Source organism: Ammodytes marinus, assembly GCF_949987685.1.
Source record: "Ammodytes marinus genome assembly, chromosome: 12".
NCBI classification, from domain to species: domain Eukaryota; kingdom Metazoa; phylum Chordata; class Actinopteri; order Uranoscopiformes; family Ammodytidae; genus Ammodytes; species Ammodytes marinus.
In genome coordinates this window covers 25468377-25528376 of record NC_137216.1, presented here as the reverse complement: position 1 = coordinate 25528376, position 60000 = coordinate 25468377, and the positions used below count along the sequence as shown (strand labels likewise).

Below are 60000 nucleotides of genomic sequence, written 5' to 3'. Positions count from 1 at the left end.
AAAATAAATTAAAAAAATATATATAATCAAGGAAATATACTGAATTAGGGAACGTTTCTATACAAATAAACAGTTATCAAATTTGGTGGATGAACATAGCTGAACTGCAAGACATCTCTTTAACGTGTTAACTAGAATCAGGTCTTTTAATGGCATTACATTTTACAGCAATAACACAGACTACGCTTTACTGAGTTATCTATACTTAGACCTTTACAGTGGACTTATTGTGGCAATTTTCACTAACTGTACAACATAAAAACAAATGTGTACAAAGGCAAATTAAGGATAGTATGCCCTGTATTTCACCTATGGTGCGGACTCCCCTCAGCTGTCCCTCTTAATTGGGCACATGAAAGTCAGCAAAATACTCTGTGGACCATTTTTTCCCATGAAGGAGAGACCGTGATTGGTAGCCATCAGGTATTTGGCGGCTTTGTCTAACGGGGGATTCCGGCCATTACTGGCCTTGACTAATTAGTGGAGCCCTGGCTTGGCTTCATTAAACGCCACATTCTTTAAACCCCAACGCCTCAACTCCGGACACAGGAATTTTTGATTTTTGAAGGACCGGCATGAAGGAGATGAGACGTCACGGCAACTGACCAAAGACAATTGTTTTGAAAAGATGCCACCATAAACAACAGCTTTCATCTTGGCGGTTGTGAGGGCCTTTGGAGTACCGCTATGCTAAAAGGCTCATATTTATTGTGAAGTGGGAATAATAATTTGCGCTCTCTCTGTTTCTGATCCCTGGAGCAACTGCAAAGCAAGCGGCCGCCTGCTCTGATGGGTCGGGAAAGAGGGCAACTGACTCAACAATGTGGAGTATACTGTATAGTGGCCTCAACAGGACCTGCATACTAAAGATAAGCGTTCTTCACTTATCTCTGCAGGTTATTAAGCATACTGAGTCTGCACTGTCTCATTATAAATGCTTATATAAACAACACAGTCAGTCTCACTGCTATTTGAGCTGCCACTCTGAAGTGACCTGGCATGCCAACCAATTTGTACAAGCTACAGTCAATACTGCTGTAGTACATAATGGCGCTGTTTTGTCCTTTGAGTGTTCAAGTCAAGGCTCAATTCTTAAACAAATCAAGATTAGCCTTTCACAATGCATTTTTATCTCTTCTGCGTTTACAAATACGATACATGTGACTGGGACCATGCCATGGAAAGGCATAATAAGTAGCTTTGGGATACCTACCTGTTGCTGACTTAAACATGTTATAGTGCTGATGGTGAGGCTCTAGAGATGGTTACTTTTGTCGATCTACTGGATGACTTGCCATGCAATCTGGTACCCAGTGGAGGAACCCTGACAACTTCAGTGATTATCTGACTTTCATCTGGCCTCATCATGATGTTGACAGTTGTTGGCTTGAGTGAATCATCTCCTTAACTACTGAATGGAATTGCCCTGAAACTTGTTGTAGGCAAGAACTGTGTGGATGACCAAACTTCTCCTTGTGTGAAGTCACCATGTCAATGTTTTCAGTTGTCCATTTAAGAGTTTCCTTTTCTGAAGAAGGTTTCATAACAAAACACCTCAGCAGTTTAATCATTACTATTATTAATAAGTGAAATAAGATGTTATCAACACATTAGCTTTTTTCTAAACACTGCAACATCACTGTTTTCCAAAATTTGTACTTGGTTTAAAAGATAATCCAGAAATGAACACTATTATTATTTTTTTGAATTTTAGGTCTATCTCATGAGAGAGAGAGAGAGAGAGAGAGAGAGAGAGAGAGAGAGAGAGAGAGAGAGAGAATATTTCAGCATTGTTTGGGCTTAATATTGAATCAAGTGATTCATGTCAGGGAAATGTCCTTAACAGTGATATACATACCTAACATGTGCACGTGCATGTCAGTCTGTGTTTCCAGGAGCTTATCATTTCTCCATGAGTGTTTTTCCCTTTCCTAACCAAATATGTTCCAGTGATGAGTGTGACTCTGCGACGCCTGCCTCCGCCTTCCTCCACACGGCAGCAACTTAATCCCTAACTAACGGAGAGCGTCCCCAGGCTCTCCATTCACAGCCCTCAGCCCAGTCCCCTCTCCATCACCTGATGCCTGACCTTACAGGGGAAGGGATGAGGAAGGACCACAGGCCACTGGAACATTCTCTAGTTTGTTTTTAAGCTTCATCCCATTACTGTAAGAGAAAAGCACCTGGTGAAGGAAATGTCCCCCTCTGGACAACAACAACAGAGAAGAACATCAACATTAAACTAGAACTAATGTATATATCACCTGAGGTATGGACTCTGTGAGGCATACAATCGCCGAACGGTGAAATAATAATGGTGGTAGGCAATGCTATATAGAAGGCAAGGCTCCCAAGAAGCTACACGGTACCACATCACCTTGACCTCACAATATGTAAGGTCGCAGTAACATTTAACCTCCTAAATGGAATCAGTCGACCCTCAAAGAGAAGTTTGTGCTCAATTTAAAAATTCCCTCAATCAATTTTTATTTTGTTGATTTTACAAGATTTGAGGTCACAGTGACATTGACCGTACACCTCGAGAATGTTATCAGTTCATCCTCCAGTCCAAAGTGAGTTTGTGCAAACTTGGACAATATCCCTCAAAGCGTTCTTGAGATATTTTGTTCATGAGGCATGAGGTCACGGTGTCCTTGAACTTTGACATTTGTCAAATCTTCTCAGTTCATCGTTGGGTCGAAGTGGAAATTTGAGCTAAGTTTGAAGAAAATCCTTCAACGCGTTTATGAGTTATCGTGTTTACAAGAATGGCCCGGACCGACGAACAGTCTGACTTACGGACGGACAATCAGGAAACAAAACGCCTAGGGCCTTCGGCTGTCGCCAGGGCAGAGGCATAACGAGAACATAACTGGAAGAACAAAACCAGAAAATTAAAATAATATGAGATGAGCAAGATTAAGCTACTTCAAGAAGATAAAGATCGAACAAGAAGAAGAAAGAGATGTAGGCTAGGAACCAGTAACCTCAGACCTCTGGTAAAGTTGCATAATATTGGAGTTAGAAGTTGTAGACATGAGCAGTGGTTTAGTAAATAGAGTTCAGTATTGAGCAGCTGTGCAGTATGGCTGTGATTGACTGACTCATTCTGCTTCACCTCCAGTGCCCTACTTCCCCTCAGGCTGCTGGGCCTTTGGGGAGGGATTAGAGGGGACGCTGGTGTGCGGGGCCGGGCCGCGCTGCAACAACGCCAGCAGCGCTGTGAGCCGGTGTCGCCAGAGCGATCTGCCAGGTACGCCACGGAGGATTAGAGCCACTAGTGCTGGCACTGGGAGAGGGGCGACGTGAGGGGACGTGTCCCACGTAGCCCGCACCTCGCTGGAGCATGGATCTGAAGAACCATGGGAAAAAGGTTGGTGCTTTGTTATTTAGAGGACAAGACGGCGGATAGCATTGTCACATGGAGAAATACCTTTGAATGTTTGAGAAATATCTTTAGTAATTTCAAAGGGAAAAAAGTACATCATATTGGTTCTAACATTGTATCAGTTGAACTGCAAATTTTGCTTTATGGGGCTTTTAATAATCAGTTTGGTGAATTGTCCTTGTAACCTTTTCAAGCTGATGCAGTTGCACTGTAGCACCATCTGCTGTCATTTGGTAGTGAAGCTCAAACCTGTCTCCTGCACTCTAAATGCAGTTTAGGTCCTGTGTAGTCCACCTACTGTATAGCAGCTGGTAGTTTCTTAGTTATTGTATTGTCAAGATCAGTCCCACGATGTTCATTCTCATCTATGTGGTGATGTTTCTCTTAAACACAAATATGTGGATAACCTTTTTAATAAAATCACAACCTTTTTACTTAAAAAATAAATGAATAGCTGGGCTCACCCTAAACTCTTTCCATAACTCCTCCTCCTGGTACTGAAGCTGTGCCCCTGGAGTAAGTGCTGTGGTAAGTGATAATTGCACCTCACTTGGCCTGATTGTGACAAACGATCTTCCAATTACCCTCGTCCATGTCTCTGTATAAGATGATGTTGCTTACGTGATGACTGGCTGAGCTTTTCTCTCATTCTCTCAAGAAATCTTTGGGTCTCTACAAATACAAGTTTTGACGAAATATTTTTAAAAATAAGGGCATACACTGAATCTATTCTGTTATACTGGATATGTTAAACTTTGTAAGGTACCTTGCAGACTGATCTGTTTTCCAGACTTCTTCATGTGTAACCTCTGCACTGTGGAAGAAATACATTATACCACTCTGTGTGCGGATTGGCCGCTGATGACGTCACCTCTGCAGGGCTGCAAAGGAGGCCTCTCCATGACAACCAGAGTTCACTATGATTGCATTGCCCTCTTCAGACAGAGTGGAGACCTCACAGGGAGACTAGCACCTGTTTAAGTGCTCAGGCTGTGGAGAGAGGCAGGTGTCATGGGCTGAAGATTTCCCCCAAAGACACAGACAAACATTACGGACCTCAGTGAAACGTAACTGACATAAAACGATGTTGTTTCAACTGTTGTTGCTGGACTTTAGGATAGGATTTTCTGAATGTATTATTTTAGAGATTAGTTTAAAATCAAGATACAGCTCTTTAATGGGGAACAAAATCACTAGATACGGAGATCCTGTGTTAATAGGGAATTTTTAACATCAAAGTTCGACACTAGAGGGCAGCATTTTATCCATCACTTCTCAGTCTGAGAATATTCCTATCAGATTTTTACATGTTGGAGACTAACTTGTGTTCTTGCTTTGACCTCAGTCCTTGCAGCAGTCCCGGTTTGAATCAGCCTATGGTTGGTTCTCTGCATGTCATTTCCCTCTCTGCCCTATTCCATCTCTGTCTCGTTGCACTATAAATAAAGCATTAGAAAATGCCAAAAAATAATCTTCAAAAAATAAATGAATACAATTAAGAATCAAAGTGTGAACGTTAAAGTGGTAGTGTGTATCACACATGAAAGAGAAAACTTTATTTAATATTGTATCTGTATGTAGTAATTGTGTACTTTAAATGTGTACTTCAATTTGCTTACACAAGCAGACATTTACAAAGCTTAAATCTACATGCAACAAAAAGCAACATTCACAAATAGCCTACATGAAAACAGTAAATAAAGGTTGTGCTGAGCTCCAGTTTAAAACTGGTTTAAAGTCACCGTTATTGTATTGTCTCTATCAAACACCAGGGGGCAGAGTTGACCTGTGTGGCCTCTTATTACTGGCCAGTAAAGTCTTCTCAGCTTAAATACCAACAGCTTAAATGTAGAATTCTTCTTCATCTTCTGCCCTGTCTCCCTCTTCAACCGGTGTGCTGCTAACAATGCTGCAACTGTCGAACATGTTTATGGACACATCGCTCAGGGAGGGAGTGGTACTTGTGCTCACACTGGGGCTTTGGATACGTAGCCCTAGCAACGTAGAACAAGTGCTGCTGCTGACTGTGGTGAAGCTGTTTGGAGTCCTGCCCAGTGTTGCTGCCTTGTAGACGTTCTCTGGTATGGCGGGAGAAAGGGAACGTAAGATTTCATCTGGCGGCGCCGAGGACGGACGAGAAGTCTGTGGCAGGCTTGATTTGATGTACGCAGACACCACTGTGAGGTCCACGACACTACTACTACCTGGATTTACCACGATGGACGTATCAGGATTGACCTTGTCCCCCGTGTCTACATCCGTCTCCTCCGCCCCAATAAGAGCGTCCACATTCAGCCGAAAGGGCGGGACCAGGGAGGAGCTTCTGTTGAGGGACCTGCTCCTGTTGTTGGGGCTGGGAGAAGGTCCAGGAGAGGAGCATGTTGAATGGGAGCTACCAGAGCCCAGGTTGGGTAGAGAGAAGAGAGAGTCAGACTGGTGGCCTCTCCACTGGCTCCTCCAGCTGTCGGGGTAGTGGCGGTCCACCCACTCCTCCAGCTCATCCGGCTCTTCACAGGCCATTGGGTGGGAGCTGTCGGGGGGCGTCTGGTGGACTCTGAGACGGGATATGGAGCGGTGGTGGTGGTGGTTGTGGTGGTGTCGACGGTTCCTGTACGAGGGGGCGGCGGAGGTACGGGCGATGGTGGATGGAGCCGAGGCCGATTCAGCAAAAGTGGAGGATAGGTGGAAGGGATCTTGATAGTGTTTGAAGGGGGCGCCTTGGACCTGAGCAGGAAGGGAAAAGGAAAAACCAATTAGAATATAAGATGTAGATTGAGTGTTGTAATGTTATGCTATGAGAGAGTGTAATGAGTAGGTTTAACAAAAGTAGGCTACATTGCAAAAAAAAAGGCATTCAGTAAAATCATAAATTATTGAAGGGGATTCAATCAAATGTGTTATTTTGAAAGATAACCGTTTTTTAATACATTATAAAAGTTTCACAGTAACTACTAGTCTTAAATTATTATTTTAATAAGATAATAAAAGATAAAGATAATCAGATAAATTGCCATTGTATTTTCACAACCATTGTGGTTGATTCGGAGGTGGAAGAGCTGAGGTGAACAAGTGGGTTTTTATACTAAGATCCCAAACAATAGGACCATAAAACTGCACGCAAAAAGGCAAAAGAAAACCAACATTGTTTATGGTCCCTAGTGTCCACCAGCATGTTCTTGGGTCTCTACCGTGACAAACTGCAATAAAGGCTTTGAACAAAGTCTATTTGGATTCTAGGTATCCATTCTCTGGTCTGCCTATTTGCAAAAAACATTTATCTTAAATTTCTAAGGTTGTATTGCCTTTAAAAAGCATGTTATAGATGGTGTGCATTGGCTAAAAATATGTGATTACCTCTTTATCAAATTCAGGATTGCACAATGTTTTGCTTGAGCATTCATTGCCTTTTGAAAGAGCAGTTTGATAATATTTGGCCTGTTACTTTCCCATCTTGTTGTCCTAAAGAGGTATATTTAAAGGTCCCGAGGAAAGGAGGTGCATGCTGGGTAAGACTTATAAACCTCTCCCTGCAGGGCTCTCATGCAGCCAAATGCTCCTCACGTCACATACAGGCAGCAAAGTGAAGGAGAAAGGGGTACAGCAGGGAAACCCCGGGGTTTACAAAAGCCAACATGCGCCCCCTCTTCTCAGCCGAGCTCTTTTATGAATCCAACCAGCAGCTGGAGAATACATCAGCGTCATAGAGAAGGCCCCATGTGTATCACACCTCCAAAGGCATCTCAAAACACAGAAACTGCTGTTTAGAAAAAATCCCTGCGTCACCACAAATCTAGAAGTCTGATCACCATCCACAACATAACAAGTCTGGACGTTAGGAGCATAATGGGGGTATTCCCCGGCTCTGACACAAATGTGGAAATGTGTTTTTTTGTTCTTAACATGCAAGGCAGCTGCAGCAGTATTTATTTCATTCATCTGTCAGTTTAGTTTTCCGTTCATGTTTTTCTTCTCTGTAAGTAGTGAAAAGAACGTGTCCCTCCTCCTCCTCCTAGATGCTAATAGCTTCTCCATACTTCTGCTCTTCATGTCAGCTCTGTCATCCGGCTTTCCGAGTAAACAATGCAAGCAGAAGCAATAACTTTCCATACAGCAGCCTCGAGACAATTATTTCCATGAGCACAAGGGGATGGATGGGAGTTTTTTTTTTGTTGCAGATTTCCATATGTTCCAGATTGAACAACAATAAATATCATGGAAAAATACTATTAAAAGTTTCATGAGCACACAGGAGTTAAACTGTGATTTACCACATCCTCGTGACAGACCCAAATCAGTGGAGGAAACGGACAAAATCTGTATTCTTAAAGTTAATAAAATATTCTTGCTGATCAAGATGGATTGAATCGGAAAATATTTATACAGTTCATATACCATACATATATTTATACAGGGGTGGGGGTTGGAGGCATTTGCTGGTTCAAATGTGAGAGTTTGCTGCTTCTCTGTTTAACATCATTGTCAATGTACCAGATGTCATGGCAATCCATCCAATACTAACAGAGATATCAAACCCACAAATATATACCTCTTTGTGCCTTCGGGGATTTACAAATATCTGTAGGATTCATTGTCTGCGAACCACAAATCTCTGCACTACATTTTGTACCAATCCAGGTAGATGTTGAGATATTTCAGAGGGACACTAAACACTTTCAGCTGCAGGTGGTGCTAGAGTAAAGGTTAAACGGATGGCCAAAATCAGTAGGATTCATTTTCTTTGGGGTCATGAATATCTGCAAAAAAATGGCAGTTCCAATCCATCCAATAGTTGTTAGGAAAAGTGGTTCTATAATGGTCAACCGACCGACCGAAAGACCGTTTCCAAGCTTTTGGCCATGCGGCTAAAAGACAAGCGCTGTACAATCTTGAATCAAAGTAACTGATTACATTACTGAAAAACAATGTGTCCAGAATGTGTCTAGGTGTGCAAGTTAATCAAAAGTGGACACCTGTTTATGTGAGTGTGTTCCTGAGTGGACGCCCTGCTGATTTAAAGGCAAACAATCAGTCCAGCTCTTTCATAATCCTATTAATTGCTGCTTTTTACATTGGGTCGGAGAGGACATTATGGGATTTCTTTAATGCTAAGTGTGTGTGTGGCTGCGACAGGTGGAAGAGCATGTAAGAAGGGGAAAATGTCTATAAATGTCACTGTTGTCATTTCCTAACAATGTATCAAATGATGTGAAAGGAGGAGGGGAAAAGGCTTTGTACACGACCTGTTCAGTGCCAAACCCCATATGGACACAGTTAGCAACAATCAGCTTGTGGGAGGTAATGTTGAAATACCTAATTGCATTTTCGTCAACCTCTCTATCTGTATAATTCCTTGCTTCTCTGACGAAGCATCCTGAGGAGAAGTCATGTCCACTGTAATGGATGGGGGATACTTATAGGGTGATGATATTTCAATGTTGTATGTTTCCACTGCCCCCCAAGTGGCAAAAGTGCAGGTTTTATGTGAAACAAGTTTGGGACGTTTGGGAATGTATTGTGTCAGTGAGTGGTCCTCCCAAGGCTGAAAGCAAAACTGTGTCATGGTGTGTGATGACAGAAACATGTAAAAGTGTAACAAAGCCCCAGTGTTTTCCCTCGTCCCTCCACTCTCTTATTAACCTCCTCTGCTCTCTGTTCCCTCTCTCCTCCACACTCCTCTGCCTCCTGTTTATCTTTCCCCCACTCTCTTCTTCACTTTGTCTTTCTTCGGTAGAGTTCCTTGGCTCTGAGCCTTGACGCGGTTGCACGGCTGCATACTTATCTCACCCACGCAGGAAAGAAAGAGGCAGGCAGCGAGTGTTAAAAAAAAACTAAGTGACACTTGAGAGGGGAGGCCAAGGCAGGATAACTTTTTTCTGTCTGTGTGTGTGTGTGTGTGTGTGTGTGTGTGTGTGTGTGTGTGTGTGTGTGTGTGTGTGTGTGTGTGTGTGTGTGTGTGTGTGTGTGTGTGTGTGTGTGTGTGTGTGTGTGTGTGTGTGTGTTGCTGCTGAGCTGCTGCAGGTCAACTGCCCACATTTGTTATTTACTGAAGCGATTTCTTTGCATGTTTGGCTTGAAAGCGAGTGTGCCTCCGTCGGCTAATTCGACATGACAGGATCTGTCCAGTTTTCCGTGAGGACAACATGCTACAATAGCAGTGAGGAGTCGCAGCAGGGGGTGCTGGGTAATGAGGTTGTTGACATGACGATGATCAGAACCCGAACATGGCGTAAGCTTTTAGATATCTCGGGATAAGCCAGGTCAGCCAGATATCTGACCTGAGCCGGCCAAAACCACCGCAAACCGACACTAATCCTAAACTACACGACACTGCAGAAGCAAGAAAATGTCCGAATTAAGTAAAGCAACGTAATCCAAAAACTGCTCAGCTGTTCGGTTGTGGCTTCCAAAGCTTTGATAAAATCGAAGCTGAAGTCCTCAGAAAAGTTGTTCAAAAGTGAGAATTTGCTGCTATTCTTATAAGTTAAAACTGATTGACTTATTTTTTTCCTTGTTGATAAACATTAAAATAATTAATTGAATTTACAAGTAGGAATAAACACTTCCAGAGAACCACTACAGAACACAACTCTGGCTTTGCCATTGAATACACAGGATTTCTTTCCAGACAGGAAAAGCTTTTTTTTTAAATATACTCACTTGAGACGATTGATCACTTTCATATTAGGCTGTAGCTTCTATTTGAGTGTTTCCTCTCTGTTTCCAGTCTCTTTGCTAAGCCAACAGGCATTCTACTTTCTACAGGCATGAGAAACTTGTTTTATGGTCTTGAAGTGAAACTGCTTGACATTGGACATGAAGATACTGCTAACAGCTTCCTCGTGTCAGTTATGGCACCTTGTAATGCAGTGTGTTACAGTGAGGACTGGGCCACATGACTTCAGGCCAGATGGCAGTTAAGGATCATGCATATGGTCTATTGTCATGACAGATTAGCCCTTTGTTTCCACTCTGCGCTGGTCCAATCCCGGTAATGGACTGCTGCTTTATCGGCTTGAACTTTCAAAACTACTAATCTTCCACTGCCTGGACACTTATCCCCCTCTGTAACTGATACCCTCCAAACAAGGACCGTGCTGTGTGTTTAGTGAGTGTGTGTAGGTGTGTGTGTGTGTCTGTATGTGTGTGTGTGTGTGTGTGTGTGTGTGTGTGTGTGTGTGTGTGTGTGTGTGTGTGTGTGTGTGTGTGTGTGTGTGTGTGTGTGTGTGTGTGTGTGTGTGTGTGTGTGTGTGTGTGTGTGTGTGTGTGTGTGTGTGTGTGTGTGTGTGTGTGTGTGTGTGTGTGTGTGTGTGTGTGTGTGTGTGTGTGTGTTCATTCACATCAATGTTTTCACAGCATATGTCTTTATGTGATCACTGTGAAACATTTGAATGTGTACACAATGATGATAGATTATGATGGACACATTTATGGTTGGATGGTTGGATTAAAACTGGGGGCTACTAATTATAAAGAATCAATGGTGCTTTGTCTTCAGACTGTGATTGCTGTTTCTGGCTGCAGAATCTGTTTAACATCCCTCTCTCAACCATTTCTTCTTTCTTCCTCTGTCCCTGCTTCTGTTGTTCTTTCAGCCAAGAGAAAGACTTTTCCAGTGTTAGAAAAACACATTGTAGAGAGAGCAAGTTGGCCGGCCGTCTTTCTGTGGTTATTCTGTCTTTTAACTGGTAACGGTAGTCCCCTTCAGTGCTATAAAGCTTCATAGATAACATGTGTCACTCTAATAGTAGAAATTGATAGAAGCTGACTGAAATGTCTTGATCCAGCAGAGTTGGGAAATGGAAAATATAGCCTGAAATCATTCCCTGTTTTCTAGAAGCGCAATGTATATTTACTTAACACAATTTTACTTCAAAAGTCGCCCTCTCACCTGCAGTAAGATCTTATTTCCATCGTAGTCTTCAGTCTGCCAGCGGGCCTCACTGATCGGGCTGCAGGGGTTTGGCAGCAGAGGCACCAGCGTCCCGACATCTCTCACCCTCACCTCCATCACCGCAGAGTCCAGCACCAACGGAGTCTGACCTCGCGGGAGCCTCTTGAAGGACAACTGGATCTCCATGTCTGGGTTGGAGTAAACCACAAAGAAGCAAAAGTCCTCCTTCTTCTGAGCTACCCTCCGCTGAAGCAGCAGCTTGTAAAGCCGCACCATGTCCACATAGTTTTCATGCTGGCAATAAACAGTGAATCGCACGATCTCTTTCCCGTAGTGGACCTGCCGCACCGCCCACAGCGGCGTGCCCGTAGACAGGGTGAAAAAGTCTTGACTGCATGGTGTCAGCGGTAGCATGCGACGGCCATTGCTGACTTTCTCTGTGTGATGGTAGCACCATGGCGGCCTCTGCAGAGTGCGGTGAAGCATCAGTATCTGCTCCTCGCCACCGTACGAGTCCTGGAGGAAGATGATGACTGCCAGAGCCGGCTGGCAGGCGGCAGACGGGTTGGTGTTCTGATGGTGTTTGGGTCTGGAGACAGAGGCCCGCTCCGACACTCTGAAGAGCTGCAGCTCAGGGTGAACCCACGCCAGCACGCCATCGGCAGCACGCTGAAGGAACTTGCCCTGGCCGGGGTCGGCAATGAGGTGGACGCTGACGAGGAAGGGATCCTGGAGCTCGCCCATGGATAACTCGCCTCCACGCACAACAGCATCAAGAAAAGGAAAGAGAGGGTGGAAAGGGAGAGGAGAGAAATGGGATGAGAAAGAAATGGAGAAGAGATAACATTATAATCTTTTTGGAACAAACAAAAACCTGGACATTATTTTGGATATGAAAAAAACATGTTGCCTGCTAAAAAGTTATGTAATATACATTATTCAAGATTCAAAATGTTTTATTTTTGCTATATTGATGCGTGAGGTTGATGATTGTTACGACAAAGAAACTATGGTTAAAGTATGGTTGAGGTTAGGCAACCCAAACGGTGAAGGTCAGGGTAAGATCAAGATCAAAATCCCTAATCCCACTAATTGTAGGTCAATAACTAGACACAAACTCCAGTTTAACACTTTTAGGCCCTGTAAATCCAACGTGACAGATTCCTCCAAGGTGAACATCTTTCCTGTGGATACTGGGACTGCTTTTTCTCCTTCTTCACCTTTCTGTTGTTTACTTCTTTGTTCCCTCTCTCCTTCTCTCTCCTTCTCTCTCCCCTTTACAGATCTCTCACTCCCATCCATCTCCATGTCACTCATCCAGATCTAACTCCAACTTTCTACCAATGTCTATGTTTACCTTTCTCTGCCCCCCCCCCCCCCCCCCCCCTCCTTCCTTCCCTCCAGACCCATGTGGCTCAGGGGTCCACTGTGGAGGCTCATTAGTGCCATTAGGAGGTCATTACTGAAGCCCGGAGGAATGTTTCAGACCACAGCAGGAGCGGTGCATTCAGGTGTAGCTTCCCCCCTGAACCCCTGACCTGGACAGGTTTGGTTCCCCTTGGCACAGGTACTGCAAAACTTCCACTGAAATGTTCCTAAACTACAGTTTTATTTAGCCATTGCTTTCACTCTTGCATGTTACTTGTACACAACCCACGCTGTATCTCCTAATCTCCATGTTCCTTCGCTCATTTTTTTTTCCTATGGTCTTTATCGGACTTCTCGGGGGACTTCTTGGTCCCGGTATGTTTCTGCTTTGAGGCAGTTTTGGCACGGACACACAGTCTTGTTGTTCATGTTTGGCTCTTGCCAGAATCCCTCCGTGAGACAGAGATGCCTAATCGCAGCAGGTCCAGTCTCATGAGTCCCTCTGGCCTTTGCTTTAAAGGACAGATTCTACTTGACCAAAGAGGTGACATCTTCTAAATGTTAAGGTCAGGTTACAAGGAAACGCTGCTCAAAGACCACTAGAGGAGTAACGACACAGTCCGCTCAGGGTACAGAATGATTATCAAAAGGAGGTTCTTGGTTTTGATGCCCTTTAATATAGTTTGAATGAAAGCAAAGTCTGATGGCAAGAAAACAATGTTTAACATTTTTGACCGACCTTTTCTTAGTTTTGCATTATATTGCTTCTTTGTCGATTTAAAAAAAACAGGGAAGTAGCAAAAATACAATATAGAAAATCAGGATGGGTTCTCTGATCTTATAAAGTGGCAATCATATTCTGCCAATGACAATGGGAAGTGAGCTGAGATATTTAGGGTTACAGTACTACATAAAATATGAAATTGTAATTTTTTCCACAGTCGATTGCAAGTAAACCTAAATAGGTTTGATAAGTGATTTGAAAGGTATCAGATTCATAAGATAAAATGTAATATATACATTTGATAAAATGCCATCAAACCTTAACCAGAACACAAAGTGTCCTTGTGTGGCTCAGTTTGTCTGAAGCAGGATCAAGAAAGGTGCACTGCAGGTTAAAGGTGGATGCCAGGATACAGGCGTCAACACACACATATAGGGCACCATGCTCATTAACGACTACCTGATCCCATTAGAATCTGGCTACCCAACATGTCCCAGGCATCAAGACACCCAACACAGGGATGATAGAGATCTTTAAGGGTATTTTCTGTACAGCACATTGTACTGTCGCGCAGAAAGCTTGGATTTCTCTACTGTGACTCCTGCTACACACAGTTCTCACAGTATCCTTTTTCAGGAGCAGAGACATTCTTCCGATGGGTCTGAGTTGCATTTTTTGACACTCTTGGTCAAAAGATGCAACTTAAAAGCTGCAGTGTGTAGTAAAACATATATTTTAGCTGCATCTAGTGGTGAAAAATCTTAATAAAAAAATATTATATTATATTCCATTTCTACAAAGAACAAAAACACCAATTCCCTTTACACGCTACACCTTTAAATACCTTGTTCCTTCAAAGTGATGCTTTCCTTTGGCAATAAGGGTTAATGAGAAGCTGGCACAGAGAAGAATAAATTAGGGATTAAGTCACCCCAATCCTGGGAGGGGAATGAAGGTTTTTTTTTTGTGTAAAGCTCTGGAGGAGTGTGTCTCTAAGCTCTTAATCCACTCGCGTCTTCAAGCTGAGGCTGATGTTTCTGACGCGACTGACTACTACACAAGCCACCGGGCAATCACACAATCAATTTGCACATTCATAAACAATCTTATCTTTTTCTAAGACCCGCAGACCTTCACGTTTGCGCCGTATTTCAGTGCTAACTGGCAACACATGCTCGCAGCCATGCGCACAGATGATGATGACGTGAGATAGAAACAACACTCTTTCTAGTGGCCCCTGCACATATGAGAGTGATTAGCAGCCAAAACTCAACCGAGCCCTCCGAGTGTGTTTGAGTGTGTGTGTGTGTGTGTGTGTGTGTGTGTGTGTGTGTGTGTGTGTATGTGTGTGTGTACTGCATGTATAAGTACTGCAGTCATAGCTTTAGCTAGCTTGGCCCTCAATGTAAGCCAAAACAACTGAAGGAGGAAATTCAAGATGTGGGCCCCTTTTGTCGTCTGGTGAAAAAAGGAAGAAAAAAAAGATGCAAGTTCCAACACTTTGACGTCAGTTTCACTGTTGCCAAGGAAATTAAAATGTAAAGCCTTGACTACAAAATTGAAGTTCTGTGAGTTTAACTCCGATTCAGATTGTGCCAAGTCTCCAATGTAAACTACAGTAGTTGTAAGTGGGACATTTTGCATATGGTTTAAACTGCAATGAGTGAGCTGAAACAAGTTGTGAACACATCAACATACTGAGGTAAATATTCAAGGTTCAAGGTTCTTTATTTATCATGTACAAAAAGATACAAAGAAACACATGCTGTTCACCAGCTATGTGTCTGTCTGCTGTTTGGTGCTGGACAGGTAGTGTACAGTGGTTTTTTTGGAACTCTTTCACTGAAAACAGCTGCCTGATATGGTTGAAAACAAAGCCATGAGAGCGGTGAGAGTGAACTTACACAGTATTGCGTCAGATGGCTGTGAGCCATCTTTTAAAGACCTAGGTCTTCAGTAGAAACAAATGGGCTTAGAGCTGTGTGTCACAGGCAGGAGAGGGAAGTAAGAAAAGTATTGAGGGACAGACTCTCCTTCAAGCAGTTCTCCAAAGACAAATACTCTGAGACAGTAAACTGATTAGGACCACCGCAAAGTTTCAAAGAAGATCAGAGCAATTGGATTGAATTAGTTGGAGCCACTATTTGCTAGCTTCAAACTGCTTCTGGCTTTACATTTAGGAATTAGATAGGGTAGGTTACAAGAGACTGTAGTGGGGGAAAAGATTACAAGGGGAGGCTTACTAAAGAGGCCAAGGCCAGTCAATTGAGCTAGTCCAGGTTCATTCAAGTCATGTGACCTTCGCGGGCTAAACAGACCTGGGACAAGGCGGCTTGGCTTAGCAGAGTGACAAAAAGCTTAGTGGTACTGATGCTGTGACCCTATTTAACTCTGTAACTATTTTTACACAAACATACACAGCGCTCTGTAAGCGTTTGGTGTTTTAATGCTGTACTGTAACACAATTAAACTAACCCTGCGTTCCAATCCCCATACTTCCCCTACTATTTAATATGGTAGAAAAAGATTTAGGATGGCCCAATTCTTGTGGTCAGATTTTGCATGCTTAAAAACACCCGGATGCCTACTAAATCGGGTAGAGATTTTTAGTGTTGTAATCAGCATGCTATTTGGGCGATTCTAAACCACAATCGAGTGCACTAAGGAAGTGACATCACATCGACGGAGCCTCAGTAGGAAAACATTCAGGGATGACGGATATATAAGCAAGAGGCAAAGGGGCAATGTTATGATAAAATAAATAAGTAAAAGTATGTCCCAATTGTATGCCTACTGCATGCTAACTAGAATATTTGTATGATCAAAAATGACAACATAGGAAACATTCCCACCTGAATCTGCAAAAGAAATAGCCGATCTGAAAGGGAACGTTGGACGGTCGGACTTGGACTGCAAAGACGTGAGGATAATAAGACCTGCTCCAAAATGTGGTCGACCCTAAAAGACCAAAACTCCACTATTCAAAAAGCAGCCCAAGTCGAACAGAGTAGAAAAGCATCGTTTTTGTTTGAGGATACACCTGTATGTACCTGGGTATTCGACATGTTGACACACATACCTTAGACCAGCAGCAATGCAACCAAACCCAACCCAGACCTCATTAGTCTGAATATGAACTGAACCTGGCCCGACTTCAGTCCTGGTCTGTTTCCTGGCCCGCCTCTTGGTTACAAGGAACCAAGTGGACCCTGGAGAAAAAACGCTTTCAAGTGCTTGAGCGCTGAGCCAAAGCAATAACTCAATATCTTGCTGTGCAACGACTTACAGACTGCACTCAAATGTGCACTCGAGAGAGCACACACTCACTAACTCATCGTCAAAAAGGGCCCACAACAAGGCTGACTGACAAAACTGCTTCAATTAAACCATTAACAAACAGCTGACTGCAGCATTTAGCTGCGATCGTAGCCTCCGAGTCCAAACCTCATTTTAATCTGCGAACATTTGGTAACACTTATATCCAACTGCTTATTGGCAGAACTGGGATCTCATACACGGGAGTGAGTGTGTGTGTGTGTGCGCGCGTGTGTGTGTGTGTGTGTGTGAGAGAGAGAGAGAGTGTGAGTGTGCCTGTGCTTGTGTGCCTGTGCTTGTGTGTGTGTGTGTGTGTGTGTGTGTGTGTGTGTGTGTGTGTGTGTGTGTGTGTGTGTGTGTGTGTGTGCTGAGATGTTACGGGTGGTCCTTGATCTATCAGGTGCTATTCCACTGACTGTAGTGAAAGTGCCTTGGCGGACACTGGAAGTGTTTCGGTGCGTGAAAGGATACTTAGCGCTGTCTTTCTAACACAGACACATGCTTAAATCCACACTGGAGAAGGTGACATTCTCCAGTGTGGATTTAAGGCTGTGCTGATGAAAAGGCAAAGAGGTAGTGAATGGTCAGATATCACTCCAACCAATAAGGGCTTAAAGTACGCCACACTCTCTGTTACATACATAGAAAAGCAGAAATAAAGTGTGAGGTACGACTAAAAGAAAGTATATGGATATATCCTTTTTACTAATAATTTACGACGTAGGTTTGGACACAATGCACGTAGCTCCACAAATTTTTTACATGTGGGGGGCTACATGTAGCCAGTCTAGCCACCATCAAAGATACCATGAGGTAACCGCCTGGTGAGTGGCTGCTTTTGATTTTTCAGACACAGTACAGATTGTTGAGAGTGAAAAGTATTTGGTCGTCTTTTCCTTTTCAACAAAAAACATCTTGACTGTAAACTGCTGTGACCACCGCTGTGTATTACAATGACTGTCACTGAAACAACACAAGACAGCACAGAAGTTGTGACTGGATCACTAATGAGACAAGGGGAATACAGAAGGGTCTCCTATTCCAGTTTGTATTTAATTGTTGGTCAGTGGCTCCTGCACGTTCACCAACAAGTACTTCATCCACTGCCTGGTGTACAACAGTGTAGGTTGTGTATTCCTTTGGTTGAGTAGCTTTGGAGGACCTTACACATGTGTTCCTGGTTGCGCTAATCTGCTGCCTGTCTGAGCTGAAATAACAAGAGCAGGGCCCCCGGCATCACTGGATGCACAGACAGTCTCTGGACTGGGCCAAGTGTTCCACTTTGTGGTAAAGAAGACTCATCATTTTACTGCAGACCAACATTATGGAGGAGCATGACTAACAACCTGAGATATGGATGTGGATATTTTAGTAGCACTGAAAACACTACACTGTAAGAAGACATTTTTTGGATGCTGGTGGTTAGCTGTGAACTGTGACCAATTGGACTAAACCCATTGGTGATACTTTACATGACCGGCAATCAATGTTTTAGCATTTTGGGAATACCTCTGGATATATAGTGGTTTTCATATCTACTGGCAGACTCCTCCTTTGTTTGTGTGACCCAAACTTCTCTTACCAAACGCACAAACGGTTCAATGTTCCCGTTTGCTGTCTGCTAACTGTTCACTTGTCACACGATCGTATCAGAGCCGTATACAGTTACTGCTAATGAAAACCAAACATTTCCTGCTGCTGCGTGATCACATCTAAAGTGGTCAACTTAGGGGGATCCCCAGGGTGGCTTTCACTGTCAAGCGTTCACTTAAAATACAGCGTATTTGTCACCAGGCTTTGTGCTGTGGTGTATCATTTTTATGATTATATATTTAGATTATTTGGCATTATTTTGTCATTTTTAATGTTTGCAACCTAGTAAAGGAACAAGAAGAAACAGCCATGGTCAGCTTTTATCAGCAGTATATAGTCCAGATACATTTCTGTAGGGGTGTAACTTTTTTACCAAAATTAAAACTTCTGTTTGATTATATAATCTTTATTTAGATTATTAAACTATAATGACCTGTTTGAATACAAAAATGCACAGTCTATTAGCTCGACTTTAGAGTACTTTGCCTTGCGGTATCAGAGTACCACAACCACATAAGCAGTGCTACATTCCCACGTTTGCTCACACACACAAATATGTGTTTGTTTCGGTCGAGCAAACATCTGCTTGTGACAGCCTGATCCCCGATAATATAAACGCACAACGTGAACCTGTGACCCCCAGAGCTTTTGTCAGAAGACTACACTATCAATCCTGTCTAGTCCGCTGTGGTATAGAAGACACTCACTGCTCAATATGCTGATGTGCATTTTCTTCTAATCAGTATTGAAATCTTCAATTTCTTTCATCACTGATTTCTTTCTCAGGGAAGACATGTTTTCACCATTGCATGCCAATAGTTGGAGGTCTTGAATCTGGCTCATGCTTTCTTCTCATCTTTGGTCCAAGTTCTTCCCTTTAGGAGTCTAGCTGTGTTGTAAATATTCATAAGTCTATATACATCTGTGAGTAATAAATACATCTACAGAAGACTGTTTAGGTACTTAAACAAATCATGCATGGCCTTCTCATGTGTTTATGGCTGTTAGTATATTTGTAATGGTGTCTCGGCTAGGCGTCTTTCTGTTGTTCCAGTCTGACCTCTGTGTCCTTCTGACCCAAAAACATACATTATTCTGACAGCCGAGGGGGTTAGCTGTGTTACATGTATGTACATGTAGACACACACACACACACACACACACACACACACACACACACACACACACACACACACACACACACACACACACACACACACACACAGAAAAACCATTGGGGGAGCGGGGGGGGGGGCAGGGTCAAAGGTCTAGCAGGCGGAACGGGCACTCAGTCTGCTGTGTGACCAATAGAAAGTGAGGTGGTGTGATTAAGTGTTCGTGGTGGGGCTCAGTTGAAAGGCTCTTGAATCAAAAACCTATTTACCTCCTACTGAAAGGCCAGAGATGCTGCACACAGCAGCTGCAGACGACACATAAAAGGCAGATTTTGCGTTCGGCATTGGAACTTTAATTTCCACTTCTTAACTTTACCGCAAGCCTTTGCATTTAATTATGAAAGCTTTTAAAATACTTCATATAAATCCCAGACTCCATAGAGGTTTCAGCTACATTTTTCCAAAATGCAGAAGTGGCAGAGATACAGTACTAAACGTTAGACACATAAGAGTCTCATTTGTTCCATTTTCCAGAATCTCGTCAATCTTAAATCTAGTTGGACTTGTTCCGTCTAAGAAAACAACAGACCTTCTGCCTGTATTAGATTATCCTTCTCAATTCCAGTAAATGTCACTCGTGAGGCAATTTTATCTGTGTGTGGGGTTCTTTTAACAAGATAAAAGTCCATCTCTGAGCTGTGAGAAAGGCTTCAACTAGATACAAGACCTTGTTATGTGTCTGACAGCACTTCTACGCTTCTTAAAAAAAAGTAATGTAGTCTGTTATTGAGTCCTCGGAGATGTTGATTTATGAACTTAGGATCCAGATGGTGCACCTTTAGTGAAGAAAGATGACACTAAATCCTTATTTTTGAGATGGAGCACGTTGCGATTTTAATCCCCAGCAGTGGTGGCTGTGGTCTAATTTACAGGACAAAAGCTGGCAATACGCTCACATTTTTGTCAATTTATTTTTAACCAATCTCACGACAAAGACCAAAACCAACAATGAATGGATCCTTCTAACAAGTGTTTATTGTACTCTTAGAGCTCCATTGTTTTCCGAAAAATTAGCCATACCAGCATTGCACCGGCTGATATGCTCCTGCCTTACAATGAACACACGTTTCATTTTTTGTTTCAACTCAATCCCATATACAATAACTGGAATAAGCTCACCAAATGTGTATTATGCTAACGCTGAAAAATATTCCCCAACAAATGGACTATGTCCTCATATTTCAGTAAACATACAAACGCATCAAATGAAAGACAATCTGTTCTCACTGGCCTAAACAATGGCATTCACTGAGGATGAGCAATTTGAATTCCTCCAGTTTTCTGTTACATAGGACATACAGTGGAGTATAACCTCGGTCTGACTGAAACATTGTTGGTTTAAGCATGATATTAGCTTGTCTCCAGGGGGCTTATGGCTGGTCTGAACTCAGGGTCAAAGGTCAGGGGTTTAACCACCTGTATAAACAGGAGTATATGCTCTCTCAAACCAAACTTAAATATAACTTATGTGGAGGTAGGGGATGAAGGAGCCTGATGCTGCATGCACCTTTTCATCAATGCACACACACACACACACACACACACACACACACACACACACACACACACACACACACACACACACACACACACACACACACACACACACACACACACACACACACACACACACACACACACACACACACACACACACACACACACACACACACACACTGAGGACAAAATCAGGCAGCCATACACACACAGCCCTGAGACGGATGACTTCTCTATATTGTCTGTGGAAAAATCTGTCACCGCAGCAGTTGGCTTCCATCTGTCCTTTCTGCTGCGATCATTAGCTTGCGCCTCAGTGAGACAAATAGACAAATAGAGGGGCCGCTTCTTTCATTTGGTCTGTCTGTAGGGTGTGTGTGATGTCATTATAGTCTAAGAGACGGCTTAGATATGTATGCACTTCATTTAGGAAAATAATATCTCCACTAAGACGAGTGGTTTAGCTGTTGACCGCGGCTACATCTGAGGTGCCCAGTTATACAGAGTAAACAGACACCTGTCAGACATGGAATAATTATAGTACATTCATCTTTTGAATGGCTTTCAGTCTGTGAACCTGAGTGAGGCACAGGCAGCATGCATTCCTAAATCCTATGAAGTCCCCGCCCGAGTACAGTGTCTAGTATTGTCTTTCTAATTTTGGTTCCAGTTTATTTAAAATGTTTATTTTATCTTCTGACAATGTCCCCCAGTGCACGTTTAGTTCCTACCCTGACCTCCAGTGGTTACACAGAGACAATAGTGGCAGAAGCTCAACTGATAAAGGAAAGGAAAAGACACCGGAAAACGAGGGGGAAAAACCAAACCAGGCATTGTCGGAAAACTGTGTGTCTGTGTGTGTGTGTGTGTGTGTGTGTGTGGGTGGGTGGGTGGGTGGGTGCGTGCGTGTGTGTGTGTGTGCGCGTGCGTGCATGCGTGTGTGTGCGCTTGCTGCTTTGTATGATTGTGTAATATTAAGTTAAGCAACTGATTTCTGACGTACAAAAAAATCCTCCCTAAAATCAGCTGAAGTCCTACAAACACACACACACACACAATCCTCCTGTGTGTGTGGATTTATTTTGTCAGTGTGTATTAAGGAGATAAAGTCCTGTGTGTGTGTGTGTGTGTGTGTGTGTGTGTGTGTGTGTACTTACTGCTCGTTGAGGACAAGGGACTGTAATCAGACCTGCAGAGGACAACAGGAAAGAGGAGAGAAAGAAGGAGAGAGGGAGAGAGAGAGAAAGAAGAGAGAGAGAGAGAGAGACGACATGGACAAGAAACAGAGAGGAGACGGGAGTTTATATTACAGTATGAAGAGCACAATACAATCAACATGATTTACAGGATGCCACACTCCTATTTCAAATAAAGCGCTGACATCTGGCTAAACAGTAGGAGAGGTCCAACTGGAAAGGTCACAAAAGACATTCCACACTGGTTTCTATCTAGCGGGGATGAAACACAGGGACATTTACTCAAGTACTGTTTGTATATGTCTAAGTATTCCTATTTTATGCCACTTAACTTATATTATATTATATTTATTATGATGTATAGTAATGCTGAAAAGGGCAATTCAGTATCAAGTACTTTTTCTTTTGAAACCTGAGTAAAATCACCTACACTATAGTTATTAATCAGAAACATATAGGCTTCTTCAATACATGTGTGCATTCAGGTCTTTCATTTTGCGAAGGTTTATTGCGTCCGTATCGTTGCTTTTACTGGACTGTTTAACATTTTTTATGGAGAGAGAGAGACACATATTTGCTTTCTTTCCAAGAGTGAGATGAGAAGATTGGTATCATGCAGTCTCTCTCCTGTGTTCTGTGTGGTAACGGCTGCCTTCGAATCATATCATTTAGACCACAACGACCAGTGGCCGAGTCAGAAAAAAAGGTTCATGTCAGCATGGGCGTTTCCATCATATATCAGGAACTTCTGACAAAAACTACATCTTGGTGAGAGGAACTACAGAAAAGTGAACAAACTACTGTAAACGTGTCTGCAAAAGCCTCAATCACTTGCAATTGCAACTTGATAAAATGCAATTTAAAAACCTAATTTAAAAAGAGTGTCTTTATATCTGGATTCCTAATGAACTGCTCCAAATGTTCATCAACTCATTTATGCCATTTCAGTTTCGTCACTAAAAGACTAGCAGCAGTGCAGTGGTGACTATTTTGAAGTAACGCATGACAAGTCCCAGTCCCAATGTGAGAATATAACATTATACAAAACTACAGCCAGGCAGTGATGAGCCTAGTTTAGCACCAACGCCTGAACGGGGGAAAACCGCTAGACTGGCCTCCGTCCAAAAGGTATAAAAAATATATACACCCATATATGGATCATGCTCTCTACAAACCAGTGACCATGTTTGAAATGCAGAAACCCTGATGAGAACAATGTGTCAAAGAAACTGAATAAAGATTCACTGAGTTTGCAGGTACTTTTTCTCAATTTTTAAGAAAACAATAACCCTAACCCTAACCCTCTACCATGACCACCACCCCTCAAGCTTACAATCTCACACAATGGTTGCTACATCAAAATGTAGGAACACAACAGTTTGTGGTTCTATGGTGAGTCGAGAAGAAAAAGCTGCATCACAACAAGTTGTCACGTTTACATAGCGTAAAAAGGTAGATCAAACCACATACAGGCAGCCCATAGCATGGTTTTGAGGGTTTTGGCAGGGATATAACTTTCGGACAGAGACAAGCTAGATGTCTTCCCCCCCTCTTCCTATCTTTGTGCTTAGCTAAGATAACCTGTGTTGTCCTCGCTCTAAATCTGTATACAGTATAAGTGACAGACAAAAGAGTGGTATTGATGTACCTCTTTGCAATAAGAGCACATGAGTTTTCTTTTTCTAAAATGTCACACTATTTCTTTAGAAGTGCTACAAGGAATAGTTACATATTTCTGAAACAGTCTTATTTTTCCTCTGATCATGAATTACATGCAACAGCAAACGAGACCACAAGTGCAAAATATGCTATTTTATATAGTTTTTCGTAATGCCTTTGTCATGAGTAAACCCAGGAACAACAGCTAGTGTCTTAAAAACACTACCTCTTTTGTCCAAAGGAGGTGCAAGAATTAACACAAACTGAATGTTCCTCGGAGCACCTTTAAGTAAAGCATTCCTGTTTCTTCCACCACTGCTGAAAAACGACCATGTGCACGTATAGATTTTCTCTCATGAAAGGGACGTGTCTAATCTAAAGCTCACATCTTCAAACTGGGAAGGAAGCGGAATTAGATTCCCCATAATCAGATTTCCATGGATTAGAAGAAAAAAAATCGGACATTTCCGTGTTATTAAATTTCCGTCTGTGTGTGAAACATGAAAGAGGCGTAGGTATGCCCACATACAACGAGGCTGATTGAGGAGATGGTCTGCATCCTACACATGCTATAATTCACTAAAGGGTCCGTATACTACATCACCTGAGATTATTAGTCCCACAGCAGTCATCTGACAACCAGTGAACACTGTTCCTCCACACACACACACACACATGCACGCAAGCTCACACACACACACACACACACACACACACACACACACACACACACACACACACACACACACACACACACACACACACACACACACACAAACACACACACAATACCTAAACTAATAAAGGCCTCTGGAGCTACCGGACAGCAGGAAACAGAGGAGTGGGTCTGTTTCCTGCACCAGGAGGCTATCAATCTTCCTAACAGCCATTAGCGGTGCAGATTCGGGGAAGAAGCAGAGGTGAGCAGAGAAAGGTAAGAGGAGAGATGATGGGGGAAATGGCAGATAATAAATGATCGGAATATTCCAGCAGAAGGACACAGAGAGTTTTAAAAGCTATGACTTGTCCCTGCATGGACTGAGACAAAAACAAAGACAAAATGTGGAAAACGTAGTGCTGGAAGCCGTCAAAAGTCTGTTTTTATAGCTCCCAAGGGAGTGTGTATTATTTGGTGTGGTTTATTTGGCCACGCTGCCAGGCTTCATATCCCCTCCAAAGACAATAGACACAAAAAGAAAGTGAAGACAGGCATCAGGCCCAGTCATGCAAACAACACAAGGTTTGAGTGACATGATGGGCGTCTAAAAGGGCTCGTTTGACATGTGGAGAGGGTTGTAAAGTTGTGTGGTGTCAACCTGATGATAGTGTATATATATAGTCCAATATTAATTCTCCTTTCAACTCTGGTTTGGTCTCCACCAGCTCCTAAGAAGATGACCTGGTTCTTTAGCTGCTACGTATAGGCATAATGTTTACCAGCAAGTCGCTAACTGTCTATGTCTATGTCTCTCTGCTGTTTGTTTGCAGGACAGGCATTGTACAGTGGGTAGATCTAAACGGAAAACAGCTGTTTGCAGCTGGAAGGAAAAACCAAGATTGATGAGACTGTCACTGAACCAAACATCCAAACTGCTGTAATAACCAACAAATTGAGCTAAAAGAGGCAGACACTTTCCTTTAGAGCTGTTTGTGAAAATTCTCAGAATTCTATGAACAACCTATTCTACGTGACACCTAGTATAGGCTAATATTACATTCATATGAACAACCTATTCTACGTGACACCTAGTATAGGCTTATATTACATTCAGATGAATTAGCAAAGCTTTAAGAAATAGGTCACTTAATATATTTTGTCTGTCACATTTATCAGGGCAGACAAAACACAATAGGAAAACAAATGATACACTTCCTTATCATTAAAGCTCAAGGCCACTGTGACAGTCTGTGGTTTGTGATTGGAGGAGAGAGCGGCTAAGTGAACGATGGATGAGGGAGAGCCGAAAAGGAAGTGGAGTGAGGCAGGAGAGGTGGAGAATGTGACCTGATGGAGGTGGTGGCTCTCTGGTTATCAGCTGGATGTTCCTGCTTTTTCTATTCACATCAGCGCTTTTCCATACGGCCGGGTCTCATGAAACACACACACACACACACACACACACACACACAATATCTCTCTCTCTCTCTCTCTCTCTCTCTCTAGCACGCCCTCCCCCCCAGGTGACTCTGACAATAAAGGCATTGATGAGCTGCTTCTTCATCACTTTTCATACCTTACAAACGTTCAAAGTAAAACGAAGTATAGATAAATAAATAAATACAATATAAAGTTGCTTATTTCTCATATATGCTTTTCAATTTATGTTGCTTTTTCGCTGAATCTTGCCAATAGCCAAACTTTCACAGGTCAATGAATGATACATCTTAATAAATGTAGTTCAAGTAGGGTATTTTACAGTTAAATTGGGTCTTTTAAGGGGTTAAAGGGTCACATGGGGACTGTCATTAACACACAAACACTCACTATTCTTCTCTATAACATCTCCAGCTTACATGTAACAGTGACATACCACAGGAGAAACCCAGGCTCATCTTTGTCTAACAGCTGAAAACAGAAGGAACAATACATCCATTTAACAATGTTCAATCAAAACACTATTACGTCACTGATTTGCCCAGGGATGCAATTATAGCATGCATAAATAAAAAAATATAAATAAAATCTCATGATAACAAAATGTAGGAACCACAACCTTTTAACTTTTAAAAGTGCATTTCAGACATGCCACATTTGCTCAAATATTAATATTACATGAAGCCCTGCTGTCTGTTTTGTTTCGCGCGCGTTCAGTTATGTCTGGTCTCGCTTAGGTGTTTAACACCAAACTTCATTGAGAAATGTGCACATGTAGTTTATCTGGAAGGATGTCCAACTTCCAACATGATTTCTCGCCATAATTGTAGACTCACTTTAAATAGGCACCTATAATTTGTGTCTTTGACAAAAAATTATTTAATGTCCTTAGTCAAAAGTTTTTTAATTTCTTCCCCCGTTATTAAGACACCCAGCCCCAGCATCTTTGAATATGCAATTATTGTTGATTTCAAAGGTTTAACGTTATGAAACATTCACTCGGATGCAAACAACATTTAAGGAAATATTTTATAAAGATTATTATATTGAGCATAAGTCACATCTGACTCCACTCACCCTCCGGTCTCGGCTCCTGAATCCACGCAGTCATCTTCAGCGAAGGTTTTCTCCATCTCAGAGGCTCGGCTGGACAGCAGGCAGCGGCATTGTTTCAAAGTCCCGAGGTAACGACTAAAACAGGTAAGCTACGGTAGGCAGGTTATAGCACGGTCCGGTACGGATGAGATAAGAGAGGTATATGAACAAGCAGAGAGTTTGTATGAGACAGGGTTGTCCTCCAGACTTGCATGAGCTGTCTGTCTGCTGAACTATAGTTGGAGCAACAGGAGCTTGAACTCCGTTCTTTCTGCGTCAGCTGCGCTCTGAGATGATGCCTTCAGGGACTATAGGAAATCAGATAACCAGAAGTGGAGAGTTTGATTTTGCATTAATTAATTAAATAAATAAATAAATAAATAAATAAATAAATAAATAAATAAATAAATAAATAAATAAATAAATAAATAAATAAATAAATAAATACATAAATAAATAAATAAATAAATAAATAAATAAATAAATAAATAAATAAATAAATAAATAAATAAATAAATAAATAAATAAATAAATAAATAAATAAATAAATAAAATGTAATAAGATAAATAAATAAGAGTTACTATGTGCGATTTGTACTATAACCATAGCCTCTATAACCAAAGGATCGCCTGCTGTACTTTTTTGAATAAAAAGTATTTCCCCTCAACTACAGTATAACCAGATTACTACTATAGTAGGCTACTGGTAATAGCGCCACTATTTTGCGTTTGGTGTTCCTTTTTTCGAGCAACACTTGGAGGCAACATTAGTGAGTGTGCTGCTTTGGCTCCATCAACAGGGTGAATGAGGTAATGCAGTATGTCTGTCCACCAGAATATTAAAACCACCCAGCAGGCAAAAGGATGGTCATCAAATTTCTGACCTGCATTCGATGACGTTTGTGTTCATGAATTAAACCACATGGAGGATCCAGTGGAGGACTCAGGCTGTCTGAAGGGCAGGGCAAGAACAAATAAAAAGGACACCAGATGTGGTGTAGAAAGTCATGAAGTGTTTGTTTTTAAACTGTTCCAAACATGGGTAAATATTACAATTGTATAAGAAAATATAACTACTACACCTCCAGAATAAAAACATAAAATTAACTATTTATATTAGGCCTACCTATTTACCAACTCAGAGGCAGGCTCCATACAACGTTGGGCTGGAAATGTAGCCTAAACTGAATTGAGAGAAAAACAAATAATCCTTTATATTTCATAATTTTCCATTATTATGCAATAATAAAAACACTTATTGTTATTATTGTTATTAAAGGCTATAAGGTGAAATACAAGCATTGAGTAAAAGTAGTAATAGTAGGCTTGTAGTTTAGCAGTTCATGTTTAATGAGTTGTGTGTATCTTTTTTTTAATTCTTTCATTTTTTCAACACGTTTCTCTCTTTTTTTCCTTCTTATTTTGTATTTTATTTTTGTCTGGACTCAATGATGACATCATCTCCACGCGCCACACAAAGCACTCAGGCGAGGCGCACGTTTGTGTTTTCTTTTTTGTATGAATAAGCAGCAGCAGCAGCATACAGACGGCTTCTTCACCCTCCTCATTGTTATCATCCTCTGTGTGGCTTAACCCAGACACACCTCGGCTCGGAGCAGAAATGTCTGTCACGGAAATGTTCAGTTATATCCAGGGCTTCCTGAGCGCCGACCAGGAAATCAGAGAGGTATGAATGGACAGCGGAGAGGGTTTTTTATCAGCGTTAGCTCAGAAGCTAACCCCAGCCACACACACAAAACACGTTCACACCAACAAAAAAAACTGCACTATAATAACACAAGTCTGGTTAATCAGGCTAACGCGCATCTCACTGACTGACTGAGATATCTACTGTATCACTGTAATCTAATTTTATCCAGGTTTATAACAATATACTAAGCGTGTCACTTAAAATTAAAGATCCTTAACCCCTTCGTGCATGAATTATTTAGAATAAAAAACACATGCATTTACGAGAAAACAGCTTTTAAATGGCTGCACACTGAAGTGAGTGAGCACTGCATGAAACTTTAAAAGTAATTTAATTAATCAACATTTTATTAAAACACAATTACCCTGTGATATGTGTTATCGCAGTGAACTGATCAGCAATTCAAAGTATTTATAGTATACAGCGCATTTCATTGGGTTGAGATGGGGACTTTATGTCATTAAAAGTGTATGATTGTGGGTTGCTAGGTTTATTTTTCAGTTACAGAAGTATTGTTTTTATTTCTGTTCTTCGGAAAGACGTTATGTTGTTCTGTAATATAAAACCTTTATTATTAATGGACTTTTTCTTTCAGGATATCCGTAAGGTGGTGCAGGCATTGGAGCAGAATGCCAGAGAAATACTAACACTACTGCAGAGTGTCCACCAAGCATCTGGATTCAAAGAAAGTTAGTTTGTGACACATTATGCACTTCTGCTTCACTTGTTGGTGCTGGACCATGTTTTACTAATGAGACTTTCAATGTTTTTTTTTTCCTTTACCTCCTTTCAGTTCCCGGTAAATGTGTAAAGGCGCGGGAGTTGTTCTGCATAGTCAGGACACAAATTGCCGAACTCAAAACCAAGTTTCCCGCGGAGCAGTATTATAGGTAGGAGCCACTATTTACAATAGTTACTACTAGTTTTTATCATGGTGTTACCTGAAGCTGTATCTATCTAAAATAGTGGGAATACTTTCATAACAGTAGCTTGCAGCATTATTATTTTTTCTTGTTTTAATGTGGGTAGCCAGAACTCTCTGTATAGCAGAATTAATATGTTTTTTTTGTTTTTTTTAAGTCTCTTTTATTGATCTGTTTGACCGCTCTTTAGGTTCCAGGAGCACTGGCGGTTTGTCCTGCAGCGCTTGACTTTCCTGGCCGCCTTCACTGTCTACCTGGAGAGTGAAACTCTGGTCAAACGGGAGGAAGTGGCCGAGATTCTTGGCAGTAGGTACCAGTCTGTGTCTTCTTAGTGTTATGCTTACCTGTTAATTTGGCTTTACTCATTTTCCCCTTACCTCTTCACCCTACAGTTGAGGTGTCGCGAGAGAAAGGCTTTCACATGGACGTAGAGGATTACCTGGCAGGTGTGCTGATCATGGCTAGTGAGCTGGTGAGTCTAATGCTCTGGTGTTAAAGCAACAATATAACAAGGCTAGAAATTTAATTGTACCTTGTATTAGGGCCAACCAGATAGAAAGTGTTCCTAGCAGATCCTTAAAATCCTTGAATAAATGAATCTAAAGATATTGATGCCATAATTGGTAATAAAATGTCATTAATGAAGAAAACTATTTGCTTCATAATGTTATAAGTTATTACATTATGGGCAAAAAGTTATTATGTTATACATTCAGCATTTTGTTAGATTATCGACCAATTACATCATGGGTTCATCATCATCATATTACTTTCTTTTTGTTGTTTTACTACTGTCTAATGAATGAATCACTTAAAAGTATTGACTAAGGGTGGGGGGGGGGGGGGGGTGGCACTCATGGTCTAGTGGTTAGAGCACCCACCAATAGAGGCTCAGTCCTCAGAAGCAGCAGACCACGGGTCAGAATCAGGCCCGTGGTCATTCTCTTCATGTCATTCCCATCTCTGTCTCTTCAAACTGTCTAATAAAAGCATAAAATGCCCCCCCCCCCCCCCCCCCCCCAAAAAAAAAGGGGAAAAAAAAAGATTTCTAAGCTAAGTAACTCTGTGTAAAATCGTTGCTATTCTTTCTCTTTCCTCCAGTCCCGATTGGCGGTGAACAGCGTCACGGCGGGCGACTACAACCGGCCGCTGCGCATCTCCAACTTCATCAACGAGCTGGACTCTGGCTTCAGGATGCTCAACCTGAAGAACGACCCGCTGAGGAAGCGCTACGACGGCCTCAAGTACGACGTCAAGAAGATCGAGGAGGTGGTGTACGACCTGTCCATCCGCGGCCTGGCCAAGGAGGCGGAGCCAAGCGCCGACAAGTAAGAGTTCTGAGGTGTTTCATTGGCTGTGGGAGATAGCTGCCTCTTTTCCACCGCCGGGCTGGCAACCCTCTCCACGGCTGCTGCACCTTACCCCACCTGCAAGACAAGACCCAGGGATAGACCTGAGGACTCAGCAGCTGAGATCAGACTCTGTGTGTCTGTGTTTGTGTGAGTGAGAGAAAGTGTGTGTTTGAGAAGATGGCTTTAGATGGATGGCAGACTGTCAGATCGTGTGACCAAGTATGGCACCATCGTTCGGAGTCTGAAGATGGAAGGTCCACTTTGTTTCTGTTTTTTTTTTGAAAATCTGCGTTAATGGCTTCACCTGATTCCCGTGGTGTTCCTGTTTCACTGAATTGGTTTTGCAACAGTTTTTTTTACGTCAAGTTTGCAAAACTCAGTTTCTTCTTATTAAACTACATTATGTCGATGTTTACTTCGTTTGTGCAGAGAGTGGAGCGTTCCAACCATGCAAAGCTTCTTTTTGTGGATGTTTGTTTATTTACAAAGCACAGAAAAAAAGATAACTTGATGTGTTTTTTTTGTTTTACCAGATGGTATTTCTCAAAAAATTAATAAATCCCGGAAATATTTGATGCAAAAATCGGATAATTAAATCAAAAATACATTTGTCGTCATTCTTTTCCAGATTTGGATCATTCCTGACCTTTCATAAAGGTTCCTCGGTTTAAATTGTAATGATTAAGCGCCTTACCTAGCGCCTTACCCAGTTATAAACCTATTTTTTTCTATAATAAATATGGCTACTTCTTGATTAGTTAGATTCCCTTATTTTCTCCCAGCAGCGAGGAACCCTTGCAGAACAGTGCCAATGATTATGTCTGCTGCCATTTATAATGTTAATATTTGGTTAGTTGGGTGATGAAGCAAATACAAAATAGTCAGAATGCCTGCATGTGATACGTTAACTGATTTTCTTGTTTTTTCTACAAAAAGAAATTTAACAAAGATTTTTTTTTTCAATTGTCTGCATCCATGCTTCTGTTTTGCTTCGATACTGTAGTGAAACTGGATTGTATTTTCAAGAAATAATTCACTTGCATCTTGTGCTTTTGTTCCCTTTGAGTGATAAGTGCATTCCACATGTACCGTGTCTATCCCTGTCTTTTGAATCAGTTGTCCTTAAAATGACTGTAAATATATTTCTACATTCTAAATGACTGGCTTCCTCTTTAGACTTGAGCACATAGACACACAGACAAAAAAAATCAAGCAATCAAGGACGTGTTTAAAATCTTTTAATTTAATTCACAATATATTACATCGGGGGGGGAAATAATACATCGGGTCTTTCAAATGCAAATGGGGAAAACAAAACAAACTGTATGCAAATGAGCAGACATTGTTGTTTTTTTAATGATTTGAAAGGGGTTCATTTTGAAACGGCATCCTCTGACAGCACAGGAGTATTGGTGTGTAGTTTAGGAGCCCTGCCCTCTAAAACACAGTGATTCGCTACTACTCTTATAGTGCTACCTTCAGAGCAAATAATAAAACAGCATTGGTCTTAAATAGTGGTTTTGGTTCAATGACATGAACGACCTGCAGAAAAGTCAACTTCAGTCAACTAGGTTTCTTCTACCATGAAGAACTGTAAATAAACCAGACTGAGTGACACACGTTTGACTGGAGAGCATTATATTACTGAGGAATAAATAAAGTGCATTAAACAAAATAAAGCCTTCATAAATAAAAACACACTTTAGTAAGAGAGAGGTTCAGGTGATCACATGGTTATTATCAGCAGACTGTCTGGAACAATTGTATTGCCTGTAAAATTGATCTCAATCAAGCGCCGACGGATGGCGGTCTATTCCGCATCGCGAGAGTTAAATGCTACTGTGACAGGTTTCAAATATTTCAGTACGTATTAAACATAACAGTAGTCAAGTACCAAGGCACAACAGCTCATCGCTAGGTCACGTGCTACTAACACAGGTAAAGCCATGATGTCATGACAAGATGGTTGGAAAAAAATTTCTGAGGTGAGTTCAACAAGTAACCAGAGTTTGTCAACCTTTCAGGCCCAAATTGAGAGATGTCATGTCAGCATGACAATTTAAAGCATATGTTTGCTTTGTACTTCATACCTATTTAATTGAGATCTTTATTACAAACGCTTCGTTGTGAAATAAGTCAATAGGTTATTTAACTGAAACAAAGTCAGACAAGTTTGATAATCAATTGATTTTGAAGTGAAGTAAAAGTGACTAAACATTTTTCACTATTTCTGGACAAATTGATCAGACAAATAACAACTGATCTGTACCATGCCCTAGATACAGTAAGTAACCTCAATTGAGTTCCAGAACTCAAGATTGAAAAACTCTGCACACAGGTGAGTGGGAACTGTAGTGTTTGACTTATTTAACATGTTAACACACAAACGAGATTGACTAGACTTTTTCACCAACTGTTTTCATGGCACTAAGACTTATCTTAACTCCAATGACTGACCTGGACAGATACTTCCTTAGTGTTGGGATGACAGAGGGGAAGCTTTATTGACACCAACATATGGGATCAGATTTGAGACTTACGTTGATTTTCTTTTACCACATGAAACTCAGTAACACAGACGAAGGATAAAACACCTGAACACAAAGGGGAGATCTTGGGGGTACCAAAAAAAAGAATGCATAAACAGTAGCTACTTGTTTTGAAACTGGCAGAGATTATTGCTGTTGTGTGAGTTGTCCTTTAAACACAGTGATACAGGAGGTATGTTGAGCCTATTGGAAGGGGCTCTTGCTCAACTGCATCTCTGGCAGTGTAGGTTGCACTACCGCCGACATACAGTAGAGGGCGACGGTGCGCAGACAGGAGAGGGCAGTGCCGACGAAACGGAAAACCACTGAAAAATAGCTCTGGACCACATCAACACAAAGGTTCTCCCCCACCAACACCATCACCACCACTGTCTCTCGTATAAAAATGACATTACAATTTTTTCGTTTTTTTGCAGTCAGTCATGTTCAGTCATGCTTTTTTCCACAGACACACACCTTATTTACTGGAAATCTCTTTCTCCACAAGAGCAAACAGTCTTTACAATCAAGGCTGACGAGCACAGCCCATGTTTTTTTTTTCTTTTTGGTTGGTCCAAGAATCTGATTTTTTTTCTCTTTCTTTTTGCTGTTGACGGCTTCAATCTTCATACCTATGACAGTATGGCGCACTCAGGCCTACAGCTCTGTAAGAAAAAAAGTGCTATATCGTTCTCTTAACCCCTTTTGTGAGGACTTTGAGGAACATTTTTCTTAATCCTGGAATCAAAGTGGTTATAACAGAAAATGCGCCTTTGTCTATTTATTTTTGTTGTTGTTGCAGTGGTTCAGATCTAGGGTTATTTACAGTAGTAGTAATAACAAAGGCATGATTTAGTCTCAGGAGCGGTTGGCCTGGTTCGTGTTGATCATAATGTTAGGGAGAGCGTTGCGTCTTTTCCTCCAGGTGCCCAGGTCCTTAGCATACCTCTTGATCTGATGGAACCACTGCTGAGTGCGAGATTTGTCCGACGCGCGGAAAACAAAAGACTCCTTCCGAATGTCGAGCACTTCGAACGTGTCCTCGCTGTCGGGGTCTGTGGACACCACGCAGTTGCCCAGGCGGATAGGCTCTCTCAGCACTGTGAACTTCCCGCTGCTCTTGTCCTTGATTAAAACCAGCACTCCATCTCTGATGTTATCTCCACAGCCTCCACTCTCCCCCTGCTGATCCCCCCGTGGTACCCCCGGCTCGGTGCCTTGTCCCGGGGCAGGCGTCCTCACCATCAGCAGGCTCTGGACATTCTGGAACTTGAGGGCCTTGCTGCCCTTCTTCACCCACTGTCCGTCTGCCGGCTGGGACAGCTGCAGAGGTCCCTCCATGACAAAGCGTGTGTTTTCCCTGGCCCAGCCCACCGTCTTCATGGACACCTTTACAGGTCAAAAATAGATACATGAAAACAATTAATCCCTTATACAGAAAGGACAACTGGAAATATTGAATTGGCATTGGCATGTGTATTGTTGTATGTTGTTGTATGCCCTGCATCTACAAATGCAGTTAATACATGTTTATTCTGTAATAATATAAAACTGTAAACTAAAGGGGCAGGGATATATAAGCATTATGCTTCCGTCTGCTCCTTCTCAAACATATCCTTTTTTTTTGTTCTTTGATAGAATCGGACTGTGCCTAACCTTACCCATGTTTGTGTTTCATCTTTGTGTTTTCATCATATTTAAAAAAAAAATTCTTCTGTTAAATACTATTGGTTGTTCGAGATAAGTTAAAAATCCAATCAAACCTCTCTCATCTCGATGTTGATGACCTCGCGGTTCTTGCGGCTGTCTCGGCGGAAGGATCTCAGTGACCAGGTGACTCCGTTGCCCTCCTGCTTGGTCTTCATGTTGATGTGCTCCAGGTGGGACTCCACCCGGCTCTTGGCCTCGCGCAGACGGGCGTAGTCGGGGTGACATTCGGGCGTGACCTTGATGATGCGGCTCAAGAGGAGAGGGTATTTAGTCACCCGCTGTAAAGGAGCCATGAGGAAGGAGCGCAAATTCATCCGACGCAACGCAGTGTTGTCATTCTGGGACACATCCAGGAAGATTCTGAAAAGGGCGAAAGGAGAAACACTATTAGGTTGAATACAGTAAGAGATTATTTGCATGAACAGGAACGCTTAAATTGGAGTCAGTGATTCTGGAGAATGCTTGTTGTCAAAATCAGTTAATATCTCTTCACGATCCACTACCTGTCTGTACTGGGTGTGGGTAAGCTGAAAAAAAATCAAGTGCTACTACACAGCCTAGGCTATGTAAACAAAACTAGCTATGGTGGGCCCCCTTGTTTAAAATGCACTTTTTTCCCTGACTGGGCTTTTTGGAAGGCTAAGCTAAAACGGAGCGTTTCAGAAAGAGGGTGGAAAAGAAGAAATTAAGCAATGGCATTGTAAGAAATATAAAGGGATCTGGTTGACACTTCACCATGAAATCAGATTCTAGAACCCCCAAATTACAATTTTGAACCTGATGATGAGCATGAAATATGACCCTTTGCAAAGTTGATTAAGAGGAGCCGGGAGACAGACTGACTCAAGGGGTTAGCTGTGGTACCGTCTAAAAATATGAATCATTTCAGCCCCGACTCTCAAAATAGAACTTCCTCTGAATAAGTGATAACCCTGCTGCTGTCTTTCCAATTTAGTATTATACTGAACAGCCGTGGCAGGAACTACTGAAAGAGTAACTTCTTCTCCATCATCACACAGGCTCACTGGAAGCTTGTGGTGTAGTGGTTGGAGAGCCCCCCCCCAATAGAGGCTCAGTCCTCAGAAGCAGGAGACCACAGGTTCGAATCCGGCCCGTGGTTGTCCCATGCATGTCTTTCCCTTCTCTGCCCCATTTTCACCTCTGTCTCTCTAACTAAATCTAATTAAGCATAAAAATGCCCAAAAATGATCTTAAAAAAACAAAGCTTTATTTTTACCTGAGCAGCTCCTTCTCCTTCTCCAGCGTGTTGAGCAGGTTGACGGAGGTGGACTGCTGCAGACAGTAGGTCTGGAAGGCAGGCAGCATGTTGACGAACTCCAGGAAGATCTCTCCTATGTAGACCGTCAGCAGATCTTCATCTCCCTGAGGTCAGAAAGAAAGAACATTGTCAAGTGAATGTTAAACTAATTCACGTTTTGCACTGGAAAAACTATTTGTCTTTGTTATCCTGTTATTCATTATTATTCTGATAGGTCTACCTGTACTACAAAATGAGCGAAGCCACAAGCAACAATTATTGTGAATTCAGAATGTGTGTACAACATGTACTGTTTATATTTGGCCCATATTACTTTATACCACAAGAATACACCAATCTCACACAGCAGGGATTGAACCACCCCTCACCCCATACGAGCTTAAATAAAGGATAACAAAGGAATTTTGTCAAGTTCAATTTGACCTTGGGAAAAAGGTTTGACCAAACAATCCATTACAAAGTCCATATAGTAAAGCCTACCGGGAGCTCTTCTTGTTTTGCCAACTAGGCTTCTGTCTCCAAGGTCAAGAATGAACTTTTAATTGATTTGGAAATTGCTGAAACCTTTCCAGTGACATATCAAGAATGTTACCAAATCTGCCCTTTCCATTAAGATAGGATCGTTCAAATGTTATCTGTAACATGCTTTCAAAACATCCTGAATTGATAAGTGTGATGCAATTTGCTCGTTTTCCTGAAAACATGTCAGGTCCAAAACACAGCAGTTATTACTTGGTCTGAGAAGTTCAATTGTATTTCACCAATCCTAACCGGCTAGTGCTACAGACAAAAGCCAGTTTACGTCCCCCCTTTATGATTTACAAGCAGATTGGCTTTGCATTTGCATGTTGGCTTTTTCATAGACTTATGAAAACCAATGGGGTGGTAGGATGGCCTAGAGGAAAGGTGGCCGACCAATAACTATGAGGTCGAAGTGATGTAGGCCTACATTACATCAAATTAATGTAATGAACATTAAATAAATGTATTGTGTTTTATAATGCTCACATTTTAAGAGCATTAAAAACTGGGCCATCATGTTCAAGCCCAGTTTTTTATATGAGTATTATAAAGAGAGAGAGACACAGACAGACAGAGAGACAGACGCACAGACCGAGAGAGAGAGAGAGAGAGAGAGAGAGAGAGACACAGACAGACAGAGAGACAGACGCACAGACCGAGAGAGAGAGAGAGAGAGAGAGAGAGAGAGAGAGGGTGGGTCACCTGGTCAAAGGCCTGGTCGATGCTGTCCTGCAGATGTTCTGTGAAGCGGTCGTTGACGTCTATCAGCTCTTGGACGTTACCGAACACCACCAGCAGCTGCTCTGGGGTCAGCAGCCCGGCGCTCTGCATGGGGCAGTAGAACTCCTCCTTGATGATGCGCAGGTCCTCTCCGTAGCTGGACTCCGTGTTGAGGAACTCCAGGATGGCTTCCTTCCTCTCTGTCCGCAGCTTGGAGCAACGTTCACACATGCGCTCCCCTCGCTCTCTGGAAGCCCCGTCTCTCTGCCCACAGTCTGGACAGGGTCTCTGTGCCTCCCAGGCCCTGAGCGAGGCTGACGGTCTCTTCCAGGTACGGGACAGTCCCGGCCCGATGCCGCTGTCCACGCGCTCCACCTCGGCCCCTCCTCCTCCACCACGGTTCCTACGGTAACGTCTCAGCTCGCTGGTGTTGTTGTCCTCCTCCTCCCGCTCGTCACTAAGGCCCACCACCCCGCTGTCTGCGCTCAGGCTGCTGATGGTGCTCCAGCGGTGCTGCCCCGACCGGGTCACAGCCAACCCCGCGTGACGCTCCTCGCCGGGGGGCTCCGAGCGACCGCGAAGGGCTGCCGGAGCTGATGGGGAGGAGAGGGAGATGGTTAGATGCAGTAGTGCAGTGGTTTTAGAGCTGCAACTAACGATTTTAATAATATATTTAGCAGTCAATTTTTTTGTTTGTTTGATTAATTGATAAAAAAATATTTTTTTTATTTCCACCCTATTTTCAGCACATTTTTAGGGTTGATAGTTAACTTCTGCTTTTTGTATACTATTTGTGAATTTCTGTGTCTTGTAACGGAAATGTCCATGCCTTGTACCACCTGAGAACAAATTATTATAAATGTGTACATTTAAAAAAAGGCAGACCTGTATTCAAAACCATTCATAACCTTTCGTACAGTTTATTTGCAATTGGCCTAATTGTTTCAATATCCCAAAGCACACCTGGATTTGTCCCACGGGCCATGGCATACCATCTGGAAACCACTGCATTAGTGCTCATGATGCTTATGGATTTACTGTCTTTGCTATTCACACTGCATGGAGGCACACACACACACACACACACACACACACACACACACACACACACACACACACACACACACACACACACACACACACACACACACACACACACACACACACACACACACACACACACACACACACACACACACACACACACACACACACACACACACACACACACACACACACACACACACACACACACACAGCGACCTCTATAATGAACGTCCATTTAATCAGACACTATTAGAGATATCATGATTGTCTGTTAATCCAGACACTTTCAAACTCTCTGCTTTTCTCTTGTTTTTTCTTATTGGAAACATGTTTTATTTTTCCTTTGTTAAGGCCTTTGTAACAATGTAAAGAATGGAGCTATACAAATACACACATGTAAATGTATCGTTCTCCAATAATTGCATCTCTAACAAGGATTTAACCTTTGTCCACACGCATATCAATACTACTGTGCGTTTGCTCAAACAGAGAGGCTGTATGTGCTTGATCGGCTGTTGACGACTACGCTTTTAATTTTTCATTCAAATACCTGGTTCATTATACAGGTGCTATGGTAATTATGTTTTAAATATAAATGGATGATTTATTTGGCAATGGAGGAAAAATATTTCAAGTCACTGTCACTTTTATACCAGAAAGAGCAACAAGGTCATCATTAGCATATGTCATATTGAATGACATTCCATGGCCAGCGTCCAGTGTCAAAGTGCTTCTGTTGACAGGGAAGAGCACAGTATTGGCAGCAGGGGAACAATGTGTGTGTGTGTGTGTGTGTGTGTGTGTGTGTGTGTGTGTGTGTGTGTGTGTGTGTGTGTGTGTGTGTGTGTGTGTGTGTGTGTGTGTGTGTGTGTGTGTGTGTGTGTGTGTGTTTGGTGAGGGAGGTCAGGACTGAGTGCAAGGGGCAAAATATTCAAAGAACAGCCTGATAAGTGGAAAGAGGGATGGTCAAACAAAACAAATGCAGCTCTTTGAAAAAAAGCCCTTTTTTAAAAAATTAGATGGCTTCTAAAATGTGCAGGCTAATGTTGGAAGTCCTTTCACAATTTCGTGCCATTTTACCTTCCCTGATGAGGTTAGGGAGAAGTAATGAGGACATCAAGTTCTGTTATTATGTTGAGATATTGTAGTCTCTAACCAAGACTAATCCAACATTGTAAAATGCCCCATGTGACAGACAGATAGTAATTGAGACAGTCAACCACTACCTTTGCAAACCTTTGTGTTTTTTTAAGGTGCTATAGCAGAATATCTTTAAAAAACACTTAAAGGAATATTCCACCATTATTTTGTTCATCTGTCATCATGTTTACAGAAGTGAAAAAATGAAATCCCTGGGGTAATCTTTAAAACAGATTGTATCGAAGGTGGGTGAAAGGTTAGGCTCAAGGATCGAGCAATGATCAATAGCCCAATGAATGTGATGATGACCATGATACCAGCTAAAAACACACACATTATTGATTGACAACTATTGTGCCGCTCAGGTGTAGAACATATTTTTTGTCTTTTTATGTCGAGGCTTCTAGACAAACATTTTCCATGTCGGCCATGTTCATGTCAAGTGGTCAACTTATACTGCCTGTCCCCCCCCTCCCCCTGCCCAAAAGCTTCATTTTTTCATATGTCAAATGCTTTCAAAAAGTAAAAGAAATCAAAATAACACATTCGAGAGCTGTAATCGCATTACGTGATATTTTTTTGCTTAAGCTTATCACACCGTCATAATATCATAGCGGCCCATGCCTTACTCACCACTGTCTCTGTCTCTGTCCCTGTCGCGGTCTCTGTCTCTGCGGTGTCCGTGCAGTCTGGCGGCGGCTGCTATCTTCATCTCCAGCTGTTTGCGCTTGGAGGCGTCGGCGGGCATGGGGTCGCTGTAGTGCGGCCGGAGGCGACACTCGCGCTGCGCCCTCACCGTCTCCGCCAGCTCATAGGCCGCGTCGGAGCTGGAGCGCCTGCAGCCCAGGCCCGTGTGCTGCTGCTGCTGCTGCTGAAGGAATGGAAGGAAGGAGGACAAGAACGCCTGTCAATCAAAACTGCTCACGTTGCTATGGCGACAGATGAAGAAAAGAAAAAAAGGCCACCGCTCACTCACTCTCCGAGGAGATAAAAGTGCGAATGATGACGAGAGAGAAATCGCAGCATATGTGTTGAATGTGTGTGTGTCTGTGTGTGTGTGTTTGTGTGTCCATGTGTGTGCATGTGTGTATATGTGTGTGGGGGTGTGTATGTGTGTGAGGAGTTTAGGTGTACGAAGTCGCCATGTTCACTGGCATTACATAACACGTCTTGGTCTCTCTGATCCCGGCTTGGAGCACGGACAAGAATACAAATTTAATACTGAGATGCAGCAGCAGCAGTCCAGTCGTCTGCCAAGTCTGGTAAATACACATCCAAGGCCACACATCCAAAAATCTGCTATAATCACAACTTGAAAACCACCCAGGTTTGATAGATAGATGATAGACGTCCCCCGAGTGACAATTCAAGACATGTCCTTGCTTATTTTCATTCTTTCTTTCCTTTATAGGTAAAGCAAGGAATCCCCGACACACTGCAGCATTTCTGCACGGACAAACACTCCTCGCGTGTCCTCTTAAACCCTCTTAGGGTCTATCAAGCCCCTGAGAGTTGACCTAGGAGGGGGGGGGGGGGGGTGGCGAAGTTCAAAGGTCACCCCTATGACACACACCTCCTTACCCAATAGGGCATCACCTACATCCATTGCCTTCGATGATATTGGCTATTCATCAACGATTACCTTTACCTCCTCAGATGTTGACAGTTATCTCTGACAACTAAACAGCTACACATGATCGAAAGGCTGTGAGGGATCTCCATCGCTCCTTAGCAGAAAAACACCAGTGATATACGGCTCGCAGCTATCAGGCGGAATTTGAAATAGAATAATTCATGTTCCCGATGAATTATCAAATGTGCAGCCTTTACTTTGGGAATGCAGAAGCACGCTCCACGGTGGATTCACAGGCAAGAAAAAAAAGAAGAAGAAGAAGAAGAAGAAGAAAGAAACGCACGAAGCAAACGCACCTCGACATCTGTTTTCCCCCTAAACTACCTTACAGCCTTGTGGCGTGCAAGCAAGATGTGACTCCATGTCTGTCCGGAGCGTTCTGTGATGCAGATGCAGAATGCTAGGCTGCAGCTGAGGCTGAGGCTGGTGTCAGGATGCAGAGAGCAGGAATGTAGCGCTCAGTTTACCGGGGGCTCGCTCCTCTTTTTACTGCAGCGTCAGTCGTCGAGCTGTTGCTGGAAGACGAGGCGCGCTGCATTCACGTCCCTGTCTCCACAAATACCTCTGCATCAGGATGTGTGAGTGATGTGCAATGCCTCTGTGTGTGTGTGTGTGTGCCTGTGTATGTGTGTGTGTGTGTGTGTGTGTGTGTGTGTGTGTGTGTGTGTGTGTGTGTGTGTGTGTCGCAGTCCCCTTGCTCATCCCAGTCCTCCTTGAATACCAATAGATCTACGCTTCTCTGTGCACCACCAAGCAGCAATACAGAACGGCAAGCACAAAATGACAAGCACAACATTGCGACCCCTTTAAGACAATAAACAGAGGGAAGGAAAAAACGGTAAATAATAATAATAATCCTCCTTACACATTCTCCGTTGCTTGCTCCTTCTCCTTCTCCTTCTTCTTCTTCTCTTCCTCCTCCTGCTCCGTCTGCAGGCGTCTCGTCGCCAGCCTCCGCTCCGCAGGCCGCCGTTGCCGACGACGTTGCCATGGCAACGGCGGAGGGCTGACAGGCGGCGGAGGGGGCGGTGATGTCACAGCCTCCGTCCCCGTCACCTGACAGCCTGACGGGGGCCTCGCCGGAGATCTCTGCACTGCAGCTGGCGGGAGAGAGAGAGAGAGAAAAGGGGGGGATAAATGATGGCAAGTACAGAGGGATGGATGGAGAGAGAGAGAGAGGGTGGGTAGGGACAAGAGGAGAAAGGCAATGAGAGGGAGAGCAAAATAATGGGAGGAAAGGGAAAGGAGGAAGTAAATGAAGAAAGTGGAAAAGTGGAAGGAGGGAGAGAGAGAGAGAGAGAGAGAGAATGCAGGGAACGGGGAGGGAGGAGAGGAGAGGGTTGAAATTATAATTCTGGCAGAGCTCTCTTTTCCTGTAATTCATTCCACCTTGTTCTTCACATGCCTCTCTGCTTCCTGCTGTGTCTTCTGCTTCTATCCACACCACACACACACACACACACACACACACACACAGGCACGCATGCATGCACTCGCGCGCGCGCGCACACACACACACACACACACACACACACACACACACACACACACACACACACACACACACACACACACACACACACACACACACACACACACACACACACACACACACACACACACACACACACACACACACACACACGCACACACACGCACACACACCTCTTCCATTATCTTACTGGCCCCCGGAACACACAAATCAATGCTTCTTCTCTGTTCCCTACCCCACGCACCCTCCCCAGTCTCAACCCCCCTCCTCAAGAGGACAGTAATTAGACACATCAGCGGACATTAACACCTGAACCCCACAGGCCACCTGGGACACAGCCTGCACAAACCCCCCCGCCCCCCCACACACACACTTTGTCCGATAACTGGGGATTCCATTGTGGCAGCACATGGCCAGCCCAGGTCACACAAGAGACCCCACAAAGGCACACAGGCATTTATACAGCAGCAGGCACTGTGTGTTACCAGTGGACTGAAATACACACATCCATGAACACAAACCACAAGCCCGCGGGAACATGGGCATGCATTTGTAAGAGCACATAACAAAACACACACACGCCAGAGACAAAAGGTTGGAGGAGTGAAACCCTGACCATAAACCGCAATGTAATTGCAAGTCATCCCCCACACCTCCTGCTCATTTCCTGTCTCTCTCTCTCTACCGTTGACAGTCCAACAAGGCACAATAATGCCTCAACAACACTAACAACTTCTTTGAAAGCCAGTCTGACCATTGCACTTAAAGCTGTACCCATTCATGTTCTGGCCACTGGGGGAGGGGGGAAACAAACAAAATATATGCATGCCATTATAACGCTTTATAAAGTTGTGATGGCGTACATGTTAACACACGGTGGCAATTTACACATCCGTCCAATATCACAATATAGCTCTGTTTTTGTCTCCACAATGGTATGTATCTGTATCAATCTAGCAAATAACATTGTATTATACTGATAGAGACTTGATTCTTTATGATGGATAAATATTGTATTGCTTTTGATTAATGTTCATGTTATATTTCTTTCTCCATCACATACATTAGATATTTTCTATTAGCAGAAAATATGTGCAGATATGCCTTCAGTATTTTTAAAGCCCTGGGCAGAGTGCCTTAGGGTCTGAGGCTGCAGATACATATTTGTAGCCTAGAAGGCAAATCCCGGGGCAAAGTCTTTAAATCACTTCCTTCGGCTTTTATGGCGTAATTACTTTAAATGCACTGTAGTACTGCTGTGAACATTTTCATCAACTTCTCTCCCCACAAAAACAGCAGCTGTAAAAGTGAGATGCCAAAGAGCTTTTAAAATAATGCAGACATCTTAGAAATCTGTTTTCAGACATTATTAATAACAGGAACCACCAACTTTATACAGTATAAAAGTATATATTGATTTTGCTTTTTTATACACTGGTGAGCTTCACGGTCGAGCAGGTACGAGTGCAAGTTCTGTCGCTAGAAATGTTATGTTATTATGCTGATGAAAAGAACAACCTTGTAACAGCAATTTTAGAGATTAATAATTTTTTTTGACTCAAATGAAAAGCGTTTGTGGCTCTTTATCCGCTCAGCAGGTTTAATAGGCCCGGAGGTGAAAAACCCCATAATACAGTCTCAAGCATGTCTGGCTCAGTATGAAAGGAAGGCTGTAAATTCCTGAAATATTGACGTTCCCCCCCCCCCCCCCCCCCTAAAGTAGTGTATGTAACAAGAGAAGGGGGGAGGGTTAGATTGGGTTAGTGTCGATAAGGGCAAAGACACGTGGCTTTTAACTAACAGATACTATATATATACACATGAGATTTGGTGATTTTTCGCTCCCAAGCTCGGATGTAATGCTGCATGAAATGTCCTCGTTTTGGTTGTCTCTCAAGTGTTATGTCCACATTTTATTACCTTTGCCTCAGTAATAAAACTACTCCTGCTACATTTAAAAAGGCATTTTATTTGACTTTATATCCCAATCTCTGTCCTTATTGCTTCTTAACTAGGGCTGTAATCAGGGATTTTTTCCATTTTTGACCAATCTGTCAACTCCTTCTTTTAATAAATATTCTTTTACTTTTTAAGTTGGTTAAACCTATCAAATGTTGGAAATGAGTTCATAAAGAGAGACATGAAGCAGAACATTATCAAATCATATTTCAGAAGCGGAAACCAGAGAATGTTTGCACATTTGCTTACTAAATTACTTCTAGAATTGATTTCCACTAATCACCTAAATGTTCCAGCACTATAACCTCTGCTCTGATATGCAGTTCACCTTGGTCTGCTGCGTATCCTCAAATATCCCGGTGGCGACATAACGTGAGCTCTCATTATTCTAATGGTTCTTACATAACTCTGTCTTCTCTGAGCTCCCCCCCCCCCCAGACCAGTAAAACTGCTGAGCTCTTCCTGGGTATGTAGTAAAAAAAAAATACACACACACATTTTTCACATTAAACTACAGCCAAACCTGGCAACCTGTACTGTCTTGTATTACACGTGTAATCAACAAAGCCGCAGATGTAAGAAGTCCAAATTAAACTGATGCCGGCGTGACGGAAAAGCGGATATAATGAATAAAGTTATGAAGACGCAGCTCTGAAGAGTCCAATGGGCTTTCCCTTTGTCATTAAACGCCTCGCGGTATGCGCTGTCACACTGCGGATGATGCATTGGGACTAATAACCTGCTGCTTAATTTATCAGGAAACCACTGGATGTGATAGATCACCGTTCAACACGCGGCACGGTGGTGTGACAATGAAATTAGCCCAGCTGTCACTTGCTCTGATGCCTATATGACTCCAATGAATTCAATATATTTATGAGTGTGTGCATCTAATAGAGACAAATAAATAGAAAGTGTTATATACAGTGGACACATGCCTCCTTTTACGTAAACACTGTATATCTTGGTTCACTTTTATTACAGCATGCAATTAACCCTAGTAAATACTATAACGTTAGTGCCTCACTGCATTGCTTATAAAACCCCTCCCAGGTGTAATAATGTTAATATTACTGTAAAAAGTGCATCTAGGGCTGTAAAAATGCGGTGTATGCAACTTTGGGGGCATGAAACACGTAAAAACAAAGAGACTTATCGGTGGAAGTCAGAAGAAATACCTCGGGGTGCAGAGATCACACGGAATACCCTCATGTTTAATTTATAAATTGCCAAGTATTAAAACATTCACAGGGCCTCCAGTCAAATTTTAATCGCAATGAGGGAGGGGGGGAAGAGTGCACTGTGTTGCATTGTGGGTGTTTTTTATAAACATAAAAGATTCATGCACTTGGGGGTAAACAATGTTGAACGTGAGCTGCCGGTAATGTAGATGGACTATGAGAAGGAGGGTGTAGCGCTGAAATGTCTAGTTGACAAATGGATTGGAAGGCAATTAATAATTTAAACGCAATCAACAACTTACATGGGAGAATTAGCTTTTTTCTCTGTCTCATTTCATTGCAAACTGAAAATATAGTTTTTTTTTAGCTGTAATAGCAGCAAACCCCTTAAAATGTCAATATCAGTCAGCTTTTTAGATCCAGACTAAAATGTCTGTACAGCTATTTGATGGGTTACCATGAAAATGTAAAGATCTCCAAAGGATCAATACTGCTGACTTTCATATTTGGGTTTTTTAGTAAAATAATAAGTTGTATGTTGAAGTTGAATGTATTGTCAAATGTTAGAATGCTCACACACTAAACTAAGATGATGAACATGGTCCACATTATACCATCTGGACATCAACATGTTAGCATTTTCATTGTGAGCATGTCAGCATGTATGTTTGCATGCAGCTCAAGACACCACTGTGCCTAAATGCAGCGTCACAGCTCTGCAGACATGGCTGTTAACTGGTATTCTTATTGAAGTGTTGATCGGATAAAACTAAAGAAATCTGAAGAAATCGCATAGGGCATTTTCACTTTTTGATTCGACTGTTCGATACATACTTTTTTACTATGTAGGCCTATAGTTATATCTTATGTTCATTTGTACTTTTTTTTAAAGATTTTTTGATAGTACAGAGTTGAAATGGGAAGACAGAGAGAGAGGGGGGAGGACCTGCAGTAAAGGTCCACAGGTCAGATTTGAACCTGCGACCACTGCAACGAAGGCTGGAGCCAATATGGTACGCACTCTATCCACTACGCCACCGGAGCGCCCCTGTTCATTTGTACTTTCATCAAAATAAGAATGTCATTGTACAGTTCAACTGACTGTTTAAATGTATTATGTCAATAAACATCTTGAATCTTTATAGATTCACCATGGAAACACACCTTCAGTTGCAGCCATAGACTGCAGCTTTGCACTTTCACATATTGAACATCTACTATATATACAAAAGACACACACAGCAGTTATTTCTCTGCTAGCTTAATGCAGCCAGGGCTTCATCCATCCATCATGCCTTCTACCAGCGCAGACAAAGGAGCGACAGTCAGTGCAGAGTCCTGACAGGCAGCGAAAGATAGCGTCTAAATCTCCCATCTATCACAGGCTGCAGCAAGCAGAGAGCAGGGTGGAGGCCTGGACCCAATTGGCACCATGTGCAGTAAAACACACCCTCCTCTTGTTTGTCCTTGATCAGAATGAACCACAGTGGAGTGAAGCTGCATTTATTTAGCCAACAGCTGACAGTGAGTGAGAAAGAGAGAGAGAGAGATAGATAGAGAGAGAGACACAGGCAAACAGCACGTCTCCAGGCCTGGTGCCAGTCTCCCAGTCAGTCATAATTTCATGCAAGCCTCCCACCCACAGTCTGGTCTGCAGAGCCAACGGTGTGTTAACTCTGACAGCTGTTATCACAATAACTGAGATAAATCGATAACACAACAGCACACATGGGCTTAAACAGATGGATTCATTTTCACACACACCGATACAATGATGTGGCAATGCAAAGCACACACTGAAATATACACAAAAACACACACACACGTATACACACGTGCAGACACAGAGAACACACACATACACATACAGGCACACACACACACACACACACACACACACACACAAACACAAACACAAACACATACACACGTGCAGACACACAGAACACACACACACACACACACACACACACACACACACACACACACACACACACACACACACACACACACACACACACACACACACGTACACCTCTACTGCTTTAAGCTGCTACAGGTCCCAGATGATCTGCACTACAGGATCTAATTTCAGCTTCAAAAAAGATTAACTGGATTTCAAAAACAATACGCTTATTGGTCAAATCTCAAGGTCTAATTTGAAGAACAGTTCAGCACAAACACACACATACATGAATCACCCATGCTTTGTTCTCATTCTGTCTTCCTGAAGCTGGTTCATACTCAGAGGACAAATCAAACACAAATACTTTCACTTTGATCTTTGCAGTAGTGGGAGCAGTATTTACATTCTTTGCATAAGTAATAGCAGGAATGCTACAGTGTAGAGCAACAACTACAGGTAAAAGTCCTGCATTCAAAGATTGAGCTAAATGAAAAGGTAGGGCCCACTCTTAGCTTTAGATATACAGTACATCATCAACTAACAAGATTAGTGTACAGAAATATCCAAGTTTAATTTAAGCTAATTTAAAAGGGTGTTGCTATTACCGAGTATGGCCTCCCGGCAGTACTGAAATGTTAAATATATATATCCCATTTAGTACATATACTAATCATAATGCATATACATTTATAAACATATATAAATCTTTAAATTCGCCTTGGTCGACACACATCGATACACATCCTACTTGTGTCTTACTCTGTGAAAGGGTCTTTTGGATCAAGTTCGCATGGAGTCTCATGTTCACAACTCTGGTATGGATGCTATGCAGCAAATCAATAGCTGTACGAAAATAGAGCTACTTTCACAATAATAGCTGAATATCTATTTGTTATCAGTCTGTTGAAGTAGAGGACTGGAATGACACCGTTATCCGCAACCTATTTTGCAAAAACTGAAAAAATAAAGCTCAAATACATGTTTAGGTACTTTAGCTTATCCACTTAATATCTATAATATAAATAGGATATAATGACTGCTTTTACTTCATCATATTGAACATTACAAAAGTATGAGTATCAGCCAAATAACATTTTGAATGCAGGACTTTTTCCCAAGGGATGTAGTATTTTAACACTGTAATATTGTGAATATGTCTGACAATCATAAACACTTACACGCTAGCTCCTCCCTCTCTCTCTCTCTCTTGCTTTACTAACCTCTTCTTGATGAGGTCCAGTGCTGAGCCGATGAGTCCGTCCTTCATCTTGTAGATCTTGGCTCCGTAGCTGGACAGATCCGTGCCGTCCAGCAGCAGGGCTGGGCAGCAGCTGGAGGGACGCTCCCAGTTCTCCCTGCAGGGCGGGAAGGGCACCGAGCCGGCTGGTTCCAAACTGCTCCTCCTACGCCTGGTGGTCAAATCATCTCCTGACACAGCGACAGTAGTGGCTTTCTCCTGGGCTTCACTGGCCTGGGGCTGCAGAGGGGTACGCGGAGACGGGCCTGTGCGGATGGGAGAGAATTTGCTGGAGGTGTGAGCTGCATTGTTCTCGCGACAGGGAGGTTTCTCTGAGGACGTGACACTAGTCTGCAGTACGTCACCACCTCCGCTTGTCCTTTCAACTCTGCTCATATCTCCCTCCACGTGCCCCGAGTCCTCTTCTTGCTGTGCTCTGTTTACTCCATTGGAGCTCGGCTGAGGGACGGTCCAATCAGAAGAAGGTATTTCACTTTCCGACGTTCCTGCCTCAGATCTCCCAGATACAGCAGAAGCGACTGTGGGCTGTGTGCTCTGTTCTCCCTCCTTCTGCCTCATCCTTTTGAACTCCTCAAACGTAGGGATATGCAGGCGTCCAACAGGAGGTCTGCTACGCTCGGATGCCGAGTCTGATCCACTACTGCTGCTGCTGCTGCTACCTGCGATGTTGTCCGTTGTGTAGGATGTCTTGACCACTTTGGGGCTGGACGGAGAGCTGTGGAGCGCCAGGTTGGGGCTGCTGTTCTGCCGTCGCAGCTGTAAGCGCCTCATGACTTCTTGCTTGATGTCTTCGGGGTTGGTGAGACGCGTCCTGCACCCAGCAGTGGTCGAATGTGCGTGATTCACACCATCCCGTTCCATAGGTCCGGCACCGGGGGTCACTTGAGGCCGCAAGGGGAGGGGCTTCAGATGCTCCATCGATGACCTGGCGCTCTGGAGGCGGAGCTTATCCCTCAGACCTTTCCTCGCATCCCATTCGTCGACGCCGCCACTTCCTGGAAACAGCAACTGAGGGAAGAGTGGGAGGTCCTTCCTTGGCAGTCCGTGTCGAGGGTAAAAGGCCAAGCTCTCGGGGTTGGGCATCAATTCGTGGGCCCCATCCGGAGGCCCTCCAGACCAGTGTCCAGTGGAGGTGTAGCGTAAAATAAACTCACTCTCCATGCTCTTGTAAGGGGCGGCGCCGTAGGAGTACATGCCAGAATCTGCCACATTGCTCCAGTTCAAGTTCTCCATACTCCTATAAGGCCTGCTGTCGGTGCTTCCAGAGTGGATGCAGGATCCCGGGGCAAACCCCTGACCCGATCCTACCCCCATAGGGCGACTGGAACAATACCTTAGCCCCAAGTTAGTGAGCAGGTTGCTGCTGTTACACCTGGCCATGACGGGGAAGGGAGACCCATGGAAGCCCGGGTAGTGAGAGACCCCGGGCCTGTGTCGAGGGTAGGTGGATAGGGTTTCCGGGGAAAGGGGGAGGTTGGTGATGCAAGGCTCCATGTCTATGAGGGGGTCGAGAGGAGAGGCACAGCCAGCAGGAGAGCTGCCGGCGGGGGCAGCGGCGGAGGAGGTGGAGGGGTAGTCACATGGTGGTGGTGGCGGCCTTACGTCTGGCATGGCCGTGGGCTGAGCAGGCGCCCTTCAGACACACAGTCAGCAGGTACCAAGGTCTGCAGCCTACAGGGACAAAGACAGAATGTATGACGATAAGGCGATAAGATCAGAGATATGCAGACGACACAGGCATTTCTGTAGATAACAACTTGCATCTTGCTTTGTGGTCCTGTTGTGTATGTTTAGAGAAAACTGTGTAGCTGTAATCATGTCTGCACCAATATCACCATAAACTATTAACTTTTAAAGGTGAGACAAAACAAGCAAAAACAGGGTTGGGGTTTTTCCAAGCACTGGTCAATTTTGATAATTCTTTGATAACACATTCATATTTTAAAGGTCCAATATATACATTTGGTGTTTATTATCTAAACCTTAACTGTTTTTGTCTGTATATTTCTCCTATACAACCATAACCGCCATAACTTTAACCGCCATTATCTCAACATTAGTTATTTCCATAATCATTCCAAGAACTATTCTGAAGGTTATAACATGAGGATTTGTGAATAAGTTGTCAGTTGTCTGATTTATGTCCTTTGTTCTGCACAAAATATATTTTTTTTTATAAGACCTGTACATATCATTTTTTAATCATAAAATGCTTATCCAAAATCTCTTCTGTAAAAACTTGGGACACTAATATTTTAGTTGCAGTTAGATATCATATTCCCAATATCTATTCAAACATTTCTGATAAAATTGTAACACAAAAAATATTGTTTTAATGTAAGTAATCAACCTGAAAAGTTTCATGAATATATCTATAAGTTAAAAATGTTACCCTATTCACTTGCACTTTCTCGCCTTAAGAGACCATTCCACTTCACTACAGACCAACTGACATCACAGCCAACCCTTTGCTTGTGTATATGTCCAGGCAGTCAATATTTAACATAATGTTTCTAAAGTATGAAAATGAATAGCAGGCTGTAAAAAAAACCTGCTTGGATTGATCTGCAAAGTCAGGAACTGGCAAACAACAAGTCTGCATTAGATGTAGTCAATAATACATTAGTGTGGCACGGTAATACAGTGAAAGTGCAAAAGTTATTGATGACTTGACGTTCACTGTGATTTAAGCTCCAAAGATGCCATGTTTTTTTAATGGCTGCCTCAATAAATCTAATGGAAACTTTCAAGATTCGTTTTTGCATCATTACACGCACACAATTAATGTTATACACAAAATGCAGATTCAGATAAGTACGCTTGATCTTTCTGGATATTTTAAGATGTCTTGGAATTTAATATGAATTTGTTCTATGATCCTGTAAGCTATTGAAAGCTGTGAAAAATACAGCTTACACTCATATCACTGAATTCACAGTTCAGACTTCATGCACTGGCTTTTGTCTATGTCACAAAGATTTGTTAAAGGTCTTCAGCCACGGGGACGTCACGGCAGCGCATAGTATATTGGAATATTGGATAACCACAGCTCTGGACAGGGAGACACGGACGCTGAAGCGTGGTCCTTTCACCAGAATAATCACATTCATTTCATATAAATGGCTGGCCTGTCTGTCCACCCCCTCTGGGTTTTTTTTTTCCTTTTTCCTTTTTCTCTGCAGCAAGAATAATAATAGAGGGATTATTGCCTCGCTTGTCAGGCTATTAAAACATGGAGATTGGGAGATACAGAGAGGAAAGACATAGAGAAAAAAGGGGCTGGTAGGAATGAGACAAAGATGAGATGGAGAGAGAGGAAATGAGTGTGACGCTAAGAGAAAGCTGTGAGCACGCAGGGGACAGTAATGAAGATAACTGCTCGGCTGTCCGCTGCATGGCGACCGCCTCGGCTTTTTCCTTCTGACTAATCAGACAGCAGTCGTAGATTAGCCAGGAGCCAGGAGGGCTTGCAAAAAAGGGCACCGGGTGTGTAGCATATCTCTCTCTCTCTCTCTCTCTCTCTCTCTCTCTCGCTCTCTCTCTCTCTCTCTCTCTCCCTCTCTCTCAGTGTCTCTCTCTCTCTCACTCTCTCTCTCTCTCTATGAAATGAGTACAAGTTGCATGTCGACCACCCAACCCAAACACCCATGATCAGTATCTCATATTCTGTCTACATCACAGTCAAGCAGCGCAGGGGTTACGGCTGTGATTATGACTGCAATTATGAAACGGGGACTCCGAGGGCTCTCTACCGATGCATTAGGCAAATGATAATAAAACCCAGATGATCTTTAGAGTCAAGCACTCCCCAATGCCAAACAGGCCGAGCCGTACCTCAGCTGCAGCTTTGCAAGGATAGACACACGTACAATGTACTATTAAGTTAAAAGGCAAAAAACCTGTATAATTGAGTGGAGAAAACGTAAGAAATTCAGAGGCTTCCACACAGGTGCACTGCTTTGTAAAAAAATGCCAATTTACTCCCATGCATAATGCTCTTTGGCATTTAGAAAAATGCAGAGCAGCCCCCGGTTGATTCTGATTTTGTATCAAGACAGCAAGAAGAAAGATCTATTGAAGTGACTTTGAAGGAGGGTTCATTGTTGGGGTAGGGATGTCAGGATTTTCAGTCGCAAAAGACTTCTCCAACTGGCTCATGTTTCAATAAGATCCATGGGAAAGACGTCAGAAAATGGGGTCAGAAATTGCGGTCGACAGCGCATGCATTTCATGACCGTGATCGTCTTGCATTAGTGAGTTATGTAATGGAAAAGGTTCCTTAGGTGACTGAGAATGTCAATGTATTATGACGGTGTTATTTAGGGCTGTAGTGCATGAATCCCACATTACAAAGATGAATGCACATTGGAGAGTTTAATGGTGCAAAAACCAATAGACACTGGTCTACAGAGAAGCGTACAAAAAGTGATATGTTCAGATGAGTCATCCTTAAGCCTTTCCTATTCTTGAAGTGGGCGAATGCATGTAGAGGCCTGAAGGTTGGGGGGGATGTGGTGGATCTATAATACAGTGTGGGATATTTTGCTCCATTTTTACCCGGGAAGGGTCCTTGCAAATCAATACAAAATTGTTCTGAGTTATCACCTTTATCCTATGAAAAAACATGACTATCGACAAAGCCCCATCCATATTACATGAGGGGGTCACTGAATAGTTTGCTGAGTATGAAAATAATGTAAATCATTATGCTAGGGCCTTTTAAGTCACCAGATTGCAACCCAATTGAACACCTAAGGTGGACACAAACGTGACAAATGTGTTAGTGCTCTCCACTACCATTAACAAAATGTTTTTTTATGAAACCTGCTGGTGGTGCTAAAGGATAATTCACCACAGTCAGTAGGATTCATTCTCTGGTGAAGGTTTGAATTAAATGTAATAGATCGAAAACGTTGGACTGACCGACTGACATTGTCATCCATAAAGCCGAACCCACTGGCCCGGCTAAAAATCCAATATCGCCATCAAACAGTCTCACACCATTTTGCAACTTTCCACATAGCTATTGTATATGTCGATTAAAAGGACAGACTACCATTGTATAAATGATATAATCATAAAATATCATAATGTTGTCTATGTGCTGATGAAGACCTTTGTTGTGCCTACACAGAGTGTCTCATTTGAAATGTTGTAATGGGTTAAGACTGATGCCACAGTGCATTCCAAGAGACTAAAGTCTAACGCATGTTTACATAAGTTTCTCTGTAGAGTCAACCATCCCAGACCCCTGTGGAGGTCATAAACTAATTTAAGATGGGATAGTCCATTCTAGGAGGTTGGTTAATCCAACCAGACCTTTGGGACAGGATGAAACTCTGTTTGAAGTGACTATAAGTTGAAACCAGGCACCCTGCTGTGTCTACCTTATCTCAACTGTGAGACACAAGCTTCAAAGCTGTCTTTTCCTAAGGAAGGAAAAGCATCTTATTGGCTGGTTTGAATGTAAACACTGCTTGCTGATTAGACAAACTAACTTCTGATTGGATGAGAATGCATTTGGACTGTTTTAATACAGGATGCAATCCTCTCATCTTTGCCATTCGCCTCCGGCTTCCAGCCGTGATAGAAGGTACGAAATGCTTAAACCTGAGGCCTAGGATTAAGCAACTCCAAGCCCCAGCCTTTATACTCGCTGGACGAATTGATGGACTGCTTGGAACATCTTCTTCTGTTTTCCCGGATTCGAGAGAGTTTTCCTACAGAAAACCTCTTCGCAGAGCTGAAGCAGCCACCTCAGCCTCTCCTCAAAACAGAACTACCCCACACGCGTAAAGCGTGAGCGAAGGCGCAGGATCCCTTCATCAAGACGCCTGCACTGCCCGTTCCACGGACCAGAGCCAGCCAGCGGACCCGCCGAGAAGTGAAGCCGCCTATCACCTATCATCTGGGCCGTTCCTACGCTGCCCCAGACGCAGCGCCAGCAGAGAGCAAGGCCCGACGCAGAGGGAGTTCTCCGCTTCCTCTCTCCTCCTTGCCTACGTTCCTACGCTGCCCATCGGACCGCAGACAGCCCGCCATTGCCAAGAAGAGCTGCTGATCCCCTGCTTTCCTTCCTCGGCATCGTGTGGCACGCTGCCCTTATCAGCTGAGCTGGTTCCACACCACTGTCTTCCACAAGACGCGCTCCATCAGCGCACAAGGCCCGGCAAGCGGCCTTTTTCTCCTCCTATCTCCTCCAGCTGCCTTCAACCAATCATCGCTGGACTAAGCGATTCACGTGAGGCTATTGTCTGGGCTAAGATAGTTATTTTATGTTGTTCATTAACTTGAAGTAAACGTAAGAGCTGACGAGCTCACTATTTCATTATTTCCTGATTTAAAGTAATTCTGACTGACTTGTGTTTTACACAAGTGTTTTTCGCTCACAGTGTTTTTCTCCCGTTAACCGGGAATGTATTGACGTGTTGTTTCTGTCACTCTTAAAGCCAGTGAGTTATTTCCTCTTTATCAATTCAACTCAGTATACGCAAATGCGCATTTGCAGCCACTGTGTGATTGGAGGAAACAGTTCACTACGCGCTAGAGCTGCGGTTACTGTCTTTTGTTTTCTCTCCTTCTCATTTTCTAACTACGCACATCACACACACACAAACACACTGACACTCGTGATTTCCCCCTCAAGTATTCTTAATGAATACATGAGTGTTGAGTTTCTGTAATTTTAAAGTTAAGATTGCGTGAAGACAAAACCAAAGTCTCCCAGCATCATCCTTTATAATTCTTATGTGTTTGATTGAAGCAGTAGGTTACATACATGCTTTGCATGCTACTTCCCCTACTGATTAAAGGTAGAATATTCAACTTTTAGAAGTTGTCCACATTGCTATTAGCAATTGATCTACCCGTGGCTTAAAAGTCACTTCAAGCTCTCGCGTGACGTCAAACTCTCGCGTCTGCCATCTAAATTCATCTAAATTCTAAAGTGACGTTCCTCTGTCACACACACACACACACACACACACACACACACACACACACACACACACGCACACGCGTGCACTCACCTGCACATAGATAGAAATACATGGCTTTATAATCTAAACTGTTCTTATTATTGCTTGTGCTATGTCTGCTTTCTTAAATTAGATTAGTTCATGGTTATTGACTTATGTGTATCGTTTTCATCAACTTGCCTAAGTAAATAAACCCTTACATTTTGATTTTAAGAAGCAGTGTCTGTGATATTTGTGTCTTGTATTTCACTAATGGCTGGTAAATAAGGTTTATGCTCGAACATTCACTCCTTCATTATCTTAAATGTACATTGTAACCAACTTTGACATTTTCAAGATACATCCCTTTAACATTATGAGACTGTTTTTCTGATTTGATTCAAAGTTCCCTTTTTCAAAGGGTGGTGCTCCGTAGGTATTAATAAGTAATTTGATTAGCTGGACTAATTAAATTGATCATTAATTAACAATTTTTCTTAATATTATAATTTCCATGAAATTAATAATATTCTTGACTTTGACCAAATCTACCCCTTATGAATTCCCAACATTTGGTGCCCCGTGTGAGGCCTTCAGATACCAGCATTAGTGTGATATTAATGCACAATAATCCTGATCAAAAATAATTTAATCATTTTGAGAAATGTATTGATTTTATTTTTTCCAAATTACATTCGTTTTTAGGTTTGGAGTTATGCAATAGAGTTGATTTGAAATAGAATAATTGTATTCATTCCAAATCCAGTTTTTCAACTTTTCTAGATTCATTGAATTCAATTAATTTGAAATAAAAAATATTTTAATGTTTTTTTTCAAAGTTAATTTTGTTTTAAATTTCCAGATCTATTAAGGTAAATTGATTTGAAAAGGAGTATATTTAATTTTGTCCAAATTTAATTTTTGTTCTCCAATAGATAACATTTAATTAATTGGGGAAAATAATTCTTTAAATATTTTTCCAAATTTAATTTAATTTGAATTTTTCTGCCAAGCATATATACAGTTGTAGTTTGAGAATTGCCTCAGTGGATGCTAGTAGTTAGCAGGGATTATTTGAGATTGATTGAACTGAGACTGCTTTCAAAACACAGAACTACTCACCAAGTATACTTCACTATCCACCCTGACAAGGATTAGCTGTATGTATAAAGGAGTAGTTTGACATTTGAGCTTGTAAGCCACAGGGTGAAGTCCTGTGCAATTTGTGTCAGTTTTTAAACAGATGCACCACTTTTAGTAGTAAGAGCTAAACGCTATTCTCACAAGGTGCAGCTAGTCACCTGTCGAATGTCTGTTGTGTACATCTGAGCTTGTAAGCCGCATGGGAAAGCCTGCGCTATATAGTCAGTGTTTTAACAGATTCGCCATTTATTAAGTAGCAAGGTTTAAGGTTTATGCTCGAATATTCACTCCTTCATTATCTTAAATGTACATTGTAACCAACTTTGACATTTTCAAGATACATCCCTTTAACATTATGAGACTGTTTTTCTGATTTGATTCAAAGTTCCCTTTTTCAAAGGGTGGTGCTCCGTAGGTATTAATAAGTAATTTGATTAGCTGGACTAATTAAATTGATCATTAATTAACAATTTTTCTCAATATTATAATTTCCTTGAAATTAATAATATTCTTGACTTTGACCAAATCTACCCCTTATGAATTCCCAACACCTTGTAGGGGTCAAACCTATTAGTATTTACTATAATGTATAATGATTTTGAACTGACACCAGTTTGTAAACCCTGCCATATTGAAACATACAGAGTGTGTGTTGTGGAGTTGATAGGCCTAATCTATTTTTGGGTCAACTTGTTTACGACGGCTTGAGTGTAACAAACGTTCATTTTAATATGAAAAAGTTACGCACTATAGCTTTAAGATCCCCTGGAATTACTGCATGTGAAACTGACTGAGCACTTGGCCTCTACATTCTTTCACTCGTTTTCTTTTCTGTTATCTTGTTTAGCAGACACAAATATGTGTGTTTGTGTCAGTGCATAGTTTGAATTGGAGAAAGAAAAGCTGATATTTGGAATATGGGTTTAATTAGCATGAGTCGCGTGTGTGAGGCAGCATGCGACTCAGCGTGAGCCTTGCCCTGCGCCTCTCTCTCTCTCTCTCTCTCTCTCTCTCTCTCTCTCTCTCTCTCTCTCTCTCTCTCTGGTTGAATTACTGCCAGTATAAAGGCTCTCTGGAGGTCTGCACTCTCTCTCTGCTCCCTCTGTCACCGGAGCTAACTGAGGAATAACTCATCCCCGCCAGCGCCACAGTAAATCAGCCGACATGGCACAGCCAAACAGGGAGCTGGTTTCTCCAGATATGATGGCAAGAGGACAGCATCGAAATGAGGGGATAAATCATGTATGTGATCAGATTCAGCACAGCTCAGACTGTTTGCATTATTAAATACACTTGCAAACTTCCATCTAAACCGGACTGTTTGTGCATTATATTAAGCTCTTCAATTGAAAAAGGGTGGTCACCTTTTTTGTGTACTCCTAGTTTTTCATGTGATAGACTTGGCCCTTCAGTAACAGTTAGGTGAAATCCTTTTACTGTTTCAATATGGCAATGCTCTCATGCAAAGGGACGGATCCATAAAGCATGTTTTATTTCCAGTTCGGTGTGGGCCAGTCAAGGTCTGCACAGAGCCCGGACCTCACCCACCATCATACATGTTTTTTTCAGATTAACTCAAACGCTGATTAAGAGCTAGGAGCTAGGACATAACGTCCAATATCAGTAACTGACCTCACTAATGCAAATCCCTGCAGCCAGGTTGAGAAAGCAGCTAGATGGCCTGAAACTAAAACAGTCAAGGTTGTTATGGCGGCAGATTAAAGCCTTTAATTATGGAAAGAGATGTTCAACATTCACATTATGATGTAATTATCTTAATTCTAGTGCAACAATGTATCTCGTGTTTTTTTATATGGAACCTGTACTTGGAACAAATTGAAATTTTGTCAGCATACAATTTGTGTCGCAGACGGCAGACTGGTATAAAGATGAAATTACTTTTGTACTTCACAGTGTATTTTGATGCAGTTCTCTTTCATAATATATTATAAAATCCCATCATAAAATCATTTCTTAATAAAAAGAAACCTTCAAAAACTCTTGTTGTTTTGGGGGTAGAATGATCTTTCAGTGATTTTTAAAGATCATCGGGCCATAAGGGCTCTGCTGCTGTTGCTGTGTGATTCTGCCGACGCATGCGTACATCACTGTGTTACATATGAGTCAGTGTGTATTTTTTGCTATCGGCACATCTCTCCCCTCTCCTCTCTGACTGACTGACTGGGCAGAGGTTACCTAACAGAGAGCGTTACGTTTCATCAGATCAGGTTTTTAGGGAAACAAATCCCTCCTGTTGCAGCCAGCAGTCTCCCTTCACAGCTCCTGGCAAAGCGTGCTTTTGTCTGATCTCCTAAACTTACCCCATTTTAATCAAGCGTCTACGCTGCTGCTTCTCTCCGCGTACAGGTCATTGGCTCAGCTCCCAAAAGTGCTCCGGCTCAGTACAGCAATCTGTCTGGAGTCTCCACCAAGCCAGACAGACGTATCCCCGAGCTACAAGTTAAGAGAGAGAGAGAGAGAGAGAGAGAGAGAAAAAAAGAACATCAATAAATGAACTGGGGTTTTTTTCTGAATATAACAGCC

The 60000-nt window shown here is 42.5% G+C and overlaps 3 protein-coding genes across 3 annotated transcripts; 1 reads left to right on the top strand and 2 right to left on the bottom strand.

The window, feature by feature from the left end:
* Positions 1-5080: 5080 nt before the first annotated feature.
* fam124a (family with sequence similarity 124 member A) lies at positions 5081-27034 on the bottom strand (the record flags this gene model as incomplete). The annotated part of the gene is made up of 4 exons (XM_080038393.1): positions 5081-6112; positions 11277-12034; positions 22109-22140; positions 26979-27034. The coding sequence occupies 4 exons, from the start codon at positions 27032-27034 to the stop codon at positions 5231-5233; spliced, it is 1728 nt and encodes a 575-aa protein (XP_079894519.1). The 3' UTR covers positions 5081-5230.
* Positions 27035-28522: 1488 nt separating this feature from the next.
* On the top strand, positions 28523-32133 carry tsn (translin). The gene is made up of 6 exons (XM_080038254.1): positions 28523-28683; positions 29303-29396; positions 29501-29597; positions 29821-29936; positions 30023-30102; positions 30732-32133. The coding sequence occupies exons 1-6, from the start codon at positions 28618-28620 to the stop codon at positions 30960-30962; spliced, it is 684 nt and encodes a 227-aa protein (XP_079894380.1). The 5' UTR covers positions 28523-28617; the 3' UTR covers positions 30963-32133.
* A 2235-nt stretch (positions 32134-34368) lies between these two features.
* On the bottom strand, positions 34369-50968 carry arhgef49 (Rho guanine nucleotide exchange factor 49; the record flags this gene model as incomplete). The annotated part of the gene is made up of 7 exons (XM_080038507.1): positions 34369-34899; positions 35274-35580; positions 36458-36603; positions 37724-38334; positions 40562-40799; positions 42427-42661; positions 49320-50968. 7 exons carry the CDS (start codon positions 50966-50968, stop codon positions 34369-34371), a joined length of 3717 nt encoding a protein of 1238 aa, XP_079894633.1.
* Positions 50969-60000: the final 9032 nt, after the last annotated feature.

What these genes read in the sequence shown, in the direction of transcription:
- tsn (XM_080038254.1), top strand. Translation starts at nt 28,618, where the DNA reads ATGTCTGTCACGGAAATGTTCAGTTATATCCAGGGCTTCCTGAGCGCC. An exon ending in AGCATCTGGATTCAAAGAAA is followed by an intron (nt 29,397 to 29,500) that starts GTTAGTTTGTGA and finishes ACCTCCTTTCAG; the next exon opens with TTCCCGGTAAATGTGTAAAG. An exon ending in TGATCATGGCTAGTGAGCTG is followed by an intron (nt 30,103 to 30,731) that starts GTGAGTCTAATG and finishes TCTTTCCTCCAG; the next exon opens with TCCCGATTGGCGGTGAACAG.